Genomic DNA, 59,082 nt, shown 5'->3' with positions numbered 1-59,082 from the left:
CAGCCTCTCCGGCTGCTGGCGGCCCGGGCACGTCGGGCCTTGTGACTTGTGGGCCAACTCCAGCTGCCGGCACGTACACCTACGTGCACACCCACGTGCAGAGCGGAGTCCCCTCACCCAGGCAAATGGTTAGAAAAGGAGTTCAAGAGGAAGAGGAGGTGCTGGGCAGGGCCAGATGAACAACTGGTTTGCACGCCTCCAGCCCATTTATCCCCTCGTCCTATGTCCCGTACTGGTTCCTCCCCAAACTCCCTTGATCTTTTCCTTGTCCCACCTTCGGTCCTTTGCCTAAACATCCATAGTAAGCCTTGTGCCATCCCAAAATCATAGAATCACAGAATGGTTTGGGTTGGAAGGGACCTTAAAGACCATCTAGTTCCAACCCCCCTGCCATGGGCAGGGACACCTTCCGCTAGACCAGGTTGCTCAAAGCCTCATCCAGCCTGGCCTTGAACACTTCCAAGGACGGGGCATCCACAGCTTCTCTGCGCAACCTGTTCCAGTGCCTCACCACCCTCTCCGGGAAGAACTTCTTCCTGATATCTAATCTAAACCTCCCCACTTTCAATTTAAACCCGTTACCCCTTGTCCTGTCATTACAGGCCCTTGTAAAAAGTCCTCTCCCAGCACCCTTGTAGCCCCTTCAGGTACTGGAAGGCTGCAATGAGGTCTCCTCGGAGCCTTCTCTTCTCCAAAATGTTCTTCCCTGGCATGCCCTAATGAGTGTTATAAGTCAGCAACCCCCCTCAGTCTGTAAGGGGATTCAGAGTGCTTCTCCCATTCATCCTGATGGGTTGATTGCTCTTCTGTGACAGCCCTATGGGGAAGGGAATCCCACAACAGTGTATATTTTTCTAGTAAACATAGCCACTCCATCTGTATTTCTGTAATTATAAAGATGATAATACATGTCATGGTTTAACTCCAACTGGCAACTGAGCACCACACAACTGCTCATTCCCCCCCGATGGGTTGGGGGAGAGACTCAGAGGAGTGAAAGTGTGAAAACTCACGGGTCGAAATAAAAGACAGTTTAATAAGTAAACCAAAGGCTGTGCACACAAGCAAAGCCAAACAAGGAATTCATTCACCACTTCCCATGGGCAGGCAGGTGCTCAGCGATCCCCAGGGAAGCAGGGCTCCATCACGTATAACAGTTACTTGGGAAGACAAATGCCGTAACTCCCAATGTCCCCCGCTTCCTTCCTCTTCCCCAGCTTTATACGCTGAGCATGATGCCATGTGGTATGGAGTATCCCTTTGGTCAGTTGGAGTCAGCTGTCCTGGCTGTGTCCCCTCCCGACTTCTTGCGCACCCCCAGCCCACTCGCGGGTGGGGTGGGGTGGGGAGTAAAGCCCTTGACTCTGTGTAAGAACTGCTCAGCGATAACAAAAACATCTGTATATTATCAACAGTGTTTTCAGCACAAATCCAGAACAGAGCCCCACAGCAGCTACTGTGAAGAAAATCAACTCTATCCCAGCCAAAACCAGTGCAATATAAAATATTAGGTATGTGTGTACATTTTAACTGCATACAGTATCTGATCTCTCTGACAAACTCGAGCTAATATTCAAGCACAGCTTGTTTCCTGTAGTATCTCTGACATTGCAGTTTGCTGCAAATAAAAGAGATCTCTCCTACTTACAGAGGAACACCATATGGTGGCATTCACAAAACTTTCATTTTTCTATTGCTCGAATTGCACCATTAGCAGTTCTAGTGCCGTGGACAAATACATTACATTGCTGCTGACAACTCAGCTAGCAAAAAAATACATGTCCATGGACAGGACTAATGAGGTATCTGTATTTCTACCATTTTTCCTTCCTTGACAAGAAAAACATGTTGCACTCCATTAGAGAAAAAAGAGTCTTTTTTGTATGAATAAATATACCCCGTCACACTGTATTCATCTGTAATGTAGCCCAGCAATAAAGAACTGCATGCTGCTTCTGTAGAGCGTGGGTTCCACATTTACCTTCTCCCAATCACTTCAAGACAGCTTGACCCAGGAACGATGCACCCTGCTTGCAACTGTCCCTGTGAGGGCACTCTGCAGCCAGGAACCACGGGAGCACAACAGCACCATGATGGTGTCCCTCACTTATGAATGTGCTTTCATACCAGAGGCCATAAAGAAGGAAGGCAAATAATCCACTCTCCCACAGAGGATTTCTCTGCAAGAAATTTAATTTTGAGTTAGTCAGTCAAAGTGATAAAGAATGTGTGTCAGTGATTTAGTCTCCTTTTATAGGTCTTCTCTATTAAGTAAGGTGTTATTTCTGTCAGGAGGAAATTAATTTTCCATAAATAATTCTGAAATTATTTGCTTTTTCAGAGATTTTATTTAAAGTGGGGTTTTTTTTATGTTGCCAAGATTGTATATATAGGCCAATTCATATAATACAGATATGTGTCCCCTTATCAGTTGTCTAGGATTTTCTAACTGAAAAAAATGTCAACAGGCTAAAAGGCTTAAGAGTCACCCTTATCAGAGCCCTGCAAAATCAAGAAAAACATCTAGATTGACAGGGCTATTGTAAAATGCCTTTTTCCTTTCAGATCTTAAACAATGCCCCAGAAGTACTTCATTCCAAAATGGAATAAAATAATAACTGTTGTAAATACCTCACAGTAATTTTCAGTATTGCCATAGAATATCCTGGCTCTGCACAGCAAGCTAGGAAAACTAAAGATTTTGGTTTGAGATTTTTTTACTATACAAATGTAAAAGTGAACTGGGTAAAGGAGAAGAAATAGAAGGAGCAGAAGGTGTCAGTGATGAAGGTATTATATTTTTGACCGAAATACAAGTAAGCAGGCAGTACAATTAGGCAAGATCCTTATTTTTTCAAAAAAGTAGCTGAAAACATAGATTTATTACATTGCTTTCTTTTTTAATATAGATTCTTTCACAAGATCCTGCTGTTCTAAGAATCAACATACTAAATACAGCTAAAATATGGAAGGAAGCGCTCAGCTTCTCCACTGGTTTCTCCCATTTCCCAGTGGCTTCCTGAGTTCTTAAGCGGTGGGTCCAAAGCTGGGGAACGTGTGAGAGCTAGCAGATGTGCAGTGCCAGTGGGTTAGCTGTGGGCACAAGGACAGTGTCAACCCAGATAAAAAGTGATAGCAGCCAAACCAGTTCCTATTTTATTCGCAGATGGTGTTTTGCATGGCACCAGTGTGATTCCAGAATCAATCTGCAGTGTGTGTGGGATTTCCTTGACCAAAAGTTTTGTGATCATGCAGAGCAGGGGGTGCTCAGAAGCACAAAGTGTTTCTCTGCTGCCAGCTTTCTGCCTGTCAGTGGCAACTCAGATGGAAGAGAACTTCTAACCTTAACTATGCTTTGCAGGCAAGTCGCCTATGCACTGCCTGTACCCACACACCATGTGTGATTTTGTTGCCTTGAAAAACACTGTTCAACTGAGCTTCAACTTACCTGCAAGAGGAGAAAGTAAAAACGTATTCTAACTGCACATAATGGTCTGGCTTTCAATTACAAAACTGTTGACATTACATGTAAAGTAGAACTGTTGATTACATTTAATAGCAAGGATCCTTCTTATCTGCTTCACGATGACTCAAACTGAGTTGTTCTGGCACATTCTCAGCAGGCAAAGCTGAGACTCTGTCAGAACATTCCCTCAAAGGTGAGGTCTATGGCAGTATTAAAGGACAGTGTGGTGAGTTTGGCTGTGATCGTAATCAGTGAAAACCATAGACTGCCATCAGAAGGGCTTCTGATTATAAACTGCACAACTCAACAGACAGGCCACGGATTGAACACAGCGTAAAAATTATCTCCTAATTTGTAGAACTGCTACCTTTATGTAGTGTGTGAGCAATATAAGAAGGGGGCAAAATTCTAGACCTCGGCATTATGGCAATTGGTGTGGACTCTCTGCATTCAGGAGTGGTCTAAAACCTATTCAGAGCAGTATGAGTCTCCATTCATACCTAATGTTCACTGAAGTCAAATGTGTAGGAGGTCATATCTAATCTAATCCTGTATTCCTACCAGCATCAAATTGACCAAAATATTTTTAGCGTATCTGATGTAGAAATTATTTTTAAGATGCAGACCAGAGTAGGTAGAGATGTTATAACCTTTTCCTCATATGAAATGCCAAGACACTTCATAAATTAAAGACAAGTAGTTCAGCTACTCTATTAATAATGCTGGAAAACTGCTGCCGTTCTTACCATCTTCATTCTCTCAGCCAGTGTCCTTATCTTGGAGGTTGTGAGCTGTAAAATGATTAATGATCATGTTTATTCCCACACAGAATTGCTGGGAGAGAGGGAATTGACTTACACTGATAGCAGCAAGAGGGAAGCCATGCACCTGTGACTAAACACCAAGATAAGCATCAGAGAGTGTAATGAATGTTTAAATAAAAAATCAGAGAGTGGGAAGTGAGATCTAAGAAAAGGAGAGAAAGGAGGGGAAGGAAAGGAAAAAAAAAATTAGAGAAAGGAAAAGCAAGAAGTGGAAAAAAATCATCATGCAATCAAATCAAGAGGTTAGGAAGTGACCTTTGCATCATGAACAAACACATGCTTCAATTTCCATAATACTGGGTAAAATCATGTTTTCTCAGTAATAACGGTTCACCATGTTCTGCCTCTTGTATCTCTGAAAATGCATCTGACAACAGCTCAAGATAAATGATATGGAAAAGTGAGAGCAGTGAAATGCTCCCCTGCTAAAGCTACAAATCCCCTGAGATGAGTAAATGGGAAATGATTCCTTTAAAAGCAAAGAACTTGAAGAATATTTGCTTCATTTTTATGGAGTCAGCAGCAACTGAGCCTTAATCTGCCCTGGGCAGACCACCCAGGTTGAGAGAAGGTGAAATATGTAAGTTGACAGCAAAGACCAGCCTGCAGAGGTGGCAGATTGCGTGTGTGTTTAATGGTCTTGTCAGGTCTCTATTGCCCAATTCAAGAAAGCAAACAGCAGTCACGTCAATTAAAGACCTCCAAATGGTGAAATGAAAATTCATAATTTTTATCTCTGTTTTGGTAGGGGAGTCTCTTTCTTTAGTTTTACTGGTGTTTATATCTGTGATTGTATGGACCTGTGGGAACTGCACCTTCAGAATTCTGTGATACTTCTAGCACCCAACTTGTCATCAAGGTTCAGTCGAGTTAATAAAAGTAACTTAAAAGCTGTCCTAGTATTGGATTTCACTGTCCATTTAGGTAAGGTTTTGGAAGTTTATGCGTGTTGAACCAAGGGAGAGGAGGAAAGACAATCCTCCGATCGAGTACAAGTCAGTGTCAGAACTGAAAATGCAATGCATGATTAGCTGGATCCACACAAATTTACCCAAGCCAGAAAGCCACATCATTCCCAGTGCTATGTCCCAGTTGTACTGGTCCAGGACGTGTGCTGATATATCTGCACAGTATTCCACTGCCATATGGATTTACAGGATCAAGCATGCACTAGCTTGAAGACCTTATAACTCCATCCCATCATATAGTATATACGTGTATAATATTTAATAAAAACACTTTAAGGAAACTGAAGTATGTGTCCAAGACATAAATTATTACACACTGGATCCATCTACCTTCAAAAGAAAAACCAGGGCAGATGTTTGTACATTACAGATAGCTTACATCTGTCACTTGATAGAACTGTATCCTGCTGAGTCTAGAACAGAGGGTAACTCTTACACTGAAAAGAAATCTATGTGCTGTCACTGTGGAAATAAAGTCCTTTAGAGAAAGAGTACAAAAACAGCAGTTAAGAGGGAAGACTTCTTACTATTTATTTTGCTAGTATACAAGTTAGATGGATGAATAATATTCACTTCAAAGTGTGTATGTGTTAGGAAAGGGTTAAAAGGAAGAAGACTTTCTTATTTGAGCTGGTTATTTATGATATATCACATATTTAGCGTAATCTTCTGGTATGTGGCAACATAGATCAATGGGAAGATGGGGCCACCACCCAAGCTGCTGAGAGTGTGATGCAATCCCAATTACAACTTTTCTTATCCTTGCCCTTAGATTTCCTCTTACTAGATTGGTAACTTCTGATGAGAACAGTCAGTGCTTTGCAGCGTAATCCCACCCTAATCTGTGGCAGCAACTATGAACTCCAAGAACAGACCTAAACTCTCGATAACCCAGGGTAATGGCAGTATGATGAGGACTTCTACTTTATCAGGAGCTATACTGGATCAGGATCATGCTGTACTATCAGGATCATGCAATACATGACCCACATATTTGCACGCTGTTTTACAACTTATTGTTTATCAGTAGACAGTTTCAGTCCTGATGAATAATGTTCGTAAATGACATTGAGAAAATGTGCTGGTTTTGATTGGGATAGAGTTAATTCTATTCACAGTAGCTATTACGAGCCAATGTTTTGGGTTTGTGCGAATAAGAATATTGACAACACACTAATGCTTTTAGTTGTTGCCAAGCAATATTTACATTAAGCCAAGGACTTTTTCAGTTTCTCATACTGCAACTGTGTTCCCTTTACAAGGAGCTGGGAGAAGACAAAGGCAGGACAGTTGTCCCAAAGTGACAAAAGGGATAATTCATGCCACAAAACATCATCCTCGGTATATAAATTGGGGGGCAATTATCTAGGGGGCTCTATTTCTTGTTCTCTGGCTCTCAGTGCTTGAGGACTGGCTGGCCATCAGTTGGCACGTGCTGAGCATTTTTTTTGTCTTTCATTGATGTTTTTCTTCTCATTACATATTATCATCATCATCATTAGTAGTAGTATTTCCATTAGATATTAGTATTATTGGTATTATTACCACTGTTGGTATTGTTAACATTATTAGGATCAATATTTTACTTAATTTAATTTATTTTCATTTATTAAACTGTTCTTACCTCAACCCATGAGTTTTCTTACCTTTTCCTCCAATTCTCTCCCCCATCCCACTGTGGGAGGGGGGAGGTGAGTGAGCAGCTGTGTGGTGTTTAGTTGTTGGCTGAAGTTAAACAACAGAAAAGAAATAATTGCAGCAAATAAGTAGAAAAAAAAATCCATTTTAAAGGGCACTATGGAAATATTTTATTCTGCAAATAGGACAACGCAGGTTTCTTTACAAAATAGTTGCTTAAAAAATGCTACATTGATAGTCTTTGGTACCAAAGAAATTGAAGATGAGCTGACAGTATGTCTGAATCATCTTCAGACTTATTAGGGCTATTGGTGCCAGCTTCCACAGTAGTAGGTTGACTGACTGGGGGCAACTGATACTTTCACATAACTCCCTGGCTCTGCTGAGTTTTGTGAAATTTTCCTTCCATATCTTCTCTCTCCTTTCTGAGTGGTCAAGGGGAAATAGTGTTTTGTAATTAAGTAAAAAGGAAATCAGGCTACATGCCAGTGAGAAGATCCTAAAAATGAATGTGGTAAAGGTATTGGAGATACACGATGCCTCATTCTGAATATAGTTGCACTTTTACAATATGAAGTGGACAGGCAAGGGACTCTGTGATGCCCAGGTTGGCCTATCATTCCCTTTTTTTAGGACTCTTCGACTCTGTATGAAAAAGAAGCCATTGAAATGAGGAAAGCCCTGTCACATGCACCATTAAAAAAGACCAGAAAGTGTTCTGTAGAGCATAATATTATGCAGAGTGAGAGACTTAGAGGAACTCTTTGGGTTTTTGTTTGGTTTGGTTTTTTTTTTTTTTCTTTTCCCCCTTCTGGTTTCTTTTTCTTCTTTCGAGTGTCTTTGAATATTCCAGAAGACAGAAAGAACCTCTCAAAGTAGTTTTAGCTCAGGAAGTTGGTGCAGATTATCTGTTTCAAATACACCCTATAATACCTGGTTCTTTATTACCCAATAAAACAGAGGGTAGAGCAAACAAATAGTGCTATAGAATCAAGCACTAAAAATCGCTTTTCCCTAAAACCAATGATACAATTCTCTGGTGAGTTAATTTGAGTTGGTGTTTCTGGTCTAACACAGATTATAAGAACACCTATAGAGGCCTATTAGGGTGTTTTGTAGTTATGTGATATACACATAGGTATTATTATTGTTGGCAAGGGACTGAATTTTGTCTTCAGACAAATAAATACAGGGCCTGCCTATCTGAATCTTAATTGTCCCTGTGCTTCTGATGGCAGAAGAAGTGATAAACTACAGGGTTTGTAGTCAGAGACTCAAGAGGAGACCTCCATCAGCTGTTAATAAATCTAGGACTACAAAGATGAGGTACTCAAACTGATGTACACCTAAAAAGTGACTTTTTGGATAGATACTTGCACATAGTGAAGATACTTAATGCTGGGATCTTTTTTTACCTTTCTGACAAGATGATAACAGTAGCTGATGCCTAGAAACCACAGCTAGAAAAAATGCACTGGGGATGTCAGGTGCAGTTTCTTAGCACCTTATTCCTTAGAAGGTGAATAAACCTCGACTCTTAAGAGAGAATAAGTAGTTCTAGAAGATGTGTTTTAAAGACATTTTTGGGATAAATTTTGTGGCTTATCCTGGAAGTGTCAGGAGAGGTTACTTTAGGCAGGATATTCCCGGTGTTTGAGTCTCTTGCTCTGTTTCTCCATGTCATCACATTCCTCAAGGGGAAGGCAGTCTCATTTACATTGCCTTCAGGATGCTCCTATTCTTGTAGCTCTGTTGCAAGACCGTATTTCTAATTAAAGCTGAAGTTGCCTGTAGGAGTAAAAAAACTTTAAAAAATTTCCTCTGAGACACATTTTGACTTCTAGGTTTCTGAACTGTATCCCTCCCTGAGAAATCTTTGAAGTGTGAGAGCTGGCTCATGGTTGGAGAAAAGTTCCTGAGATACCAGGGGCAGTGCCCTGAAGAGATATGGAATATTTTTTTTAGTACTTGGCTGGTTTGTATCACTGGTAACTTCTTGGTTTTATAGACTGCTAGATTGGACATTACAAAATAATCAGACAAAGTTGGCTGGGAACCTTGGGAGCTTAGCTTCATTCTGCAGCCAGGGCACACCACTTTTGAGTCCCTGGTGACTAAATATCCCTCAGGCACAGGCAGCAACAAACACAAATATATAGAAGTTTTCCCTTTTGCCTGTGGCAGGCCCATCAGATTTTGTGTGTTATGACTCACTTGTCTACTTCTTCTTCTCTCCACCCTCACAATCATCTATAGTATCAGTAATTCTCAGGTTTACAGCATGACAACACAGCTTTTTCTTTGTCTCTCTTATGCCATGAAGCAGATCTAACCAATCAGTCTGCCAGGCCACTGTGTCTGATGCGCAAAGCCCCGAGGTGCAAAAGAACGTGTGGTGTTCACTGGTTCCGGGGAGCGCTTGTTTCACCCCAGCTGCAGCCTCCTGCCACACTCCCTCCCGCTCCATGTCGGCCGATGCTTAAGGCATGCTCCCATCATGGGACTTGGCACTGGGAGACTATACACACCACGCAATTAAAAATTTGAGAGGTCAACAACTCATTTATAGCATGTTCTGGCTGGGGACTCCCTGCGGCACCATGATGGCAAGGGGCAAGGGGGAGAGTAAAAAGAAATGCTGTGCAAAGGCTATAGTTAATTTTACCTTTTGTTTTTAAAGAACAATTTTAAGCTGCTATGAAAACCAAATAAATACATGAATAAATGGAAAATCATGGAGACCTCAGTGCTATTATGTACTCCCTGTGAGACCAGCAGTGTAAAATACTTAGTTCTACCTGCATTATCCATGCTGGTTAACTGTTTCTCTCAGAAGGGCTAAGGAAAGTATAAAGATGCAAATCTTGCTCTGCTGAAGTTAATGACAAATCTCTTATTGACTTATATGCGATAAGTTTCAAGGACTTTGTAAATACCTATAAAACAGGGCAGTAATGAGCAGGTGATATCAGCATGAAAGCTATATTCCATTCTCAGACTGTGGCTCTAGCCAGCCACACTAGTCCAGATGTTTACATGACAGACTGCTAATTTAGAATTACTGTATCACTAATTACAAATGCTAGATTAGATGTGCTGAGGTGTTCAAGGTCTGGTCTTAAATGCTGGCTCATGGTGTCCTCTGTCGTTGGGTGTAAGAAAGATTCAAGCAATAATTGTTTGGTATTAAAATAGGATCATGTAAAAAGTCTGTGCAAATATAGTTGAAGTGTATTTAACACATTTTAAATACAGTCTTTGAAAGAAAACATGGAATTGCATTTCTGATTTATACCAAAAGCACTGTTATTTACACTGTTGCTGATTATTTTCCTTCTTTGTCTTAAAATTATTTCAGGAAAGTAATAAAAGTAAACTGATTCATTATCTGACAGCCTCAGTCCAGGTTTCAGTAGAAAAACAGAAGGTGCTGAAGTGTGCACAAACCCCCCAAATTAAGACCAATCACACTTAGTACTTTATTTAAATTTGCCTGTTGATTCCTTTCATCTTGCAGTTGTTCTGTGTGCCCAGACTTATTCATAAGGCTTGTGGGTTTTTTTTTTTTTGTCTTCCCTTCATTCTGATTACCTTTCCTGAGACCATTCTCAGGAAAAATACTCAGGAAAGCCCAAGAGCCCTACATGGGAACAATACTGCAATGTCCTTTAGTGTGTACCTTTTAGTGATGCCATTTATAATTTGGCTTTGGTCCCACAGGTCTGAGATCTGGCTTTCAGCTTTGCTAATCCTTACGTGATGCAAGAGGTTGCATGGATATGTTGGGCCCCCATTTGAGGGGCCATGTGACAAGGTGGGTTGCCATCCCTGTGCTGTCCAGGGCAGACTTGGGACACTTTGGTGTGCAATGCTGGGTGAGTACAAGTGGACAAACCTTGTCCTGAGTCTACTATGTATGTAGAAATGAAGGCTTTGGTCTGGAGGACTTCAAGTCAGACATGTTTGCCAACACAAAAAATGCTTTGATGGTAAAAGCTGAAGGAATGAAATTGGCAACTTATCACAAAAGAAAATACACCCTTGATTTATGAACCCAGTCAGCAGAGATGGTGTGGCAATGAAACCAGACATGCAGGGCAATGCAAACATGAAGTAACCATCTGTTTTCCTCTAGGCTTTAACGGACCTTGTAATCTTTACAGTCCATTTGAGCCCTCCACTTCCTTCTCTCAGCTCATCCTTGTGATGAAGAGTTAGTGCCCTTATCAGGCAAGGTTGCAGGTAATGCTTCAGTTTTATAGCCTCAGCCTTTCCATGAGCAAACATTCACAGCAACCTTTAGCCTCTCTCCTTTCCTGAGTTTTGCTGTTGCTAGTTTTTCACTAACAGAAGTGCCACCTGCTACACCAGAGGGGCAGGCAGAGGTGAAGGTAGGTAGGGGGACAGGGAAGGGCCTGAGAGAAGGATTGGACAGCTTCTTTGTATCTACAGTGTGGAGATTTCTTTCGTCCTACCCAAGAACAAAACCGATGTAGAGTATATGAAAGAAAGAAGGTTGGAAGTCAAAAAGAAACAAGACAGAACGCACAATGGGTCTAAACTGAGCAATAATGAAGGAACAGATGTTGGGTCTGGCCCTTTGGCCTTTGTTTTTCTCACTCCAGCTGCTGCAGCAAGTTGATTCAAATCAGTGTAGCAACAACAATTATGTGATCAATGTAATGCTCATGAATTACTCGGACGTCTCATCAACTACTGATAATTTGAAATTAGCTGTGAATCAAGCCTTGGAAAGAGTACGGAATGAATTCCAGACAACAGGTAAGGTAACGGGCCTTCGTTAACTTTCTCCTGGTGTTTTCTTGTCAGACTCTGTGCCATAGGTTTCTACTCATTTGGCCTTCAGCACACAACTCCTCAGACAGGATCCTTGTCTGTCCAGTCACCTTACATAGATCTTACAGAAATAATGACTTCTCTCTATAAAAATAGAAGTCCTTTACAGATGGGCAGAACATATTTGCTTTCATGGTGTTAGGGCAGACTCTTCCTGCATGCTTTGCTGGAGATGTTAAGTTGTGATTTGGAACATGGGGATTGCTGAACTGGATCGGAAAAGGCCAGTGATACATCTAGTGCAATAGCTGGGATGCCCTTGCTTCCTCTTAGGGCTGGGCTATCCTCTACTTTCTGAAAATAATTTTCCTCTTGACCACATATGCTGGTCACATGATGACTTGGTGCGTGAAGAATTTGCAGTCCGTATGTTTTTCATTCCTTTAGAGCCACTGCATATGATGCTTTTATTTATTTTGATATTTTATCTCTCCTTTCAATATTACCAATCTACTGTCACTCTCTAGAATGTTGTGGGAAAAAGAGGTTCCAAAGAAATTATACCTATTTCCTTTCTGCCCTCTAGCTGAAGAGATTTTGTTCAATTTTATTGGAAAGTGGTCTCTCAGTTACTTCCTACAGAGCCTTAAAAAAATGTCTCTAACAACGGCCAGCACTAAAAGTGCTTTGTACTGAAAGTACTGACATTCAGCAGAAGTAGTCAGCAGTCACACTGGACCAGATTTTACAATCTCATCCTAAATAGTGGGGGATAGGTGGTGGGTGAACTTTCTAGCAGCCTTTTGGTGGGAGACATCCTAGCACAAGACTATTCAGACCTGTGTCAGAAGAAGAGAGATACAGAGTATTAGTGGCTATCTGCAACTCATGAAGCTGTTCACTTTTACGTTTGCATTACAGGAGAAAATGTTACAGTCAATGCCACCTTCCACAGCTTCACCTCATCGCTCTATGTCTCAAAAGGCTGTGAAACCAGCACCTGTGAAGGCGTGGAGCTCATAAAGGAAATTTATGTGAGTAGCAGGCTACTTTACGTTGATTTCCTAACAACACAAGCTTTTTTTCATTCTGCATGTGTGTGCATGTGTGTGTCTGTCTTTCCTTCTTAACTTTTGATCCTGTTGTTTAGTTCCAAACAAATTTGACAGGGAAGTGAAGTTTTCAAAGCGAAGATGTTCCTGTAAGTTTTGTCAAGACAAGCAAACAAATAGTGGAGAGAGATTCTATGAATGCTTCATGGAGGCTGTCATTAGACATTTGATGGCAGTGCCAGCTAAAGCAGCCTTCTGCTTCAGGCCATTTTTCCTTTGCTTAAGTTGTCCTCTTTTCTATATCTGCACAGCTCTTCGTATAGCCACAGAGCCAAAGAAAACCATTAAAAAAAAAAAAAAAAAGAGAAACAAACCCAAACAGACCAAGCAGAGCAAAAAAGGTCCATTTTCAACTGGATCAGATCCTGATCTAGTTCACCATCAGTTTACACAAAATACATAAAGGAGGGTGCTGTGTGAGGATGGGCACATGTGGGCAGAGAGATTAGGCTGGCACAGATACCAAAGAAATGTGTATGGAACTATGCCCAGAGGGCAAAGATGAAGTGCTCACTTCTCACTTGAAATCACAGAAGTCACGTGGGAAAAACTATTTGAATACCCTAGTGTGGGGAAAGGCTTCAGTTAGAATTGGTGCCTTACACGAAGCTGTGTTTGGTCGATTTTCTTATGCCTAATAACTCTCATCTCTTGAGTGAAGCTTTGTCAGTCTAATGTGCATTCTCAAATCTACCCATGTATGAACACATGCTATAGTCTTCATTAAGAAGTCATCCCTCATGACACACAAAGCTACAGGTCAGGCCTCATTGGGTGGTCATGGAAGGGTTTTTTTTTCATACAAGTTTCATGCGTACATAACTAATAATTTTTCTGACACAGTATCTTGTAATTTCAACCCCTCTGTCTGCAAATGCAATCACTGCTAGGGTGTGTAATCTCACATGTGCAATTGTAACAACTGCAACATTTTAAGCCTAACTTGCTGTCTGTCTCATACTGAAGGTTATACTCACAGGCATTATTCTGTCCTCTGCCTTTTCTTAGCTTTCTGTGATTCCTCCCTTCTTCATTCTAGGTTTCTTCTTTCAACATTTCTGTAGCTTCTTTGCTATTCTTTTCTTGCTTTTGCTGGGTTAGTTCTGTGTCTCCTCAAATCCTAAAGTTTTCTTCATCCTCCCATTCTCTCCTCTCCGCCAGTCCTGTGATCTGACCCCATTACAGACCCTTTCTGATCCCTTGCAGAATACTGGCACGCTTGGCTGTGTCGTCATAGGACCTGCTTGCACTTATGCCACCTACCAAATGGTCTCGTAAGTACCACCCCTCTCCCTGATATTGTGATGTTAAAGGTATCAACTGCTGAACAAAGTTGGTCTGTGTGCAACAAACCAGTGGAGACTTTGGGGTTTAGGATACATCAGACACAGTAGATGCATCTACAGTCAGTAGACCCTTAGGCAATAAGACCCTTAGTCATAGCCACTATGGTTGGTAGGGAGAAGAAAATCCCCTTCCAAAACCTACTGATGAAATCCTATTGGTAGCAGGGAAAATTTTCTAATTGCTGACAGTAAGTTGATTGATTGATTGATTAAGGGCTCAAAAGAATCAGTTCTTCAGCAACTGCAGCAGGAAAGAGGTGTTAGCTTGGGGCATGTAGATATCGCAGTGCTGCAGCAACAGGGGTCCTTCTGGGTGGGTGTTCAATCACTGAGAGAGGCCTGAGGTACATGTGTCAAGGGATCCAAAACCCCAACCACCTCCAGTAAAAATTGTTTAGGTAGGGAGCAGCCAGTTTCATCCTAACTCTTCTGCCTGACTAAGCACTCCTGAAGAATGCATCTCTTTACTGTCATATCATACATGACACTGTGTAATTCTATTCTGTATTATATTGTACATTAATATGTTCATTCTCAGATACTAGGGAAAGTGTAAGCTGAACCTGAAAACTTCTAGCATGTATCACTTAAAAAACCTGCATCAGTCCTGACGTACAAATCCATATTGTTACCCATGTGAATCACTTCCCTGTTTAAACTTTCGTACCATTTTGGTTTCACTGAGAGATACTGAGAAGACTGAGACAAACCTCTATCTGCTATTAGCTCTATACTTTTATTTGACTGTCATGACCAGAAGTGAACACAGTGTTACTGGTAAACATATGTGATTGATTTATAGAAGTATCAAAAGAATAAATCTTACATATGTATCAGACCATGGTAAAATATTGTGCAATATATCTCATTTTATCCATTGTGCCACCTAACTTGATGTTTGTTTTTCTAACTGCTGGACATGGAGCTGCCCAGAGGAGGCTGAGGGGCGACCTCATTGCTTTTACAGCTTCCTGAGGAAGGGAAGTGGGGAGGGAGGTGCTGATCTCTTCTCCCCAGTATCCAGTGATAGGACATGTGGGAATGGTTCAAACCTGTGCCAGGGGAGGTTTAGACTGGACATTAGGAAGCATTTCTTCACTGGGAGGGTGGTCAGACACCGGAACAGGCTTCCTAGAGAGGTGGTCGCTGACCCAAGGCCGAGAGGCGTTTGGACAACCCCCTTAATAACAAGCCTTTGCTTTTGGTGAGCATTGAACTGGTCAGGCAGGTGGACTAGATGATCATTGTAGGTTCCTTCCAATTAACTATTCTATTCTATTCTATTCTATTCTATTCTATTCTATTCTATTCTATTCTATTCTATTCTAAAATCAGTCAGAAAAATGTCTGTTTCATTGGTGAAATACTCTCCCTGGCATTACTTATTATATCATCTTTGTCTGTTCTGTTGCAACAAGTATAAACCCTGTAATTTGATAAGTGGGCTTTACCTGGAAAATAAAGTTTTGTCACAATAATGCCAACAACTCTAATGGCCATGGTTTTTGCAGGCAAAATTCCCTGTCATAAAAAAACATTTTGAGTCTAGTCTGCAGCATCTAGGAAAATACTTTTATCCCTAAATACTTACTGTCTTTGTGGATAAAAAATATTGTTTTATAAATTCCCTGCCAGCAGAGGGTTTCCTTAGTTTTTCTCTCTGACTGCTGCTGTTGTACAGCTCCTAAAGTATGCTCTAGTGAAACTACAAGACTGAGATGTAGGAGTAAAAGTTTTTTTGATGGCAAAAAGCTGTCATCGTCTAGCACTGCCACAGTAAGAGATCAAATCCATCCCACATTAATGGCAGCCAGGGAGCAGAATTGAATAGGTCCTGGAGCCTTGGGACTCTTGTCTCAGCCCTTGGGCTGAAATGGTGCATGGTACCCAAAAGAGCATGGGAACTGGGGGCAGTGAGAGAAGCTAGCTGGACCAGTTTTATGGGGTTTTCAGTGCCAGTACTGACTTGAACTCTGCTTGTGTTCTTGAGGAGCCTTCTGTTTCAGGTTCAAATTGCTGTTAAACTAATGCAGGGCTCAAGAGGAGAGGGAGCTGAGGATGGAAATCGCTTGGTAGCTGCGTTGGTGAGACAGCAATCCGTTCAGACTTGTCCTCTTGTCTCTCCCTTCAGAGTTGAAACAATACTGAGCCTGCCTCTGATCTCTGTAGGGAGTTTTGGACTGTCCTGTGACTACAAAGTAAACCTAACCCGCCTTCTGACCCCAGCCAGGAAAGTGAATGAGTTCTTCTATTATTTTTGGAAAGAATCTCAGCTGCCATTCAAAACCACAACCTGGGAAACTGTCTACATTTACAAGAGGAACAAGAACTCGGAGGAATGCTTCTGGTAAGATCCAGATCCACCTCTGACCTGGCTGTTGATAAATTCTGTTGCCATCTTCGGACATGGTTCTTACAAGCTGTCCTTCGAGTCCTACTTTCTGGAGGTGCCTTATGGCTACCAAGGAATGAGAGAAGGAAAAGATGAATTATACCCTTTAGATGTACTGCATATCTGAATGTTTCGCTCAGTCTACTTTTAAGTGTTCTCAAGCCTTTGCTTTTCCTGTGGACAGCATAGCCCACATGTTGTCCCTCCTGGAAATACCTGTTTGCTACATTCTTGATGTAAATAGTGTGAGATGAGAGGCTCCTCTATCGGGCTCTCCGTAGATGCCTTTTTAGGGCAGGAGTCTTACAAAGCTCTTGTAATGTTCATCCCCATTAATGGCTTCAATCTGTGAGCACTATTGCTACTCCAAAACATTCCCAAAGTTCAAGCTTTATCTCTCTTTGAACAAACTGACCCCCAGTGATCGCGGAGTTTAAGCTCTCACCAGCTTGGGGCAAAGGAGACATCAGCCTGTGCTTGACTCTGAGGAATGCTGGGTTTTCTCCTTGCCTAAAACCAAAGGCTGTTTGTAGTCAAATAGGCTCTTTAATATACTGATATTTCTAATTGCTCTTCTATTTTTGACTCTTATTTAATTTTCCACTCATGCGAGTGTTTCTATGTTCCTTTGAATTTTTTTTTTTCCAATTTTGGACATAAAATGCTGATTAATTAAAAAAAAAATTCTTGTTTGTCCTAGTAATTTTATAAATCTTGCTCACAGGCAGCCCAGAACTAATGGAAATAACTGTTATTTAACTTTCCAATTCACAACCTGAGGAACTTGCAGAATTTTAAGCAAAATCTATGATTGTGTAAACTTTAGGGTGATATAAGCATGTGTTTACATAATATTCTGTACACTTTTTTTTCCCCCTGAATTAAGGGGGCTAAAAACGGATCTCCAGTTCACTGTTTTGTAGATATTTAGGGACTTCTATTGAGTCCTCCTTATTTTTCAGTATAAGAAGCAACTTGATCACATGATGCAATTGCTATGATTACCTCTTTCATGCTCTGAAACATCAGTGCACTTTGCTTATCTCTTACTACAATCCCTATTTCTCCATCTTTGCAGCTATAATTGCCAATGCATTACACACACTTTAGCTACATCCCTTTAATCCTGAAGGTTTCATATCTTTCAGGGAAGTCAATGCAGGTAAGTTATTTCCCAAATGTTTCTTCTCTTGTCATTATTAATACTTTTGTTCTGGACCTTCTTTATGACTTCAGAATTGTTCAAGCTCCTTTTCTTTATTATTGAATTAACTAAAAATATTTAAAATTGATTTTATATCTCTGCCCATTTTTCATCCTAATGTAGTTGTAAAAATGCATCTCACTGCTTTAATAGAAACTGTCAGCTTGAAGGTTTTTGAAATGTTTCATTTAAAAAATCCATCTTTGCTAAAGCACAAGTTATACTGTATGGGCTAACTGTTTTCCCCATATATGTATAAAAATAGGTGAATACCCACAATAATAGCAAAATCAGGTTATGTCTCAACTATGCATATGTTCCTGTAAATTAATGGTTAATGATTCTGTTCCTGGAAAAAAAAAATAGGAAGCAAATGATATTTAGTAGTTTATAGGACTGGGATCTCAGTGTTCCTAGATCAAAAGCTAAGTAGTTTGAAAACAAAGAGATTTCCTTTGGTTTTCCCTCTTCATTAACTTTATTTCAGACAGAATTTCTCTTCTCAGACACAACACGTTGAGGCAAGAATAGGATTTAGGAGTTGGCTGTTTTTGCTTAATCTTTTAGCTAGCTTTTGCTCACTTGATCTTTTTTTTTTTTGTCTTCATTTTTCCCCTTCCAGTTTTAATTGACTCAGTATAAGGGTTTTTTGTTGCTACTTGCCTTCCTTTGCTTCTCTCGCAGTCAGGGTACGTGTGTGGGTTTTTTACCTCAGTTCTTTCTGCAGCTCCCATTTACTCCTTTGAATCTTCACGTGTGTCTTCTGAGATTATCACTGATGTTTTAAAACAGCAGAGCTTCCTGGCTCTGCCTCCCAGTTAGTCTCACTTACTGTAATTTCCCCATATCCCTGATTTGTTTTCTTTATTGTTAATGTCTTCTTACATCATTGTATTCACTAAACCCTCATCCTTTATACAACCAGGCTTAAATACCTCTGGGTGACTTCCCAAACACTTCTGTCTTTCATGCTCTGTATTGATTTTCTCTCTTCTATTGCTGCAGAAGGAAATGTTCCATACTGCCTTACAAACACTCTTGTGTGCTGTAAACAGCCTATCTCACATTTTGGCTTTTTTAGGAGGATGTGAGGAGTTCGCAATTTTCTGACAATATTTGTGCTCCCTTGTGTCAGGTACATGAATGCGCTAGATGCTGGAATCACACAGTTCTCTGAAAAACTGAAGTTCAAGGAGATTTTAAGGACTCCAGAGCAGCTTAAAAGAACTGTGAAAGATCCAAACCGGGAAAGCAATGGTAAGCCGGGGCTGAGGGTGCACTCTCCTCTGCAGGTAAGTTGCTTTTCCCAGGAAATCAGACCTACCTCTTAGTTATATTTTAGGGGTAGTTTTTCCACAGAAATAGTGGAGAAATGCAGATGTACCATTTCATGTGGATGCGAACATAAAATGGCACAAAGTTCCTAGATTCCTTTCTGCACCCTCATAAAATATGGGGGAACATCCTGGTACCAGGGAGCTTTTGGGGTAAAATATCCCTTCTAGGCACAAGCTCCATTTTGTGGAAGATTCAGAAATCCAGGAATCACAACTCCTCCTAAGAATAGCCTTAGATACTACAAGAATGCTTAGTGCAATACCATTCCTGTGTTTGCAGCCCCGGTACATATATGGGTCTCATTTGTGCCATCAAGGGGCACCACTTCTGGAAACGATCCATCTAAACTTGTAAAATGGATGAGTAAATGCCTCACCCTCTCCTAAGACTAAGCACCTGCCATCAGCAGGCCAAGTGACTGTGAGAGTAATAAGTAAGCCAATGAAACTATTACTTGAATGCCATTTAACCGAGAAACATTCATATTCAGTAGCCCGTATTGCATCAGAACTGTTAATGCTTATTTGAGTGAGGTCAAGGTAGTGCTCTCGTGCAATCAGACAGAAAACGGTGCAGGTGTTGAGGCACCTTGTACCACTTTCCCTCAAATATCCCAGTCTCCCTGCAGAGAGGATGCAGCTCTGTGCCTGGGTCCTAGCACAGCCCAGGTAATGTGCCTTAGCCCAGCATTGCTCTCCTGCCTGCTACTCAAGCACGCGGAGGCAGGCGAATGTCCTCTTCTTGCCTGTACCTTTCACCAATCTGTCTCCATTTTTTCCCAATCTGCAGTGATCATCATGTGTGGCTCTCCAGCTGACGTCAGCACAGACCTAGGGAGAGGGAAAGTGGATAAGGACATTGTTATCATCCTGATCGATCTCTTCAAGTAAAGTATCACCTTTGCTTTTCCTCTTTTTTCTGCATTTTGCTGAAGGATGGAGATAATGGAAATAGTCTGAGTGGAACTGTTTTGTTGAAGGAATGCTCTCTCACAAAATTATTTCCCTTGCTGTTTATCTAAGCTGCTTAGTGTTTAATTTGTGGCACACCCTCTACAACATCCCCTTTAGTTCACATAACACTTTCCTAGGGCAGTGACAGAAGAGGTAGTGGTGACGTCGTCCTGTGGACTCCTTGGTGCCATGAGAGAACCACTGAGTGCAAAGTCAGAATACTCACGAGCTGTTCATATGAGATATTGTACATTTTTCATACAGTCTGCCCACCCAGACAATATGTAAATGTGGCTTAGAGTGTATTTTTCTAGGCTCCATTTATTCCATTTAAAATGATTTAAGAGTGGTACAACTGTCTCTTCCACTTTATAACTTTTCCACTTTATAACTCTCTTTAGGTAGTCTTTATGACTACATAAATCTATCATTTCAAAGACATTTCTTAGTATACAGCCTAAGTTTTCTGTTGATCAATTTCATCTTTACATTAATAATTACAAAATCTTTATATATGTGGACCGATACAAACTGGCCTTATCCCTGGTAGCCTCAAAAGCTTTGGCTGTGTATGAGGACCGAGAGCTGACCTCTGGCCCTAAGCCTAAGTGCCACAGCACAGCTCACCTCAGGTGAATGGCTAAGTGTAGACACCCAGACTGCTTTTTGGTACGGCTCCAGTCACGGTAGCAAGGCGCAGTCTGGGAGAAAGCTGGTTGCCCTAACCCAAAACCATGCTCAGGACTGTGCTGGCAGCTTAGTGGTGTGGATGATCACAAGGCCACTGACGTAGCAAGAGAATACGTGAACTTCCAGGGCCTGTGGCACTTCCCATCCCTCACATCTAAAGCTGACCTTGACAGGGCAGGCCTGAGGCAAAAGTGACTTCAGTCATTTAACCTTTGGGTCTAAGCTGGAGTCTGGTTCAAGTTCTAAGAGGATCTTCCCTGTCCTGTACACTTTCATGTTCACTATATGTATTTTTCAGAAGTGGCTTTAAGAGCTTTAGACTTTCCACCACTTCATCCAGGCACTAGGGATCCCCAGTTGCTTTTCTTGAGGCAACTGGCCAGACTTCCTGCTTCCTTGCAAATCCACAGCGGGGACTACGCATGTGAGTGCTTTAACTTACTGGTGTTACATACATGATTGTTGTCTCACAACAGGTGAGGGCGGTTAGGGCCTTCCCTGCTGTGATACACATCCTTCTGATATAGCCAGATGCCTCAGCCCATTTTATATGCTGCCCTCCCAAAATTTGCTACATACCCCTGATTTTGCTGAATGCCTCAAATCGTGTTCTGCTTAAAACAGAAACAAAGCACACACACACGTGTTAGACCCAAGTTCAAACTGTAGAGAAGTCAGCAGGCAAGGTCCCATGTTTCTCCAGGAATCAAGTCCTTCAGACAAAGCAATGGATTGAATTTTTCTTCAGCTCTAAGCTCTCTGGCAGCCAAGACACAAACAGTGTTTAAGCCTCCCTCAGGGAAGGTGGGATGCTGTAGGATTATCTAGTCTGGTGGAGCCTAATGAAGTTTCCTTTTCACCTGGCTAGTTCAGCCCAAGCCTGAATGAAAAGCACCGTGAAATTCTTCAGGATGAAAAGTACGGTGTGAAAGTCAGAATGTTCAGTAAAAGGCAGGGACAGGGCTCTGGTGTCAGGATCCCACCTGATGGCCATGGGGTGGAGCCTGTGGTCACCAAAAATTCTTAATACAGTACTGACTGAAAAAAATAAAAGGATGATCAAACATGAACAATGAGAGAAGGCTCATAACAGCTTCCTTTTTTTTAATCAAACTACAGCAATGACAGATGCTGCCACCTGACACTAATACCTATTGCTAAATCCCTCTGTAACATGTGAATCCAGGGGTTGCCAGCCTGTGAAGCACTTCCAGATGGCCTGTCAGTGTGATGAAACCAAAGACACCTGAAAGCTACAATTTATTCTGCTTGTTTTAGCATAGTTTTCAAGTTCACACAGTTTCCTCTGATTTTCCCAGCTCACTGAATTAAATAAATCAATAAGCTGCTCCCTGCACCTCTCCAATTGCCTCATGCCCTCCTGTTAAATGCTTTTAGTGCAAATCCTGCTGTGATGAATTCTAGCAGGAAATCTCAAAATTATAGGAACATGTAAAAGGGTGCAGAAGAGGTCAGAAACATGCACAATAACATGAAGAAAATACAGATTGCTGTACTGTAGATTCCAAGAAGAGACTCAGTTTTAATAAATATAAACTCATGCTTGAAAGGAGATGAACAGGACAGGAACCAAAAAGTTACCATAATAACAATAATTCACTACAACCTTTGAGTTTCAGATTGCCAGATCTCTTTGATATTACCTTCTGATGTAGTTAAGCACAGCAGCTGGCATCAGTGAATGAACAACATAAAGGGTGTTGTCCATGATGAAATTTTATGTTTGGAACTACTGTTTTAACCTGTTAAATAACAGTGCTGCTGGGGAGAGGAGAGTGATTCTGTCATGGTTACCACTGCCCCTGTTGTTGATTGTTCGTGGGGTTCTTGTGCTTTGCTTTGCAGTAACACATATTTCAGGCACAACAACTCAGCCAGTTACATGCAGAATGTACTTGTTCTGACCCTGCCAAGAGATAATTACAGGATGAATACCATAAAGACCGAGGATGCTGACCTGGTAACCACACTATTTTATATCTGTTTATTGCATTCAGTTCATTCATGTTCATGCACTAGGAATGAAAACTGCACTTTTGTGTGCAGACATGTATAAGTGGTTGCAACCATTGCTGTTTCTGTCCAGGGGTTTTCCAGTTAAACTTCAGAAACAGGATTTTTTTTTTTTTTTTCTGTATGAATATGTAAGGTTTTTTTTAATTTCCTGAAAAGCAGAAACTATGAAAACCCTGTATCTACTTGGTGAAACTGATACTCCTGCCATCTGCTCAGGAACCAGGCTCTGCATGTAGAGTTCCTTCCAGGATTTGTGGCTTTGAACTCCAGCTCTCCAGCAGGCAGCCTGAAGGTTCTGGTTGGATTTACAGGGCTTCCAGATCCCCCAGCCTGGCCTTGATGCTTTCTGGGTGCCAGGTCTATGGCAGGATGCTGGAAATTCTGGCACAGCTCCTTATCCCTGAGATGTGGCCATCTGGAAGCCCAGGCTCGCTGGCACCACACTAGATTATCTGCACAGAAAGTCTAATCCAAAACTGGAGGCTTTGGGTACCCCTGAGCAGGTCTACCCAGAACTTACAATGTAGGATTTCTTGAATCCTTTGCATCAGGATCAACAAGCCAGAGCTTTACATTTGCCTCTTCTAAGTTTTCACCAACTCCCTGTCTTCATATGCCAAAAATATATTTTGTTTATTTTAATTTTTCCGAGTGAGAGTGCTTATGTGGCATTGCTCATCTACTCACTCAGCAACTAGCAGATTCTAGTCTTCCATGCTCGAGTTTTTTTCCAAATGGAGACCACCAAAGATATTGTAGCTTTAGGACAGTAACATGAACTGTCAAATAGCTGTTTCTCTTTTTCTCCTGTTCTAGATGGAAGATGACTATTTTGTTGGCTATTTTAATGCAGTCTTATTGTTTGGACATATTCTGAAGAAATTTATCTTCTCCCAGAGCCCAGTGTCACCTCTCAGTTTCATCAATGAATTCCGAAATACCACTTTTGAAGGTAATAAAAAAGTATAGTCCTCTGCAGGGTTCACTCAATTGAAGAGGGTAAAGAAATCTGGTTTTAAGTATTCTTAGGATAAGTCCCTGTTACACTAAACAAATCCCATCCCTTCAATGAGTTTTATTCCCACTTCTTTTTCTTTTTCTATCCTTTTTTCCAAGGATGCTATCTTCAATATTAGCAAAGGCACTACATAGCAGTCATGCAGAATCACCTCAGTGAATGTAACACAGAAGACAGAGAAAATAAAAATGATGATAATTTGAAATACTGCAATTTGTAACGGTGTTTGAGGACCAGACTCCTTTCTGGGCTGCTGTGTCTTTCCTGTTGCTTTGAAGTGCAAAGCACATTTAAAGAATATTGCTGCCTAAGGAGGGGTGGGGGAAGCAGGGGAGACAGAGCTTCCCAGCCAGCAGAGATGGAGGACGGGAACGAGGCCCTGAAGCTGGTGTCATTCTTTTGACAACGAGCTGAAGTCTCTGTAGGGAGACTATTTGGAGAATGGGAAAGGAACTGGGAGAGTGAAGCACCTGGGTGGGTTTCAGAGTCCATGCTTCCTCCAGGGGCAACCTGGCATTCAGGTTGCTAATTCGCGACAGTGGCATTTCTAAGCTTTGCCCCAAAGGTCGAATCTTGACTTGGAGGACGGTGTATATGAAATATGATTGATGTTCAAAATGACTCTGAAATCCACTTAGCTAAGCTTTAATGAAGTAGTTTCAATGTTTTTCCAGTTTACAAAGCCGTGGTAGGCCTGGGTGCCTGCAGTGCGAGTATAAGCCAGCTGGCAATGGGTTGGCTCTTCTTCGTCAGCTTCCTTGTCCCTCTCATGGGTTGTCTAGCACCCCAGGGCTTTTGTAGGCTGCAGGCTTAGAATCACAGAATTCAGTCATTAGGAAAAGGCAGATACAGGACTTACACAAAGAAGTGACAACATTACCCAAACCTGGCAAAATACAGTTTACCAATCCTGGAGACAGCATCCTCTTTTGAATATCAGTAAACTTCAGTTTCACTCTAAATTTGAAAGGTAAGTTGCACAAACTTTCTCCTTATCTTGCACTGCACTGCTCCACATTAGTTATAGGTTTAGTTTTTTAAAAAATCCTAAAAGTGAAAGCTGTTGAACCACCCTCATTCCTTTTCGTGCTGGAGGCTGGTAGAGTAGGGAGTTATTTTGATATTAAGGAGGTGGACCATGAAAAACTTAGTTTTTCAGGTGAAAAGGGAGAAGGCAATTCCAGAACTAAAATAATGATGCTGCTGAACTTTAGGAAAAATAAAATAAGTCATCAGCAACAGCAGCAGAAGAGCATTCTGAAGCTGATAAAAAAGAGTCATCTGAAAAAAGAAGGTAAAAAATTAAGGCGAGACTTTGAGGAGTGATGGGTATTGGCTAAGCTTGTGCTCGTGATGAATTGACTGACTTCACGATGGCAAAATCAAGCCATGCTGAGGGACTTAGCAAGTTCCACCTTAAAATCCTTGGAATGTGCTACATAGGCAATTTCTCAATCTGCACATTTGCTGACATACAGAGGTCACAGGAGGTTAAAGGGAAAAAAGAACGTGGTTAAAAATAAATTATTAGAGCCAAGAAGGTAGTTCTCAAAAGAGTAAAGGAATGAAAGTATCCCTGTATTTCCTTTGTTGCTGATAGATCCAAACGACAGGTGGAGACAGGCAATTTTCCTTTCTTACTTCTAAATTGGTCCCTCCAAGGGAGGTTACTCTGACTTTCTTGGTAGGCTGGAGAATCCTGACAAATATATTTTTCTGTAGCTAGAGGGAGACTTTCCTCTTCGGTACAGTCAACAGTCAGTTCAACACCTTTTATTTGGTTTTGTAGAGAAAATGTAGCGTGCTATTAAAGGAGAAATAGCGCCACGCTAAGCTGACATGTATTCTAGCACGTACATGAGGAAGAAAAATATCCTGAGCATCAGAAATCCTTTTATTTATCCCATCCTTCCTGCCACATAGTTGCGTTTCTGAGAACACAGGCCCTCTGACTAATTCCCTGTGTCTGCAGGTGTACTGGGTCCTGTGACCCTAGATGAATTTGGAGACGTTGACAGCAACTTGATCCTGCTGTACACGTCGCAGGCTGCAAATCAGGTACGTATGTCTCAGGGAGCAATCGTTTGACCTTACATATGAAAGGAGAAACAAAATGCCCTGTACTATTGCATAAGAGAGATGAAAATAACTACGGCAGAAGTGGTGTTGTGCCAAGGCACCATGTGCGTGCCAGGAGGGGTCATGAGAGACGTGCTGGAGACTGACAGGGTTGATGTCACCTGGTGATTCAGTAGGTGAAGTGCAGCCGGTATTTTGTGGGACCGACACATTTCTTTTCAGAAAGAGGGGAGGAATGAGGAACAATGTGGCAGCCAAACCTATGGCTAAGATGAGGAATGCACCACTGAAGCAGATAGAGTAAGACGGACTTCAAGTTTGGACAATGCATTTATTAAGGGTAGTTTGGAGCAAGGGACAAAAGAGGGAGAACACAGCTTCTGACGGCATTTCTTCCCTCCTACACCCATAGTTCAGAAGCCTTCTGTATTTCAACACTCACAAGAACGAGACACACATGACAACTACCAGTCCGGATTTCATCTGGAAGAACCACAAGCTGCCCAGTGATACTCCAAGCACTGGTGAGACACCCGTTAAACCTACCTCTTCTTCAAAGACAAGCCACACAGTCCTAAGATCCACCTGCTCTGCATTCCAGCATGCTACCTTCACATTGCTCCCAGACAGTGACGCCAGGAGCTGGGGGCAGAACAGCATCTTTCCTCCCCCAACTCCAGCCCCCCATGTTATCCGCATCCAGCCCAATTCTAAACATACATTTCTGTTTAGACACTACAAAACCTTTTTTTCATAGACTCCATACTGTACCAGTGATTGCGGGGAATACCACGGTGTGTTTTGGAGGTCACCCACAAACGTAAACCCTTCAATAGGAGATGGTGGTGATGTGAATTGTTTGAAAAAACGTTTAGGAAACGCAGCAGAGTTGAAGTTATGATGAGTTATCTGACCCTGCATTTCCGTATTGGTGACGCAGCAGGGTGGCTTCTGTTTGCTCCTTTATCCTTGTTGTCGGGAGCTGTGGAAAAGTCGCAGCATTGTGCAGGGTCGGGATGCTTCTCTGGACGGGTCTCTTAGATGAACTGGCTCCTTGTAGAAAGACAATAGAAAAATCTGAACTCTCAGAAATCCCCACCTCCTTTTCTTTTGAGTTTTTGGTGACTTCTGGACCAAACAGTTGAATCCCCTTGTAATGCAGCACAGCAGAGTATATCCTTGTCAGTCTGAGCAGATTGGTGTGTTTCCCCATGTAGATTGCTGCCACGTGGTAATAATGGAAAGGTACATTCTTCAGGGTATGATAAGCAGGATAAAAATCATTGCAGTGGCAGCGGTTGCAAGGGTTAGTGCACAGTGGGTTAGCTTTCACCTGAGTCATTCCCATCAGTGAGCGTCCAAAGGTGCTGCTGTTAAAGGTGTCTGCTAAAGGCCTCCATCAGTCTGCTGTACTGCTTACCTCTACTAGGGAATATGACCAGTAACGGGAGGAACAAACACCTGATAACCGACAGCCCATTCACAGTAAGGTGGTACATGGACCCAAACACTTCTATTCCTCGGTGAAGTCAATCACACGGCTTCAAATTAAGGCTTGCTGCTTGGCCCCAGCCTGCTCAGTGTTGCTCCAGTCCCACTCTCATTCATCCCTTGCTCCCCACAACACACTGCCTTGTCAGAGGATCTCTATGTCTTTAAAACATTCCCCTGAGCACGTCCTTGTTTGAAGCTGCTGTATAAGGGAAAAAGAAAAATGTTTGGGAACTGCAGAAAGCCAGTGTCTACAAACTAGTCGCTTAACATTTGGCGCTTAAGGAAGGCCTGACTTTGTGGCCAAGCTACACTAAATCAAACTAAAACCACATCCCGCAGGCACTCAATTATTTTGTTCTCACATTTTAAAAAAATAAACCTTTCTTCAGTGTGAGTCTAAACAAATACATTCCTCCAAAGGACAACTTTTTACGGCCAAAGCTTAAGTAGGTTTAAGTATGGCCAAAGCCAGTCAAAACTTTCCAACTAGAAATACGTTTTTTCCTCCAGGGAAGTGAATAAACACAACAACCAGAGCCCTGCTCCTTCCTAAGCTGGCATCCCTTAAAAAGAGAGACTTCATTCACATTTTAGCATTATTCAGAAAGTTTGAACCCTCGCTCTAAACATGGATAAGGTCAGCCTCCAATACACAAATTTTTCTGGTTCCAGAGGACCTGAAAATAGTTAATTTGCGATGCACTCCCCCTTTGCGTGTTGTAATGCTAAGAGCCAGGAGGTGGTAGCAGAGCCTCAGGAACGGGAAGTTGCGGTTCCCACAGTGCTTCCATGGGCAACTTCCTCCTGCCCATTGTTAAGCTTCGAGACGCTATTCACAAAGCGTAAGTTTTAGACAATTCGTAGGAGATGGCTTTGCACATTCTCATGTTTATGTCGTTTTATAGCGGTAACTAAACGTCCTTCCTTGGTGGAGGGAAACGGTAGTCCCGGCAGTTTTCAACCGAGAGCATCAGACCGACGCAAAGTTACTAGGAGGCCCTGAGCCTGATGCTGGTGAACACACAGAAAGAAGGTGGGAGACGAGGTACACAGAATAAAAAATCCAAGCCAGACAGCTGGGTCCAACATCTAGAGTTCCTAAACTGAATTCTGTGTCAGGTGCAGACACTTACATTGGTATGTTCAAAATCCTCACCCAGCTGGTGTTTGTTTCTGGAGGCAGACAGTGTTTGTCTTGTTGCTTTTTATTTATTTAGTAATTTTGACACTTCACTGTTTTCCTGTGTGCCTTTATTTCTGTTTCTGGGCACACGCAGAAGGGCATTAACCTCAGTAAGTCTCCATAGCTTGGCTCTTTTACTATCCATAACCAACGTGGCAACCTGTGAAACTAGGTTGTCCTCTGCCTCCTTTGCCCGAGAGACTTGCTCAGCAGCGTAGGTACACTTTAGATGTGTGGACACCAGACAGAGCTCTGCACTAATGGACTGCTGCTCTTCAAAGGAAGTTGGTGGCCACAACTTTCCTCCCAGTACCCCCTGAGCTCCAAGAACCGACCCAAGACAGGCTTCAGTTCGCTTTTGCACTTTAAGACAATGAAAATTACAATCTTAAATAATCAGTTCCCGGCCTCACAGTTCTGGCTTCTTGCTCAGAACTAAGATCCTCGTGTGCTCTGTGATTTTGGGTGTAAGTCCTCAGATGTCTGAACAGCCTGATTTTCAAATTTTTTGGTACCTGACAGCTTCCAAGGACACTAATCTGGTATCTTTGCGCTGCGCCAGATTAATTTCCCTCTATAGCACATGAATTTCATGTTGAAGAGTAGAGTCCACACAGTACCACTTGTCATTCCAACACAGTGTCTACAGGCGTGTCCAGAAATGAGTCCACAGTCTCCAACGACTACAGAATCACTTTAAACAACTGGGGCAATAAGGGAAGAACCCAGGTGTGAAATGTTAACAAGCTTGTGTATGTTAAAAGCTATACCATGATTTTCATTTTGACCTTATCGTGGATAATAACTTCTTGTGAGAAATTAGTTTCAAATCTACAAGTGGCTGTACTCTGTATCAGCTGAAATTCTGGGTGGCAGCTGTGGTCCTCAGGTGTATGTCATCCTGAAGCAAATTCTATCAGTAAAGACTCTGGAGACTCTGAGTGATGAAGGTGTGAGTAGTTGTGGAAAATTCACTGACAAAGAGGCCTGTCCTTCTCACTGGGTGGGTACCCAGCAGGACTGGAAAGGAAAAGACACGCATTATAAAGCCTGAATCACAAAGTCATCACTGAGTATTGTGTTTCGTGATAGAAACTGTAGGGACCAAACCCTTGTTCCCAGGTTCAGAGAAAGCCTTATCCAAAGAAGTCAATGAAAAGCCCATTTTGCATTAATCCCTGGGTATGATGGGGGAAAACAATGTTTCCTGCCTCCTAGTGACTCGGATTTTGAATGGTCAACTGCTTACCCCACCTATATCCCTATAACACAGGGAGCTGTACTCAAGGTTTGCCTCCACCATTCACTCTTAGGAAGTTACTGAAAGGAGAAATTGGGTTGCCTTTTTTTTAAAAATGTGGTTTACCAAGAAAAGTCAGCTTTATTCCTGGACTATCCCAGTTTGTTTTAAAAGAGGAGAAGACCCGGAAACTCTGCTGCTGAACTGATGTGAGATTTAGTGCTGTTAGATTCACCTCCCACCTGGGTGTCCCTACAGAATGCCCATGGCTCCTTGGGGATGTAAGGCTGTGCTGCTCCGGGTCACACTTCATCCCACAGTGAAAGAGGCAGGGACTTGTCATCTCTAGGCAGTACTGGACTTTACCAAAGCTTCTCAATTTGGCTGAGACTAAAGAATACCCCTCCTCAGCTACTGTGACTCGCACGTGTGTGGGTGAGGGTAATTTCTTACAGTATTGTTTTTCAGTGTCCTCTGTCAAGTTGTTTATTTTTCAATTTTTCTTTTCCACAGGCCCACACATCTTGACCATTGCTGTCTTTGCACTGACAGGAATTGTGATTCTGGTTCTGATCATCTCTTTGCTGATTCTAAGGTACCAACCCCCTTGGCCCTCTTTCCTTGAACAGTTTTCCTCCTGGAGCAATGCCTTTGATCTCTCCTTGGAGCCATTCATTAGCTTACCTTACATACCTGGGTGGTTGCCCTCAGTGTGAATTCTTTAGTATATGCCAAGTAGTGTTTGCATCCATAGTGTTGTTTGTTATGTCAGGTTAATAATCAGGGGAGAAGATGCAGCAAGGCACAGAGGCTTTGCACCTGCTAAAAAGCTCTGATTCTTATACATACACAGAATTGTATGTCTCAGACCAATCTTCAGACTTCTCCACTTACTATCTTTAGCTTACTTGGGGTTCACTTACGTTTCTTTAATCTACTGGTGACATAAAAATTCAGTCTAGAGGGAGGTATTTGTCATGAGTTACTGTAGGAATCATAACACCGAGAGGTTTTGGTGTTTTCATTGCATGGATCCATCTTGTCTCCCAGTTTCCTCTGACTCAGTCCAACTTTCTGCATACTGACTTTTCTAATAGCTAGAATTTCATAACACAGGTCAGCTTTATCACGTCGGAAAAAGGAGAACTAGAAATCAATTATGTCTTCTTTTGCTGGAAGAAATGCCACCCCATTCCCAAAGAATATAGTTTTCTTTCATATTTAAAATAATTGTCTTATGTCGGCATCTGTTTTCAGTAGCTCAGCATCCCTCTTTGCTATATACCAGAGAATTTCAGAAAAAGCAAGAAAATCAGGTCTTAAGAAAACTTGTTTAGAAAAAGATACTTCCCAGGCTCTCTTATTTTGAGTGGACTGATCTGCCTTGCTAATTAAAGCTTTTCACAAGGGAAAGTTCAGATGAAGGTATACGACTCTTACACATCCAGTTGTACTCAGGAAATGGAAGACCTAATCATTGCCACATCTGAGCACTAACATATAAACAGACAGGTAAAGCTGGCTACGAAAGGCTACAAAAACTGGTAAAAATCTGTCTGGAGACAGTTTGGACTTGTTGTAAAAGGTTCTATACCCTTCCACATTTGCAGATGCATAAAATCTCAAGATTCTCTTTAGATTATTAGATTATTATTGTATACATACCACTGTTATATTCCCAAGCATCAAATATAGAAGAGATTCCTGAGGATTTTTTAGAAAAAAGCTTGCCTTTTTTGTATTGAAATACTAGCAATAGTTGCTACCAAAGAATCCCCCCCCTAACAAGCAAAGAAGAGAGGCTCAGCTATGAAGATGAATGATATGCCTCATTATTCCTTCTTCACCTTCCAAGTTTCTAGGACACTTGAAGTATCTCACACCTTCCTTTGTAGTTCTGACTGCTAAATAAAAAGGCAAAATCCTGAAAGACACATAACTACATACTAGGCCTAGTAGATTTTCATTCAGTTTGATATGTACTTAATCAGCAGTTGATACCAGCTTGAATTGCAGTGCCTCCTGGTGATACAACACAGTTTATCAGACTGAACTGAGAAAAGGTCCCTTCTTTAAGGCCCCTTCCAATCCAAACGATTCTATGATTCTAAAAACAGTTCTTACCACAATCATTGACCTCCCTTTTCTTACACATGTGTGAGTTAAAATATGTTGGAAAAGAGAATATACATGTTATTGGTCAATACCATGGTGTGCTGGGTTCAGTCAGGAAAGAGATAGCCCTCTTTACCGTGGCTGCTAGGAAGCTGTTCCTGGATGCAGGGAGAAGCACTGATAAGGTCTCAGCTGACACTGGGGAATGCCTGCACCAGATTCAAGGTCTTTCTCCTCTTCTGATCCTGCAGCTGCATTCCCAGCTCTCACTGTCTCGCTACAGGTGGTGCTGAGACACACAGTTCAGGCAGCTGATCCAAACTGACCAAGGGAGTGTTTCATTCCATAGTACGTCATGCTCAGGGCAGAGGCAAGGAGGAGGTCCGGGAGCCATCACTCTCTCTGCTAACCCTCTTCCCGACTCCTGCATTAGCTGCTTTGCTAACTCCTGTGCTGGCTCCTTCGTGAGGGAGTTGGTGGGTTTGTTTAGTTTTCCTGGTTGTGCCATCGCTGGTAGGCTTCACTCGGAATCTGCTGCAACAGCTCTCGGGCTCCAGCCCTTCGGCTGTGACTCTTGGGATATGATCGCTCTTGGGCTCTCTGGCTCTCTCACTTCTCAGCACATGGTTGTGCATTGGTCAGTGGGTGGTGAGCAACTGTATCATACTTGTATCATAATTGTCTCCTATTGTATTCTATGTTTTATTTTCTATTATTTTAATTATTTATTACAAGTAGTATTTGCATATATTCACTTAGATTCAATTAGTAAATAGTTCCTATCTCAATTTTACGAGCTTCCTTGTCTTTTTCCTCCAATTCTCCTGTGCTGGAGGAGGGGAATGGGAATTTTTTGAGGGTGGCTTCATGGTATTTTGCTAGCTGGAGCCAAACCATGACACATGGGTTCTCCCATTTGGAGCATTTGCCAGCAGCCATCAGAGTATTGGGATTGCCTTGCAATCTCTCCAGTCAGTCTATTTTTTAATATAAGGAGGACTTGCATGGGTAAGCAGGTAGTCTGATGAGTGCTAGTCTTCTTGCAGCTCTTCCCTAAGAGAAGACAGTGTCTGCTCTGAAGTTCTGCAAGGGAGACAGCAGTTTCCTTCTCTCTCTTCCAAGGCCTCTTCCCTCATTTTTACAAAATGTGCAGAATACAAGGGACATGCATAAAAAGGCATCTCATCTCAACGCTGTCATTAGCTCCTCACCTGGTGTTGTATTCACACCAGCTCTTATTATCCAGCACTGATGCCAGGACTTCCTTCGGCTTGCATTTGTTTGTGGGACATCCCTTCAGAGTACATCCAATAACGGAGGACAAGATTATATAAAATACAGACAGCCCTTTGTGCTTTAAATTGTTCTGACCTCCCCTGAGATTCCAGCAATCGCCTAGCAGTTGTTCTGTTCTGTTCTTCTGCTATGTCTATGAAACTGAATGAGCATTTAGGCTTTCCCAAAGCTAGAGGAATTAGAACAGCCTCAAACTGGAAAACTGTGCAAGAGCATAGGGCTTGGGCTCAAGCCTTGTCCACCTGACACTCCATCCTTGTGTCATCCTGACACTGGAAGCTTCTCTGTCCTAATCTCCTCTTGTGGGTTTCAGTTCACTGGGAGGATATTCTGAACGAGTTTGCTCGTTTTGCAGGAAGTACAGGAGAGATAATGAGCGTCGGTGGAAGAAATGGTCCCACATACCGCCTGAGGAGATCTTGCCTCTGGAGACCAGTGAGACAAGTCATGTTAGTTTGAAGGTAAGAGAAGCACGATGCCTGAAACTGGGTCTTGGATTCTGACTTCTAACTTGGACCTGTTTGTTTTTTTTTTTTTACCCCTCACTTGCTATATTGAAAAAAAAAAATCATTCCCCATCTATCACTCCCTAATAGAATATACCTCTTTCCCAACAGTAAAGCTCATTTTGTGATGGGGCAATGGGCTGGTTATTGATTTCCAGTCTCTTCCACACCAGCACTGTAACAAATTATGTCCCTGTGCTTTGTTATGCCTCTGTAACACCCAAGAGCATGAAAGCAGCAGGCGGAGGCCTTGGCAGCTGTGGGAGCTGCATGGATGTCCCACACTTTCTGTGGCATGGAGTGGCACTCCCTAGAGAGGCTTATACTTCTCTGTGTGGCACACACCGACATTGCTTATCGTTATAGACCTGCCAAGTGGGGAGTAGGTGATAATTGCAAGTTAATTATTCTTCTTTGTTCTCAGATTGATGAAGATAAGAGACGTGACACCATCCACAGACTGCGCCAAGGCAAATATGACAAGAAGGTAACCTGACTGCAGTGTCCATGCTCCCTTCCTTGGCTTGGGAAGGGGCTATCTGGGAGGAGGTCGTTCCTCTCCAGAGACAATTCCACCTCTCCCAACCCTGCAAAATGGTTTGATCTTATGAAAAGAATAAGCTATTTATTCCCTATCAGGTGCTTTGCATTTTGTCATCCATCATAAAATATTAGACTCCAAGAACCACTAGCCCAGTCCAGAAGTGCAGAAACAGAGGGACTGGAAATCTGACACATTTTGGTACTGAGAAGATTGATGGAGGACAGGCCATTCACATGGCAACTCCTGTACATTCAGTAAAGCTATCTGCCTGACTGATATATATTCCTGTTGAGTTAAAATTTGCATCATGGACAGTTCTAAATAGTTCCTACCTACCTGGCAAATCTTTTGAAAGAAATATAACTGTTACTTACTAGCTGATTAACTGAAACTTCAGCAGCGTAGCAGTAGGCAGGTGTTTCTGAAGGATTTCCTTGTATGGACATTTCTTGAAAAAGAAGGATGAATTGCTGTTGTACTAAACCTATGATTTTTTCCCCACTATTATTTTTTCTGCAGGTGGTGATCCTAAAGGATCTCAAAAACAACGATGGTAATTTCTCAGAGAAGCAAAAAATAGAACTGAACAAGGTAACTGTTGCATGTAGCAACTGGACCCTGAGGGTGGGATGGAGCTGATGGGTGAAGTCATTGCTTTCCACTGTCAACTCCAACAGCCATATGCTTGTGCATGTTTATGAGGTGGACGGGTAATGAGTTCCTCAAAGGATATTGCTCGATGAACTTTCTCTTTGTGTGTGTGATCTCATCACCAGTTCAGAGTCTGAATTGTAAGCCAATGAAGCTGAAGATGAATGAAGTAATTCGTGCTCTGTCATATGGCCTTGCTAAATACATTTTTATAGCTGATGCTATAAGGCAATGTACTCTTTTTGCTCCTATCATGCTAATTCATTAGTAGTGGAACATTGTACTTAAATCTTATTATTGAATGCCAAGTGCAGCTCTTTAAATATAAGTAACTCTCTGCTGACTTGTGCATACAGACTCCTCCAGCATGAGAGATTAATTTGGCTGCAGTACTGCATCTTTTCTGAATGAATAGTTTTCCTTTTTACACAACACAGCTATACTGTGAATTCAATAAGCTCTAAAAATACCTCAAAGTAAACTACAGTTGTCTATATAAATGGTCCAAGTCCATAATATCATGCAGCAACATTAAATTTTTATTACTTGCTCTTTTACTGACTGATTCACAACATTCTGTCACTCATAGTGGCTATTCTGGACAACTGGGAGGTTTGAGTAGAGATGCAATAATGGAGACTACAGTGGGCCCTGGAAATAACTTGCAGCATCCAACAGCACCCACTCTTATCTCCCTAATCCAGAAGGCTTTGGAATGGCAAATGTTTCCAAGTACTTCACTCAGTGCCTTAGCACACACTGGTTTAAAGGAAACTCATATATCTTATCAGGACTTGAGATAAAAAGCCACACAAGTATCCTTGAACTGTCTTTCTGTACTAACAATGATTGCTTTTAAAAACAGATGCAATGTTTCTGTTGTAGCTCCTACAGATTGATTATTACAACCTCACCAAGTTCTATGGCACTGTGAAGATCGACACCATGATCTTTGGGGTGATTGAGTACTGCGAAAGAGGTTCTCTGCGGGTAAAGAATTTTGCAGGTCTCCTTCCACCCCCAAGTTATCAAATTTCAAAGTAAGAAAAAAAATAATCCCCATCTCTACGTCTCTGGCCCTAATGCAGCAGCCATGGACTGAGCAAGTGGTTACAGGTTTCTGACTCTGTGTCCCCCCACCTTGCTCAGTTCTCTCCAGCCTTCCCTTGGTGCTGCTGCGGCTGACGTCAGTTTGATGGTTGTCAGCAGCCAGAGGATGAGCTGAGGTGGAAGGAGGGAACAGTACAGGCAAAGCCCTGCCCAGGCAACATCCAGTACTTGTGTTGTCTCCCTTATTGGGAGCATGGAGGATATAACTTTTTGTTTTCCAAGCTGTAGCTGTTGTCTCTGCTGATGCCCTTGTGGACCCCACAGTGCCCCCAGAGTACAAAAGGATAGAGAAAAGAATATATTCCCTATTAATAAGGGACAAACAGTTTCAGGCTGGAATATGGCAAATCCTGTGCTGTAAGGGACAACAGTCCTTCATTTCTATTTATAAAAAGAAATGGTAAATTGGTGTCTGGCAAGAGTTATGGAAAGACTTATACTTCATTACTACCAATATTATTTCAGTGCTAATCACGAAGTAATGGTGCCATCAGCTCTTCTGCAGGCTTGCATTGTCTCTGCTTCTGAGTTCATACAAAGACTCTCATCAGCAGCAGTGGTCTCTGGAACAAACTCACAGCAAGGCAGCAAAATAACAGCTCTGTCTCTAGTTCTTTTCTTGTAAACTGGCATACGCGTGGAGGTTTACTTTTAGCAACGGAAATCATAGTGGCTGGAAGAACTGTAAATGACTGGCACTTTAAGATAAAGGAACAGTCTACTCTGAACTTCTAAGGCCATGAGTAAATTGGTAGAAAATGGACTGTGAGCACATACCACAGAAATTCCTTTCCCTTCCTCTTGTATACTTTGCCCATTTGTGTCTCAGCTATTTTGCTTTATTAAAGACTCAGATTTAAAAGCAAATTCACTGTTGACATTTTATTACACAAAAACCTCTTTTCTGGAGTCCTCAAATTTCTAGCTGTGTGTAAGCCTAAAATATATTTAATATTTCTTGGTTTCTGAGTCAATGCCTGCTGTAGTGCATGTACTCCCTATAAAAAATGAAGGGCTACCTCTTCCAGTCCCTGTTTGATAGGCTGTGTGATTTAGACACTCATATCTCATCTTCTCCTTTTTCCCTGATGCAGTATAGAACCACTCTTTTCCTCTTTTCACAGGATGTTTTAAATGATAAAATCTCCTACCCCGACGGCACATTCATGGACTGGGAATTTAAAATCTCCGTCATGTACGATATTGCCAAGGTAAGCGGGCTGCTGACAGTGCAATGTTAATCAGCCTGTTCCGTCTTGCAGAACGGATCTTCTGGAGAAGGGCAGCTCTCAGGATCTTCTCCTTTCCTTGCTAGAGGGTGTCTGCCTTTCCACTCTTCCATCCTCCGGGGATAGGTGTATGAGGCAAGAGGAGCCAGTGGCTCTTAAACTGAAGGGGGAAGTGGGAGCCAGAACTGGCTTTGGGCTATTTATAAAAAAAGAAAATATGCCCCAAAGAAATGTGACCCAAAGATCAGAGGGTTACAATCTGTTGACCAGTGGCTCTGATTAGTAGGGCCTGTGCAGTCACAAGACCTGCAAAACACACTGCTCTCTGGCCTCAGGAAAGGCATATAAAGGAAAACTGTTTTTTCAAATTATTCCAGTTTGTATCCAGAGACAGGATAAACTTTTTCTAAATAAACTGTTCATTTTGCATCCTGATTTTCTCATTCACTCAAGTGAGAAACTAGAAACTAGAACTATCCATTTCAGGCAGTTTGAGAGGGAAGAAATTCATCCTGTACAGAAACCAAGACTGGTTTTCAGTAGCTTTCAACAGATCTTTACATTTTAGGTCATTGTGTAGGAGGACTCAATATGAATGGTAAAGAAAATTCTGTTCTACATTAGAGACTTGTATCTGTTTAGCTGATAGTTAAAGAACCTTTAGAATTCACAGGTATAATAATGGGTTACACCTTTGCAGGTAACATAGAGAATTACCTCTGCCTGTTTGCTAGTTCTCTGCTGCTCTCCTCTTCCTATGGCTGGTTGGACAGTCCTCCATCTCCCTACATGCATCAGTTCAGATTTGGTCTCCACGACGAATGATTCCACTGTGTCTGTTCTAAAGAGATATTGAAAATCTTGCTCTTTATTAAAGCCCCCTTAATCCAAATTGTCACAGTTTGTTGCCCTTGTTAATGACTTTCAAGTTCAGTTAACGTTCAGCATTAAGTTTCAATTTAAACAGCAGCAGTGGAGTTTCCCCTCCTCCTCACAGCATATCAGAAAACACAGTATTTTTTAACCCTTTGCAGTCCACCTTCAGATGTTTCTTAAGAAAACAGGGATTAGTACTAGCTCTGTTTACAAGAAGGAGAGAGAAATCCCAGTCCCTGTGAAGGGAGTGACCAAATGCCCAGTGACTGCACTGGGACTGGGACTTCACAACCAGTTGTTCACTGCCCTGTCGGTAATGGGGATGGGAGATGGAGTCTGAGGGTGGGTGGCACGCTGCATCTGTTCTGGGGAATGACTCCCAAGCGTGAGTAGCCATGTTAGTGGGGATGGTTCACAAAATATTCCTGAAAATTTGCATGTACCTATGAATACATTTGGACCATCTGTCAGCCTCTCCTATTCCTTGACCTGATGCTGTGGTGAAGCCTCTGGGACCTAGACATTTCCATGAACTTCTTGTATTGCTTTTCCCAACCCACAGCTTCCAAATCTCCAGGCACCTTTTCTATTTTTATTAGAATGGCTTCTTGCTTTACCTAAGTAACCTAATAGCCCTTCAGCTCCAGGTCTTCTCATCCCAGATTCTGCCCTTTTCAAGCCCAGCACAGCTCTCCAGGCTGTTAAAATCTCTATGACCAGCTCCTGCAGTTCCTTTGCCTTCCTTTCGATATGCTCCTCCCTCTCCACACCACTTTCCTACTCCCTGCTTTTACCGTTGCCCAAACTGTCCTCGTACTTCGCCTACTCTTCATCTGGCACAGAAACTCCTGTATCAGTGTTTCTGAGCAGAGGAGGTTGTACAATTTCTCTCCCCTGGGACAGCTAGCCAAGCAGTGGCTATTCCTAGACCATCCCCTAGTCCACCAGAGGATGTGGGGTAAGCCAAGGGGAAGCCCTAAATCTGTTCCATTTATTTTCTTATCAATCTTTGCTGTCTCTAGATCTGACGGTACCACCTGTAGCTACATGTATTTGGTTACATGTGACCAAACAGCTCTGATGAAACGTCTGCTAAAAAGGAATTGCAGCAATCAAGCCTTGCAGTTATTAGTGGATTCACTGTCATTGCAACACTATTAAATAAGGGGCTGCTGCAGGATATTGTGCAAGGGATTGTAATATTCTTCCACTGTGTCAGGAAAAGGGTTCTCCATCAGAACTAGAGCTTCAGAGCAGAGGTTACAAGAATGCCTCAAGGATTTAGCAGTACTGTGCTGACAGTCATAAATTTTGAAAATCACATCATAGGCTCTTAATAGGTTCTGTGTTTTCAGGTGGGCACATAGGATAGTTGGAAGGAGAGAGAAATTTTATCAGAAAGAAAATTTTATCAAGCACATCTCTAAGACTTCTGCCTCCAGAAACTGTTAACAAGCAAGCCCTGGTGTAAGGAAATCAAAATTACCTTTGCTGCCATTTGATGCTGAAGCTGATTAGGAATTCTGCTGTAGCAATGGGTGTATTTCCTGGCTGATGAAGGCAGGTGCTGGAAGAAGGCACAGCTGGAGGAAATGGGACCAAAGGCAGGCAAAACATCCTGCATAGTGTCATCAGGGCTGCATGGTAAAAGCTGCTTGATCAAGAAATGTGTTCTTTGGCTATAGCGTGCACACAGTCTGTAAACCCTGGCATGGTCTCGATACGTCCAGGATAACCAGTCCAACAACATTCTTCAGGGATTGCACCTTTTGCAGGCTGCTTGTGTCTCAGAGATACGTCTACTGTGTCCCAAACTGTCTCAGTGATCTCTCGTGGAGTTGGCTGGCCTGTTCCCAAATACAGGTACCAAAGGAGAAAAACCCCAGCATGTCACACAGTATATTCACCACCACATGAGCTATGTAACCCTGTAATCATACAAGAGGGTGAACTACACCTGTAAAAGTCTAAGTGGAAACCATTCAGAGAAGAAACTAAACAGGTATGATGTACCTGTTCTGGCTTCCACACAATATAGACTGTGCTTCATATACTGGGCTACAGAAAAGAGGACTATATGGAGAAAACCAGCCAGCAATGGGCTATAAGGAGGTGCGAACTTAAGTAGTTCAGAAGAGAGAGATGAAAAAGAATAAATAATAGCAAGAGGTGCAAATTAGCATACCTACTCCCTTCTTCAGTTTACGCCTGCTTACTAATGTTCTTTTCCTGCTGTGCCTCAGTACTGGCCCCCTTTCATGTATTGCACTGTATTCGAGTGTTTTAGACTAAATGAGATTAAATTCAGAGATGAAGAGTACAAAGGGGTAAACTATACACCTCTGTATGCCTGTGTAACCATAATCAGTAAGAAGAGACCTTTAGGATTGTCTAATCTGATCCCCTGCCTTATATAAGCCTCAGTGCATCATCTAACACTCTGCATTGACCTCCCTTTAGTCTGCTTTGCAGAAGAGGATCTGATGCAGTATTTCTGAATGAAATTTCTGGTGTATGGTAACCTTCAAAGATGATACAGACATAAAGGGCAATTCCTCTCAGATCTATGGTGTCCACTGGATGAACATGTAGTTGGAAGCACTTTTTTTGTGTGACATTCCAACAAATCTGTACTAAATTTACCAAAAAGGCATTTATTGCAAGTGAAATCAGAACAACTGCGGAAGGAAATAATTTTTCCTAATTGCTTAACTGTGTTCTAATCTTACCAAAACCCAAGATGCTATGTCAGACTTTTGTTAACTAAGAGGAAGGATGGTCTTCCATGACATGATCCTTCTAATGATCCATCTCCTCTTTTTAAATATTGACTGCTCCTGTCATCTTGGAAAGCCTCCTCTGTAAAATAATATTTGTTTCCCTCCATGACAGGGAACTGTGGTTTATGCATATCTATTGCTGGAGAAGACCATTTAATTACTTGGACAGGTATCATCACACTAATACTTCACTTTCTTGCTGAGTGTCTCATACATAGTCTTGCTTTCTTCCCTTTTTACTGTCAACCACAGGGGATGTCTTACCTGCACTCAAGCAAAACTGAAGTCCATGGTCGACTCAAATCCACCAACTGTGTAGTAGACAATCGCATGGTAGTGAAGATCACTGATTTTGGCTGTAATTCAATTCTGCCTCCAAGGAAAGGTAAAAACAGTACCCAGTGGGACTCTCCTTCATGGTTTCCAACCCAATAGAATTTTCTTATATTCATAGTCCAGTAGGGCCTAATTACATCTTGTACACAGTACAAAACACAGAATATGATTTCATTTCATGTAGCAGCCATCATACAAACGATATCTGAAAACACTGTCTTAAATAACACAATGAAAGAGAATTAGTAGAAAGTAGCGAATGAAATTAGGCAGTGCAGGTGAGAAGGAAAGACAAATTTTCAACTCACAGTTTAGAAAACAGAGATTTCACATTTGGCTGAGATGCAAGAAACATTTTCAGCATCCAAGGCCTTCGTGCGATCAGCTCTCCTCAGCAGTAAAGCTGAAGTTGTGTGAAGAAACAAAAGGAGTGAAGTACCACATGATCTTGCCATTGATTGGACACATGTGTTGCCACAGTGCTCTCTGGTTTAATTTAAATACTAACACTTGTGACTCTCACTATCCTTAAAAAAAATCTGTAATGATACACAATGATAACAATGTTTTTCATGCCTTAGGTAGGAATCTAGTAATATGTGTTCAATCAGATTGGAATAATTTTAACAGCTTCTCTTTACATTTTCATCTCATATTCACAGGATATTTCTGTAAAACAGAGCACTCCTTTCTACTTATCTTTTCCTTCTTACTTGATTTTGAGTGAAAAGACAAGCCCATCTAAAATTATGTCATCTGAAGCTGTATAGTAGAGCTCTGGTATAATAAGCACAGCACTTAGTATATGATCTGAGAAGAAACTGTGGTTGCAGCTGTGTTGAGAGAAAACTTTAACTTTCAGGCACAAACATGCCCAAGAGTAGCAATGAGAACATAAAAAAAGAGTAAGAAAAGTGCACTGAATGTAAATTCTCTATTCATTGTTTATTTAACAGATTTCATATTTAAATTTATGTTATTATTATTACATTGTGCTGTATTTCTCTTCTTTCATTGCCCATAAGATAAATGCTTTGACAAGCAGCCTCAGAATTTCTGGTTACTACATTTCTGTCTGTAAAGAAAACTTACCATTTCACAAGAGATCTAAAGATTCATTGTGGCTGGATGTTTCAGCCTGACACCATAACACTGTCTTCAGGGCCACCGTGTTCAGGTCACTGTTACGATACATCACCAGTATGTCATAACAAACTCTCATACCATGACAGCATTCTGTTTTTGAGGTAGAGTGGTGCTTGTTGCACTTGAAATACAGATTAATAATTTCTGTAGAAAGAAAGTGGTTATGAGCAAGTAATCTTATGTCAGGCTCAAAAGCAGCTGAGAATTATTTCAACAGATTCATGATTATCAAGGCCACTGGGAAATTACAGTCTTCTCCTCAGACATCTTGTATAACAGACTCCATGCATCTAGCTCAACAATTTATGGCTCAGCTTGGTCTTACACAGATGCATAGGCTACTTCTAAGAAGTCCATGAAAGGTAGCTAAGAAAAGCAAGTTCATTGCCAATAACAGTAACTTTCCCAGAGATGTGAGGGTCTGCATCTAAGGTGGAAGACAGTAGGATCAGCAAATCCAAGACACTTGAAAACTACCACATCAGAGGTTTATCTAACCTGTATTGATGTCAGCCTCTCAAGAAAAATGCTGAAGTAGGAAATAAACAATACCAGTGGGTTCTGGGTTTGATGTGGAAAGGGTAAAAGGAAGTATCACTATAGCCAATGGATGCTGTGAAAAGGATCACCCTTTTTCAGTTACTTTTTTTCCCTTCCCCCTTTACCTCATCCCCGTTGTCATCTGGATCTTCAGACCTGTGGACAGCTCCTGAGCATCTGCGTCATGCTGATGTATCTCAGAAGGGTGACGTGTACAGCTATGGGATCATTGCCCAGGAAATCATCCTGCGCAAGGAGACCTTCTATACCACACACTGCTGGGACAACAAAGGTAAATCCCCAAATTTCTCCTCCATTGCAGCCATCCGGAATGGTGTAGCTGTAACTGACCCATTCTCCATGTTTAGTGAAAGGCTCTGTCTCTGATAGCTGCTTAAACTGCTGCTTCTTCCACTGTGTGATGAATGAAGAGCCTGTTTGAAGGATCTCGCTGTGGGGGCAAGTGTCCTGTCCTTACTCTTTCTGTAAATAAAGTTTGCATTGAGTTTTCTTTGCCTCTCTCCTCCCTCCTCACCTTGGTCACAGCATTACAGAAGCTAACATTATACAGTCCTGTTCAGACTTACTGTAACATTCAAAGGCCACAAAGGTTTTTCTGTTATGATTTGTGCACAACATATAATAATTCACTCATATCAGGCATTGTAAGTCAGCAATGTTGACACAGAACAACAAAAACCCAGCAGCATGACACGAGTACAGTTGGCATTTAAAAACTGGCAATTCAGACTTCATTCAGGGCTGTCAAAATTAACATCCGACATTTAACTTCTATCAGAAAAAGCATCTCTTCCTGTAGAGCATCCATTACACCCCATTTTGTGCATTTTGTGACATTGCTTTTGAGCGATTTACAGCCCAGTCAATCCCAGTTCCCAGAATCCAGGCATTATTATATATTACAACTGACATAAAGACATGTGTGGGTTTGGGATTTTCCTAGTAACAGTTACCAACAACAAGTTTAGACATTGCCTTTACCTCTGAGTCATCCTGATAGATCCGCCTCACATTTGTTAAAATATCTAGAGCAGCAGCAGGACACCCTAATAGCCCTTTTCCTGAGTTACATTTGAGAGTAACTTCTGCGGCATGCTCATCATCCTACATTATCATAAATCTGTGTTCATATTTGGGGAAACACAGCATTTCCCATCACCAACTCTTTAATATAAATGTAGACGTAAGAGATTAGAAGTGCCTGTTCCCCTTCAGGCAAACTATTCAGGACTCCATACTTAAGATGAGGTAGAGAAAATAAAAGTTTTTCTATGCCTTTTTCTTGGGAAGAGGCAGGCACAATCCCCATGAATGCCAGGATTTTACAAATGTCACCAACATAGATGGAGAAAGGAAAGAGTAATGCTCCTCCTTGCTCATTTTGACTTGCAAAGCAAATCCATAGCAAACTCCGTTCTTTTAACTGTTTGTTCAGCAGTCTTTCTGTGTTACGTTAATGGTTAAGTTTGCCTCAGACACAGTGTTTCTGGGCTCTTCTGAGATGTGGTGGCATCCTCGCTGCTCTGTGTTTGACCCTGGCTGTCACGGTCACAATCCGGTTCCTTGTTTTAACTCTGCCCTGTTTCTTAACACTGCATTTTGTGATTTTAGAAAGGCTGTCCCTTCAAATAGCGTTAGGCTAATCCATCCAACTGAAGGAATTTTTAGCACCTCTAGGTGATGTTGCTGGAGATGGTCACACATTTCAGCATGTTTAGTAAGACAGCAATAAACTTACTGGGCCTGAAGCTTGTTTGGTAAGTCTGGATTCAGTGTAACTTAAAAAAAAATCTGCTTAGTAAACTTTGGTTGAAATCTTAAGTTTTCCATTCTGTGAGGAGATTGTTTTCTCCCCAAAGCTTTTTCTTTAAAAGCGTTAGTAGATGTCTAAGATATATATGGCTGATCTAATGGCTTCTGGTATTATTACTGATTTTGACTATGCAATTTGAGTAAATGTGTTCAGCCTAGTTTCTGCAGTTCATCAAATTTCATGTAACAGAAAGGAATGAGTGTTATTATATATTGCTGAAGTGGCTCCTCATTTACATGTCTGGATTCATTCATTAGCTAAGATGAGGCAGCAAGAGGGCAGGCCATACTTACTCAAGTACCTTTGAATTTTGTTTGTGGCATCATCTAACTTTGGAAGAGAGTAGCTCAAACTTGAGGTGACCATTAATTTACAAATATGCAGGATAAGAAGAGGGAAAAGAATACCAAAATAGAATAAATGGTAATGGGCAAAGAAATGTCCCTGTTGCATGTTAAATTAATTTGTTTTTTAAGTCTCCTGCAGAAAATCTTCCAATGACTAGGCTATCAGAAGGTGATCTCTGCAAGTTAGAAGATATGATATTGATATTTCAGGACAACTGATACAACCACTTCTCCAGGACTTCATTGGCAGCAGCAATGACTGTGTTCAGATTTTAAAAGAGTGGTTTTAAAACCTCTGTACCTAGCCTCTATCCACCAACTTAGCAAAATTAAGCTCAACTTTCAGATACTCAGAAAGCCAATTTTCCCAACCTGCAAATATATATCAATCAACTTAGCATACAATAATATTGCTACTAGTGAGAGTAAAGAAGTCGCACAAAGACATAGAGGATGTGTAGCAGTAACTAGGTCATAGTCCTCTTCACTGACTTCTCTGCGAGACAGCTCTTAGGCCAGCTGGTTACTCCACTCTTCTGCAAGAAACACCCCATTCACTGGTCAAGACTCTGAAATCTTGTCACGTACCAACGATCAGTTCAAGCTGCCTCCTTGTTCCATTACTTTCTGCCACTGGCTAATTGCAGTCTTGCAATAGTTGCTGTGACTTCCGCTCTCAGGTGTGTGTGCAGCATGGAAATCCAACACAATTCTCTTGCATACCTGAGACTTACACAGATTCTTCTCTCTTAGCTCACCGAAGGCTTCTTGGCAGTCTTTCCACTCCATAGCATTGGGACACTCAAGTCTCCTGCTCCTTCTCTAGTCACAATTTCTGTATCACAAATCTCAAAGGTACTGAATCTTTTTAGGGTCATCATGCACTCTGGGCATGCTTAGGCATCCCTAGCTGCTCTAGACTTGCACATACTGTCACAATTACACACTTTCCTCATCTCATTATGTGCTTCCTTCAGTAAAATTTTCTCCGAAATACAATCACACATTATTAATAAATGTGTTCCACGCTTGTTCATGGATCCCTTTCAGTTTCTCTCTCTTCCCCTGAGGTAAAAATCACTTCTCTTTTTTAAACTCCCTCCCTCTGGAATTCTTGAGGTTTGGAAGAGAAGGACAGATATATATTTTTTTGCTTTAGCTCTCACTTACTGTGCTTAAATCAAGTCATGCAAATGCAGCCTGCATTCTGATATGTTCAGAATCTAAATAACTTTCACAGAACGGATTTCATGAAGGAGAGTACAAATGAGCTAACAAATGCGATGTTGTTAAACCATGGACATTAAGAGCCTAGTTTTAAGGAAGCTGAGCATCTGCAGGATGGTTTGAGCTGCTCTGATGAGAGTTGTATGTCTCCACACTTTCGATCAAGTTACAATGGGCTTTTCACATTGTTTTTTACTATAGCTATACTTCATGCTGAGAGGTACACTAATAATGCCTGAAGTTCGTTTGGGAAGATGCCATAACCATGTCTACCGTGACCAATAAATACTCATATATGTTTCTATTCATTTTTCTTTCAGGGGACTTCAAGCCAGCCTGTTTTGGTCTTGTGCCATATATTTAGAAAAGCTGCAAAGTTGAAATTCACATCAGAATGAGGGAACTGTCTTCATGGCTTTTGTTTGTACAGTAACTCATCAGATCATAGGATGCTATCCACAAGGAATGTCCTTCTTATGTGGACTTTTTTTGTTTAAAACTTTGCATCTTTTTCTCGTGTTAGAGAAACTTTACAGAGTGGAGAGCTGCAAAGGAGTGAAGCCTTTCCGACCAGACTTGTTCTTGGAAACAGTGGGAGAAAGAGAGATGGAAGTAAGCTAATAATTAACTAAGCCATTTTCTGGGTGAAGGGAGGAAGTCCTGGCCACACTTGAGCTCATGAACATGGGAGGATGAAAGCTATGCACATTTTATGCCAAATGCCCTAAAGTCATGGGAAAAAACAATATTCTATAGTTGTTAGCAGTGAAATGAAATACAACTCATGAAAATTATTTCACTGGAAAGACATGGATGCTTATATGGTGCCACTTTTCTGACCTATTTTAGATGTTGTTAAGATGGGATGAATCACACCCCAAATATCTCTCTCTCCACTGATTACATAGTCCCTAAGGCTTCTTGCTCAGGTGAAAACGTCTGTACTGAAGACATCCACATACTCAGCAATGAACCCCATTCTTTTGTCTGAATTACCAATTTCAGAAAAATCCCAAACTCAAGATACTGGAAATATAATTACCACAGCATTTACCTCCATGTCAATAACTGTATATGGCACCAGCTGAGAGGCTGGATCCATTCACTTGCCTTTCATTTATGTATTGCAAATTCAAGTTAAGATCGTGTCGCTAGTCACCACAGAGTTAAGTTTAAGATGCCTGCAATCAGTGTCCCAGCCATAGATTCAAAACAGTTAGTCACACATTTTAATATGTTGCCGGTCAAGAGTAACCGGAAATTCCCTAATGAACTAGTGCTGTTTAGCACCATTATCCTTGTACATCCATTACTCAGGTGGACTTTCCTTAAATTTTTGTTTGAAGGTGTATACACTAGTGAAGAGCTGCTGGGAGGAAGATCCAGAGAAAAGGCCTGACTTTAAGAAAATTGAGAGTACTCTGGCTAAAATATTCAGGTGAGCAGCAGGGGCTCTGTTTTTTAAGATGTTTGAAATTCCCTTGAAGTATTGGAAAGCTCATATTTTTAAGTATGTAAGATGATGGGATTATGATTCAGTCCGTGGAAAAACTGAGTGTCTTCACTTAGACCCTCTTCTACTCACTGGCAGAAAAGTAGGCGAGCACGTGTGTAGGTATATGTACATGTGTGTACATGAGCATGCATGTATTAGCCGAGTGAGGGTAAGATGATCACCATACCTCAAATTGGTACATTGTGGAAGTAGCAAGCTGGATAATTAGAGATTTAACCCATTCACGTAATTCACCCTCTGTCTCCAGTTAAGAGTAGGATAGTGACTCATGTCAGCTACGTTTCAGGAAATGGATGCACATAAATGTTTGGGGGATGATTAGAAAGTTTGGAAGAGCTTGGTTGTGCCATAAATGAGTTTGGATGGTCTCAAATTAAGCTGACTGGAAGTGCTGGGTCATAACTCACCAGAAGCATTAATTACAGAGTTTTGTTGGTATAAAGTTGTGGGATAATAGGGGCAATACCTGGGTAAACCCTGTGGGGTTATACAGGCCTTTCACTTGGCCAATGCTGCATTGTTCCTACAGAGTTTGGTCTGAACTAATTATTTTGATGCCAAACAGTGACCTCTTAATCACTTCTCTTGGGAAATCGCTCTCCAGTTTTTAAAGTGCTTCCCACGAACAAATCCCAGCAGTACTCGGATCATTTTGCACTTTACACGGGCAGAAGGACGACTGCACTACTCATAACCGAATGTATCGACTGAATGATCTTACAGCAGCTGAATAGAAAGACATCCTGGTTCCACTCCTAAGCCTCCATTCTGCAAAAGCAAAGAGGTTGCCTCTTGACACATGCAACACTCTCTTCTTCTTATGGGGGTCTAAGATGGTCCTGACATAAAGAGTTGTTTAAAGAGTGGTTTTAAAGTCCAGCTGGGTACAATACTAATCTGAGTCTTCCAGTTAGCCTGGCCCCATCTACTTTCAGGCTGCTTTGGCGAGGGCAGGCTGCCCAGTCAAACAGGGGCTACGAGCGGCTTGTGTTACCACACTTCTGCTTCCAGGAGTTAGTGCGCTGGAATCTGCAGGATCTTGTGAGCAAAACCCAGGGACTGCTAACTGTTGCATTAAGTTGTTCTGTCTTCTACACAAGCAGCCCCATATTCTCTTAATCCTTCTGGTTGAATTCCCCATCCAAACGTTTTATGCAATTTTCTACCTACTGCCTTTAGCTTCCTCTCAGGATTTTAGCTTGCTGGTTACTTTTTACAAACGAATGTTCATGGATTACCCAAGGTAACCTGGTGCTGACAATATTAGTAGGCCTAGGTGATTTAAGGGTGCTTTAAGAATTACCAGCTCCAAGTGACAAGCAGATCACAGACTTTCAACTCATATACGTAAGCCCTCCAAGCAAGAAAAAGAATGATGTACTTGAGGCACTGTGCATTCTAACTACATGGAAATCAAACTCTGGAATTCCATTGCTCCCTTTTTTGCCCTGTTTTTGCCTCTCTCAGCAATGTGCTTCCATCAGCCTTTCTTGTTGACTCCTGTGTATTTCTGTTATTCACAGTAACTACCACGGCCAGACCAATGAAAGCTACATGGATACCCTGATCCGGCGTCTACAGCTGTATTCCCGCAACCTGGAGCACCTGGTGGAGGAGAGGACAGAGCTATACAAAGCAGAGAGAGACAGAGCAGACAGGCTTAATTTCATGTTGCTTCCAAGGTAACTGGCGAGGATTTTCACTGGTATTTTATTTACATATATCACCTGACCCTTGGAAAGTTGGGGTTGGGATTAATATTAATCTTCTATTTCCTTCCGCTCTAATCTGATCCTGCTAGGGAGGAGAGAGAAGCAGCTGTCCCTGAGGTCTCCACCCTATGGTGGAGTTTCATGCCAAGATGGTACTGGGCCAGACTAGGGTAGATGGATGCTTCCGAGTATGGTACAGGACATGTATTATTGATATGATAATATTGGTAACACCAGTAAGTTTGGTACTGCATACATTTGAAATAGTAAAACTATCCTAGTATGTCATCACTAGTTTCAAGGGTATTTAAGTAGTCAGGGTATTGATTTTATGACTCATCTTAAAAAAAGTATCTGTTCGATCCAGTTTTGGGGAAAACTTGGAATGATCTGGTTGTGCAATCAGGAATCCGTATTTCCTTCCCCTCTTTATTGTTCCTACCACTCTACTAGTGTCTCGTAGATGGAACACAGCTTTGTGCAACGCCTATAATTTTTAGGGTTTCTTTCAGTTATCATCTTCTAATATCTCCACTAGGAACAGATATTTTCCTGAATTCAGAAATGCAAGAAAATGAAGGTCTGTCTGAATAGATATTGACTGTCATGGTATTGAATTTTTGTTCGATAAAATTATTAGACTATAATATCTCATCTGAAGTCAGGGTGAGGTGATGTAATTATCAGGGCAAAATTACTTCTGCACTGGGGAAACAGAAAAATATGTCTGTTCTTGCTTACTGGGTGGGTAGAAAGTAGGCCTACATGTCAGAAGTTCCAGAATTTCAGTTTTAAATTTGACTTAATATCCCTATTTCTGACCTGAGTTTCCTGTGCCTCAGTTTCCTCATGGCTATTAACACATTTGGATTTTGCAAGGCTGTAGTGCCTTAATTAGCATTAGTAAGTGCTTTGAGGTCCCTGACTGAAAGGCATTATGGGCATCTAAAATGTGATTACAGTGGCAGTTTCCAGCAAACTATTTGATGTTTCCTACACAGAAAGCAATGGTGTGGCTGTGTTGCGTGAAAAAATACCTTTAATATTAAACACAGACTACTCATCTGTCTTCCTTCCTCCTCTATTTCCACAGGCCAGTAGTAAAGTCTTTGAAGGAGACTGGCCTGGTAGAGCCAGAATTATTTGAAGAGGTCACTATCTACTTCAGTGACATCGTTGGCTTCACCACACTCTGCAAATACAGCACTCCTATGGAGGTGGTAGATATGCTGAATGATATCTACAAGAACTTTGACCACATTCTTGACCATCATGATGTTTACAAGGTGATTAGCTCTGCACTGTTGCTCAGTTAACGATCGGGGGACACACAGATCAAATTGGATGATGTGGTGCGTTTGGGAATCTGCCTTCTAAGCAAAGGCAAAAGAGACAAAAATAGGTCAAGATTACCTCATTTCAATATCCTTTCAGTGTGCCTGTTTATACCAATTTTTCTATACTGGGTGGTCACAGATTTGTTAACTGGAATATTGTGTACAGTTATAAGTACTCATATATGATAAAGGTGTCAGGTATCTTAAACCAACCAATCCTGCTGTCCAGGGAAAAAATGCTCAGTCATGAACAAGATGATCTGATAAAACCTTTCTGCTTTTAATTAAATATGTATTTTGCTATACCTGTAGGTAGTGAGTTCACATTTTGTTGCCACAGGTGGAGACCATTGGTGATGCTTACATGGTGGTGAGTGGTTTACCAAAGAGGAATGGCAACCGGCATGCAGTTGACATATCCATGATGGCTCTGGACATCCTCGGCTTCATGGGATCTTTTGAACTGAGACATCTGCCGGGTCTGCCTGTTTGGATTCGCATTGGAATTCACTCTGGTACACAGTAGTGCTAGATCAACAATGACAATGTTGTTGCCTTGTTTTTGAACAGAATAGACATCCATAGAAGATCTGGTAGTACATCATACACAGCTGTTCTCCTCGTGAAGAATCAGGTTGAAAACAATGTACCTGGAGGAAGAGCAACAGAAGTAAATAAGACACTGTTTTGGTCCCCTGTAGTGAAATAGCCCATACCCATTTATTCATAGCTTAAGTCAGTAGGTAGGAAGAGCAACTGCCATTGTTCCTGGTGTAATTAAGCCAGTGGTATCAAATAAGCCTTTGCAGATCGCTCCTTCCTGACCAAAGTGGAGATCAGCCATGGCCAGATAGGCTTGTCTTTTGCCAAAAAGCAGGCCTGTCTTTATGCTTTTGGAGGTAAAAGGTCTGACAAGCCTATATGGGAATTCATTTTTTAAGTAATCCATAAAAATAATTTTTCTCAAAGGGGAACTGCAGATAGCTGAAGCAGAGAGCTCCCAGGTACTCTGGGAAATTTTATATTTTCCTTTCTGTTTGTTTCAACAACTACCCGAAGACCAGCTGCCAGGGGAGGAACGTACCAGTGAAAGCCACTGAGACACTGGGAAACCTTCTGAGGCACCACTATGCACCCTTCCATAATGAAGCTCATTTTTTTTTCCTCTTACTTCCAAAACTGACAGTAACTGCATTTTCTTTCTGCACAAAACCTGTGTTTAAATACAATTAACACTGTGCAGCCATGTCCTTTTAATGTTTACTGGATTATGTAAGATTAACAGAGCTAGGCTTGGTTTGGAGTGAAAAGGGAGACCACCAGATATGTTGGGAAGTGAGGTGCGGAGTATTGTCATCGGTGAGGGATGCAGACCTCCAGCACTGGTCTGCAACAGTGAGACACCTGTCAAACAAATGGTGTCTTGATCCACCTTTTTTTATTCTCTGCATCCCATTTCTAGGTCCATGTGCGGCTGGTGTGGTCGGAATAAAAATGCCTCGTTACTGTTTATTTGGAGATACAGTGAACACAGCTTCGCGGATGGAGTCCACAGGCTTGCGTAAGGGGTTAATTTTAGCTGTCAGTGTAACAGGACCAAAGCCTATTAGTCAGTTAGTGACTGAAGTGTCTGTTCTCAGCTGAGAACTTCAGCTCGCAGGAGTTTTAAAGATTAAGAAACCTTATTTGTTTTGATTACCAATTGTTTCAGTGTCCTGCTGGGCAGTGAAGAATTGTTCCTGGTTCATGCTTCAGTGCTGGTAACGAGAGTATGTAGGCTGGCTCACTGGCTGAGTTCCTCTGGAAGATATGACACTTATGTGTCTGGGATTTCATCTTACTCTATGAATGGTAGATTTTAGTTCGACCTAGAATTGTATTACAGTTCTGTCGTGTAACTATGCTGACTGTATACTTGAAGTTGAAGTGAGCATGTATGGGAACTACGCCAAGAGTCAGCATCTTCCTTCTGCCCAGTGTCTTCACATGACTATTCTCTGTATAGGACACTCCCAATTATTCTTTTCCCTTTTGCCATCTAAATGCTACAGATACATGGTCACCTGTATTTCTGATCAATGGCTGTACCAGATATTCCTTCCTAGATAGAATGCTATGGAGTCAGATTTTTCATAGAGCGGTGTAATCGATTCTCTTTTAATTTGACTCTCAGAATTTATGTTGATACTGACTGGAGGAGCTTCTGCTATAGCACCAGTTTTCACATACACTTAATATAGTTATGTGGTACCTTTCTAGAATGAGCTTTTATTGTGTCTTTATTTTTTAGCTTTAAGGATTCATGTAAATGGTTCCACTATTAACATCCTGAAAAGAACAGACTGCCGATTCCAGTACGAAGTGAGAGGAGAAACGTACTTGAAGGTAACCTCTGCCACGCGCATGCGTGAACACAGCAAAGAGTGATAGCATGGAAGTATTACATAGGTGAGAGTAACCTGCAACTTAATTAACAGCAGGGGAACAACGGTTACAGATCCATTGGTATCACAGTTCTCTAGTGGTTGAAGACATTTCTGTAGAGACAATGCAGGCAATGAAGAGCTCCCTAAATCATAAATTAAAGCAACATAAAGTTGTGGAGAATAAACGAAACATACTATTTGGAACAGAAAACTGTGGAGTGAATTAATCTGATGGAAGGGAAGCTGAATCTATTGTTAATTTGCTCATGCTCCAATATCTGACTGTCTATCTACCGATCCATTCATTTCAGTCTATTACACTTAGCAGATGTCTGTATGGGGGAGCTGATGGCAGGCAGCACAGCTCACCTCTCCCATGGCAGTGTTTCAGGTCACGGAACAAGGGAACGGGTGTGCAGCTGCATCTCCCCCATCATTCTTCTTCTCACATCTGATTTTTAACCATTTGCTGTGAGCATCAGTTACTGAAAACAAGCGAAGGCAAACACAGCTATATGCAATAAAGTATCATTTAAGTAAATTAACTACAGGAAATTGCATTCTAAACCCCATAGTGTGCTTTCTCTTCTTTGTCATCCATGTTTAGGGCAGAGGAACAGAGATTACCTACTGGTTGACAGGTGCCGAGGACAAGAAGTACAATCTCCCAACACCTCCTTCTGTGTAAGATGGTCTTAAAAGAAATTCCCAGTCTTTGCGCTTCAGCCGGCACTGCTCCTCCCTGGCACTTGCTGTGTTTTTTTTATACCACTCAACTTGCCTGCAGTAGTTAGAGGCTTAACAGTGTAGCTGCATATACACACGTGTAAATATTCATGACATGGGACTATGTGTACGCTGAAGGTTATTTGTATATATAAGCACTTAACAGGTTCATTTCCTTGCAAGGGAAATAAGCCTTCCAGGACAAGTTACTGACATGGCAAGTGCAAGAGATGGACAGAAAAAAGAAAACCACTAATATTCCCAAAACTTCAGTCCTAAAGGCACCTGTGCATGACAGTACAGGGAGAGAATAACTGGAACTGAATGTGCAGCTCTCTGTAATACTATGTTATGTCTGTGAGCTCTTGTGGGGGAATTTGTTTCAGGAATGAATCTGGAGGATTTTGAGCAGTATTCTGCTGGAAGAGGCAGACAAAATTACTGTAGTACTGCACAGGCATAAAGTCTTCAAGAACTGAAGTAAAGCTTACGTTCTGATACATAAGAGGCACGTCATCAAGAAAAAATGAGAGGTTGATGTCCTCGAACTGAGCTCTCATTTTGCTTTAGTATTGCATAAAACACTGTAACAGCAGAAGTGGTTTTTTTTTAGAAACTATGCAAAATTGAAGTCAGGAGAACTGGTTGCGTTTATTTCATGTGTATTTTGCATGAGTACTGCATTATTTCCTGCAAGCTCTCTAAATGTGGAAGTGCCTCACTTTCTGCTCTGAATTTCTGTGTACAGTCACTCTTTACTAAGTGAGAATTTGTTGCCATCTGCTTTGAAATGACAATGTTTTAGTGCAACTCGAAGCAATTATATGAAGTACAAGTGTTTGTCCCTGGGCTGAGCAGGAAATTATTCTTTTGTAAACTCAGAAGTCCTTTCTTAAATTAATATGATCAGTTGAGACTACCAGAATTATCGAATTAGCGATTCTTCTGGAGTTCAGCCATTGAAAGTACCTCTTGAGCTGGGTTACCGTGGTCAGTGATGGTTTTGGTTTTGCTTTCTCATACAGGCTATGACTGATAAAAGTGCACCTTAAAACTCAAATGTGAGGTACGCCAGCAAAAGCCAGACACACTGAAGAAATTTATGAAAGGTGGCAGCTCTGTTACTGAAGGCCACCTGAAGCTGAGTAGTGAAAGGGCTGGCACCGGTAATGACGTTAAAAGCTAGAATCTATTTTGATTTGGAGTTATTCTAATCCATGTCTTCCTTTTCATGCAAATGATGCCGAAATTTTCTTAAGGTTGATGATGACACAGCTACAGACTCCTGTGCAGAGACAGTGAGCCGTACTACCTGGAAAAATCACATGGAAATCCTCAATTCTGTTCCAAAATCCAGAACCTAAATTTGGTTCTGCACACACTTTCTATCAGTAGTGTGTGAATGTAATGAAGAAACACAGGATAGAAATGTTTAAAAACCACTGGGGATCTGGGGATTACTAAAAACGTGTGAATCACTGATTTTTTTTTTCCCTCCTGTCACTTTCAGGGAGAATCAGCAGCGGTTACAAGATGACTTAGCAGAGATGATAACAAAAATTATTCAGAAACGGGAAAACGAAGGGTTCAAGACACGGAAGCTTCCACGGGTTGCTAGCTACCGATCAGGTACCCTGGAATACCTCCAACTGGCCAGCACAGAGAATCCTGCCACATATCTTTAAAACTAGATGTCTAGTATGACTCAAAAATCTGCAGCAACTCTACGGAGTACTTCTTGTGAAGGGTCGAGGCTTATACCCTCAGCTAGAGGAGAAAGAAAACACCTTTTCAAGCATCCTTTCTATCATCCAACCTGCTGTCAGTAAATCAATCCTCTCTTCACTGTACCGCCAAAATTGCGGGATGACTTCAGTAGGACACATGCAGCCTGATTTGAGGTAAACGAAAATATCTGCACTTGAGTCTGGAAAATAGGCTTATTTTTTTGGTTTTGGTTGTTTTTTTTATATGTGATAGCCTGTTCAATAATCCACTTCTGAAAACATTCACAGCAAAACCTTAATTTGTCATGATTTTTAAATGTTGTATTTAATTTGTAATTTTTATTTGAATAAAGATTTGCTGTAATATATTTGAAAATAACATTAAACGTATCAGATGTAAATCCTGGATACATTGCCATTCTGCTGCTTCTGTTGTTTTCCCAGTGTCTCCCATGTTTTGTTTAATCAAGCTGACTTTGTTCAAGAGACAACACTTCTGTTATTTACCTTGGGAGATTATGCCAGAAGTTGTATGGTTTCTAAGGCTTACCAGAATCTCTTGGGCCTGCAAAATGAAACTGGAAATCTCGCAAGAACAACCACTTTTGTATCTTTTCTCCACTTCTGCTTTTGTCCCCAAGGCAGAAGTGCAACAGAAATGAAGGAAACAAACTTCTCTGAATTTCTTAAACCTCAGAAACTTTCAATTCAACTTTTGGATGTAGTTTCACAACCAGGCAGAACTCAGGTTTTACTTAAATGACTTGCTCATTAAATGACACCATGACATTTATGAGCTGCTTTACAGAGCAACCAAAGCACAGGTGATGCACACGAAAGAAATTCAGCATTCACACAAAGAAATAACCACCAGTGAGTCAATTTTTTGAAAAGGCCTCCTGTGCACTGATGGCTTTCAAAGCAGAGCTACTTCATTCACCACTGTCAAATATTGTTCAGTATTCAAACTATAAAACTTAGTGCAAAATTATTTTATGGTTTTGAACAGCATTTTTGTCTAAGCAAACAACCTAAAAATGTTTAAAAAGAGCAAGCCAGTTGTGTGTTTTTAATTTTATCAACCTAAACTGGGTTTGTAAGAAGACACAAAAAGAACAATCTAGGTGTAAACAGACAGATCTGAATTGCAGATTCCTGGAAAAATTAAATCAGGAGGTGCTGTAGAGCTTATACTCTTGCCTCCTGACTGCAAATTCCTACACCTAGGAACACAATATAGACGGAAATAGCAAACAGCATGTAACAAACAGCCACAGCTTTCAGACTGTATGTAACCAATCAAACTTGGACTGGCACTAGTACCATACCATTGCTTCTTTGGTCTGTGTCCTAATAGAAGTGTTCATTGGGATAAGGATAGAAAAAAGTGTCTGGTATTCTAAAACTGTTATGCATTGAAAAGACTCCCAGTACAGTAAAAAAGTATAAAGTTTGCTATTTCCTGCTCTGTGGTGCCAATCAAGAAGCTTCGTCTCCATGTCTGCATTCTTGGGTGTGACTGCTGTGCTTCTTGGCACCACTGGACTATTCTGGCTGCAGGATCTGAAACGCTCAGCAAGCGTAGCTGTACTGCAGTGACGAGTGCTGGAGTCCTCGAGCCTGAAGAAGCCCACTACTACTACTATCTTCAGCAGAGTTGTTCTGATCTTTGAAGTGATGTAAGTATATTTTTAAAGAGGAGTTTCATGGGTTCTATCCTTGACACCTCTGAGATACAAATTATTTTGGAGCAAATGTCTGCTGTCACTGATTGAGACAACTGACTTAAACAGTGTTTACTTTTCAGTAGCCCTTCTCTTTCCTGCATTCTTCAGATCATAAATTTCATGTAATTCTTTGACGATAGTTACCTTCGCAATGGGTTGATAGACCCATCTTTTGGTAGGTTGGTTTTCCACATGGTTCTGTCCCTGCACATCTCTGTCACACACAGATCACAACAAAATCAATTCTGACTACGCTTTTTAAAAATTTGCTCCTGGTTTCTGGTTCGAATCTGTCTTAGAATCAATTCAATGTCTTACCGTAGCATCTTGTTATCAAATGCCAGATCAAAGAGCCCTCTACCATCAGAAATCTGTCACAGAAGCTACAGTCATTCACTTTGCCTGGGTTTTTTTAAGCAGTGAAAGGTTATATTAAAAATCTAACGTGAGATATAATTTTATTCTCCAAGTGGAAAGGATTTTGGCTGCACCATCACCATTCGTTTGAACTTAACTCACGCCAAAAAAAAGTCTGTAAATCCCTGGGCTGGAAGCATGTGGAAGTGAATCTTTGCAAATACCCATTAAGAGCTTTGTAGCTTTGGTCATATTCAGACTCTGCCCTTGTCTCTATCTCCTTTTTGTCACTTACCCGTATTCCCCTCCTGTTTCAGCATTATATATTTGTGCTCTCTATCTAGTTTGCATGTGCCTCCAATTACGGGCCATGACTATCACTCATACAGAAAGAATCTCGTTTTAAATATTTTTTTTTCCCTGTGGTAACCCTATACAGGAAGTTCTATAGAAAATACAACTTCGTATTTTACTTCACCTACACATTCAAACTGAGAGCAGCATGTGACAAAGGTGAATTTCTCATTTAAAAAAAACCCCAAAACAAAACCCTTTGGAAAATATTCCTCCAAAGAAAACTCAGCATCCATTCACGATTAGACATTTATTTGTCACTGGGGAGGCCAAAAAAAAAAAAAAGTAACAGCACGGTGTTTTACCCGTCTGGGAATGGATGGATTCCTGCAGCCGGCAAGTGTTACAGTGCTCTTACCCTGGGCTTGAGGCCAAGCCTTGCTATTTGGCCTGAACTGGTTGGCATGTGACCTCATTACATGAGGCTATTACAGGCACCGGTATCAAATCTGAACTATCTTAAACAATTACTGAAACACAAAGTCCTAATAATGGCTGGCTTAGGGCAGTGGTAGAATATCCAGCACTGGGGGAGAAGAAAAGGCAGCATCTCAAAACAATCTGAATCATCAGGGGCAGGGGAAGGCCCCATGGGAAGTTGTCCCGATCTGTAAACCCTAAGGAAAGGATGATCCCTCCGCTTTTCTGCTGGGACACAACGCAGTGGTTATCTTCTCGAGGGCCGAAAGCTGCTCTTCCTCTGATGCAGAACACGTAGTTTGAGAAGGCACTACCTAACTCCTGTTGCCTCATGTGGGCCTTTCCTCATAAACTTTCCCCCCTTTTCGGTTCATCGCCCCTGGCAAGCCGAGTGGCCCAGCAAGCACCAGCCTGGGGCTCCCTCCTCACCGCCTCATGCCACACGAGGCACCGGCCAGCACGGG

At 41.6% G+C, this 59,082-nt stretch overlaps 1 protein-coding gene across 1 annotated transcript; it reads left to right on the top strand.

Moving 5' to 3' along the window:
- Positions 1-11,467: 11,467 nt before the first annotated feature.
- GUCY2C (guanylate cyclase 2C (heat stable enterotoxin receptor)) lies at positions 11,468-55,718 on the top strand. Its single transcript, XM_010156334.1, has 27 exons — positions 11,468-11,678; positions 12,615-12,727; positions 14,012-14,079; positions 16,283-16,498; positions 18,883-19,004; positions 19,875-19,971; positions 22,595-22,709; positions 23,582-23,717; positions 25,756-25,849; positions 26,283-26,386; positions 30,293-30,374; positions 33,546-33,651; positions 34,121-34,183; positions 34,760-34,831; positions 35,777-35,881; positions 37,126-37,212; positions 41,139-41,271; positions 43,063-43,200; positions 46,840-46,928; positions 47,663-47,754; positions 49,356-49,514; positions 50,638-50,830; positions 51,222-51,396; positions 52,344-52,442; positions 53,172-53,266; positions 53,915-53,991; positions 55,544-55,718. Exons 1-27 carry the CDS (start codon positions 11,468-11,470, stop codon positions 55,716-55,718), a joined length of 3,216 nt encoding a protein of 1,071 aa, XP_010154636.1.
- Positions 55,719-59,082: the final 3,364 nt, after the last annotated feature.

Source organism: Eurypyga helias, unplaced genomic scaffold (genome assembly GCF_000690775.1).
Source record: "Eurypyga helias isolate BGI_N326 unplaced genomic scaffold, ASM69077v1 scaffold29007, whole genome shotgun sequence".
Taxonomy (NCBI): Eukaryota; Metazoa; Chordata; class Aves; order Eurypygiformes; family Eurypygidae; genus Eurypyga; species Eurypyga helias.
Note: the sequence above shows the minus strand (reverse complement) of the source record. Positions and strands in the feature narration are given on the sequence as shown.

What these genes read in the sequence shown, in the direction of transcription:
- GUCY2C (XM_010156334.1), top strand. Translation starts at nt 11,468, where the DNA reads ATGAAGGAACAGATGTTGGGTCTGGCCCTTTGGCCTTTGTTTTTCTCA. An exon ending in AACTCGGAGGAATGCTTCTG is followed by an intron (nt 16,499 to 18,882) that starts GTAAGATCCAGA and finishes CCCTTGTGTCAG; the next exon opens with GTACATGAATGCGCTAGATG. An exon ending in AATTTCATGTTGCTTCCAAG is followed by an intron (nt 49,515 to 50,637) that starts GTAACTGGCGAG and finishes CTATTTCCACAG; the next exon opens with GCCAGTAGTAAAGTCTTTGA.